At 45.5% G+C, this 72,089-nt stretch overlaps 1 protein-coding gene across 5 annotated transcripts; it reads right to left on the reverse strand.

Moving 5' to 3' along the window:
* Positions 1-31,887: 31,887 nt before the first annotated feature.
* RBM24 (RNA binding motif protein 24) lies at positions 31,888-44,414 on the reverse strand. Of its 5 annotated transcripts, none has more exons than XR_012724306.1 (6): positions 43,882-44,412; positions 42,129-42,252; positions 41,991-42,045; positions 41,808-41,901; positions 41,479-41,589; positions 33,861-33,949 (listed from the first exon to the last, which is right to left on the reverse strand). XR_012724306.1 is itself a non-coding variant. In XM_075314723.1 (4 exons), exons 1-4 carry the CDS (start codon positions 44,047-44,049, stop codon positions 33,604-33,606), a joined length of 693 nt encoding a protein of 230 aa, XP_075170838.1. In that variant the 5' UTR covers positions 44,050-44,414; the 3' UTR covers positions 31,888-33,603. The 5 variants fall into 5 exon arrangements, 2 of the variants coding, with proteins under 2 accessions (XP_075170838.1, XP_075170839.1); XR_012724305.1 differs by lacking the exon at positions 41,808-41,901 and adding an exon at positions 34,621-34,703 and having other exon boundaries at positions 33,869-33,949; positions 43,882-44,413; XR_012724304.1 differs by lacking the exon at positions 41,808-41,901 and having other exon boundaries at positions 43,882-44,413.
* Between the last annotated feature and the right edge of the window lie 27,675 nt (positions 44,415-72,089).

Raw genomic sequence — 72,089 nt, forward strand, 5'->3', positions numbered from 1 at the left:
AGTTGCCTATTCCACGATGGAGAAGGAGTGCCTGGCCATAGTGTGGGCCCTGCAGCGTCTGCAACCCTATCTATACGGGCGCCACTTCATCGTGGAGACGGACCACAATCCCCTCAGCTGGTTGCACACCGTCTCTGGGACGAATGGGCGATTGTTGCGATGGAGCCTTGCGCTCCAGCAATACAACTTCACCATTCGCCACAAAAGGGGCCGTGACCACGGTAACGCAGACGGGCTGTCCCGACAAGGAGAGGTCGCGGACGGGCGCACGGGGGAACACCGGAGTGTGCTGCCCCCTAGCGCCCTCAAAAGGGGGGAGGTGTGAGGTAAATCCGGAGATATGACGATAAATCATGACATTCAAGTCATGTCAGGAAGCCCTCTCCTGGTGTCACTACCCCCTTCCCTTCACACAACTGGTTTAGCAACAAATCCATGGCCATGTCCTGTGATATGGAAATTAGGTGGCTTTAGGACAATGGACACAGGATGACTCCCTGCCGTCACCCTGTAGTAGGAGCTGCTAGCTAGTTAGCAAGGCTATGGAAATAGCCAGACAGAACGACTCCAGTAAAAAATGGTTCATATCTCGCAAGCCATATTTCCGATAAATATGGCAACCATAAAAATGGTGTCTCCGCATGTGGACGATGCCGGCACCCCCTTTTTATGGGAACAGGACATTGGGAAATGCCCCAGGCGTGATATCAGCCAATGGGGAACTGGCAGACAGGTCATGAGTCCCCTCGTTCTGTAGCTAAATTCATAACTGTCACAATGAGAGCATTGGCGTCCGCCTACGACGCTCCCAGGCAAAGTTATAGCCAAAATCCCCTTTGCTGGATAATTCTGATCCATGCAGGGGGAGTGGCAGTGCTTCCCTGTGAGGTCACTAAGGTAGGAGGGGACCTGGATCTGCCCAGGTTGATAACCCTACTTCGGCCATTTTCCAGCGTTCTTCTGCTCGGGGGCCTGGTTGGGACAGACCTGTGAGAGAGTTCCTGGAAACCTGGTCTACAGCGCCCCCCTGTGGCCAGACGCACAAGGTAACTGATTGAATTGCATACCTGTTGTAAACCATGCTTTATCTGTAACTGTACTCTGACATATGTATATTCTGTAGATTCCCTATTGTATATATTGTAGTTTCTAGTGTGCTTTAGGCGATTAAATTATATAATTAATCTTGGGCTGTTCTGTTATCTCGATCTTGAATCCCACGTCTGTGTGTTCGGCTAATAGTTACCGTAAATCGGTTGGTGGCAGCGAATTGTGCCAAGGATTGTTGTGGGGAGGCCAGTGAGATTCGGGGAGATTTTATATATTCCGCCCGCGGAGGTCGGGGGAATATATACCTTACTCTCACCGGGGACCCTTCAATAATCGGCATAAGTAGTATAGCGGCCTCCTTGCTTATTGTCGGGCAATTCCATAATTGGCCTGACTATAAGAGGGGCGCTAGAGAGCGCGTCACGTGCTCTGTCTGTCGGTCGGGAGGTATAAAGGAGGGGTGACCCCCACTTGTTACCCCCCGATTGTGACGTACTGGTAGCCAGCGCGGGGGATTTCTGAGTGACCCCCCCGGTGGTTTGTGACAGGGAGGCTACGTGAGAACTCATTCTGTATGTAGGAGGCTATGTGGTGGCTCAAATTGTATATAGAGGGGGCTATATGGGGGCTCATACTGTATATAAGGGGTTATGTAAGTTCTCAAGATGTGTATAGAGGCTAAGTAGGGGTTTATACTGTATATAAAGGGCTATTTGGGGGTCAAACTTTATATAAGAGGTCTGTATGTTGGCTCATATGGTATATAGTCAAGCTATTTGAGGACTAATCCGGTATTTAGGGAGATATATGGGGGCTCATGCTGAATATAGGGAGGGGGCGTGTGTGGGCTCATATTGTACATAGGGGGATGTCACAAGATAAATCCTAATGCTGCACACACAGTGCTAGTGTGACTCCCTGGCAAAACCAGGCAGTCACACAGTCTAGGCCCCCGCATAACACCATCCCACACAGGGTTACACACAGCCGACCTGAAACACTAGTCCCCTCCCCCAGGGTAGGAAAGGCACACCAGTGGGTGGGACCAGGCGGATGGAGAATGCCCACCTAGGGGTCTGGAGAACCCAGGGCAGTAAAAGCAGGAGTTCTAAGTTGAAGTTCAAGTGGAGAGGAGTGGAGTAGTTGAGGAGGAGAAAGGAAAAGCGTCGGGGTTGGAGCCCCGGCGTACTGGTTAGGTGGCAGATGGTGGTCCATTTCTGTCAGGAGACGGGAAGACGGCTGCCGGAGATCCGAGGTGGACCGGAGTAGAGTTGGAGCCCACCGGTACCTACACCGGAGAACCGACCCGGAAACCGTGCACAGAGCTGGTACTTGGACCCTGAAGCCAGGACCGGAACCAACGGCCTAGCTAATTAACCAATCGAGGACAGAATTATAGGTCCTGTCCCAACCAAAGTCCCAAAAGCAGACAACCACCCACCGAGAGGGATAGGGCATCCGCCAGGGCACGGTAGATCCCAAGGGTCAGCGTCAGCGGGCAAGGCTCCCAATAAAAGGACCGGGAGCGGACTCCCGTGTTTCACACCGGGAAGTCCAACACACCAAACACAGAGTGCAGAGGAAAGTGACACAGACCATCAGCCCTGGTGTGGGACCAGATACACCCGACCGCGGAGGCCGGCCACCAGCACCTTGGTTTACCACAGGACTTGTGTGATTTATTCAACCGTGAGTAACCTAACATCCCCCGGTCTAAACGGGCACGCTGGTCCCTGCAGTCACCATCCCCGGCATAGAGACACTGGGCCCCGGGGCAACCATCCCTACCCACGGAGGGGTTAACATCCAGCTGCCATCCCATCGACCCCGGGAGTCCCACAACAGCAGCGGTGGTGCCATACTTCACCACACACCGTGGGTGGCGTCACAGACAGTTTACGGCAAATCCTGTACAAATACACCCCCTTATATTTGAAGTGTCTGCGAGAACCCCGGGTCCGGTAGAATCCCTCGAGCCACACTGCGGATCCAGATCCGAGCAGCCCGGCTGTTGGCATGGGGGCGGCACACTAGAATCGAGGACCCCATCTATTTGTACATGAGGTAAATTATATGAACCCTACCCCCTGTGCTTTTGTCCACTTTATGCATTGAACTTAACAACATATCTCTTTTACTGAACAACCAATGATAAACATGCCCCATTATGTAAATGAATTCCTCGCACCACCAGGTACATCCCTCCCTTTTATTCCATGGAACATATTTCGCTGTATTACTTTTCCACTCATCGTATACTGTCTCTTAGGCCCGCAACACACATCCTTGCCTCCGGTACGTGTTTGGTACGTTTTTGCACGTACCGGAGACACGGAGACACGTTGACTAATGTTACTCTATGGGTGATGGCACACACGCGTAAAATCACACGGAACGTGTGTCCATGTGATAAGTACGTATGTGCGTTTTCCTGCACAGACGATATGTCCGTTTTTGGCGGTCAGCACGCAGGCACGGACCCGCTAAAGTCTATGGGTCCGGGCCTGCATGGACGGCACACGGAGCATGTCCGTGTTCAGCACGTTTCGTCAGTGCGCGTTTTTAAACGAGCGATGTCTTATTTTTTTTTTTTAATTAAAGTCAGTATACTTATCTTTTTTTATAATGTTCTCAGTCATACTTACATTGGCGCTTGGTCTGTATCTTCCCCCGGCTGATACTTACCAATCCCCGATCATCAGCACGGCGAGGAACAGCTGTGCCAAAAATACGCGACTTCAATTCATTTGAAAATGCCGGCCGCTCATTAATCAATCTCGTATTCCCTGCTTACCCCGCCCACAGGCGCCTATGATTGGTTGCAGTTACACATGCCCCCACGTTGAGTGGCAGCTGTCTCACTGCACCCAATCACAGCAGCCGGTGGTTGGGTCTATACTGTGCAGTAAAATAAATAATTAAATATTTTAAAAAAACGGCGTGCGGTCCCCCCCAATTTTGATACCAGCCAAGATGAAGCCATATGGCTGAAGGCTGGTATTCTCAGGATGGGGAGCCCCACATTATGGGGAGCCCCCCAGCCTAACAATATCAGCCAGCAGCCACCCAGAATTGCCGCATACAATAGATGCGACAGTTCTGGGACTCTACCCGGCTCTTCCCGAATTGCCCTGGTGCATTGGCAATCGGGGTAATAAGGAGTTATTGGCAGCCCATAGCTGCCAATAAGTCCTAGATTAATCATTGCAAACGTCTATGAGACACCCCCAATGATTAACCTACAAGTTAAAGTTAATAAACACACACAACGAAAAAATTCTTTATTTGAAATAATAAACAATAACAAATACCCTCGTTCACCACTTTATTAAGCCCCCAAAAACCCATCCATGTCCGGCGTAATCCACGGAGGTCCAGCGTCGCTTCCAGCTCTGCTACATGAAGGTGACAGGAGCTGCAGAAGAACACCGCCGCTCCTGACAGCTCCACGCAGCAACTGAGGTGAGTCGCGCGATCAGCGATGATGTCACTCACGTTACTCGCGGCCACCGCCAGATCCTCCAACTGTGACAGCAAGTTACCCGAGTGACAGCGATGAGTTGCACAGCACAGGCGAGTTGAGGCCACGGGGGGTGGACTCAAGCTAGCCGCGGGTAACCTGAGTGACTTCAGCGCTAATCGCGCTGCTCACTTCAGTCACTCAGGGGATTAGCGGTCACTGGTGAGTCCTTCACGGGTGACCGCTAATCAGTACGCGACACAGACAGAGCCGCGGTATGACAATGAAGTCGGGTCAAGTTCACCCGAGTTCATTCTCAACGCGTGACTATGCTGTCAGCGGGTATGTATCACCGACATTTTACATCACATACGGACATTTCACACGGACATTCCATGTACACACACACGGGCATTCCACACGCAAACACGGGCATTCCACACACACACAAGGATAGCATACGCCATCACACGGATGTCATACGTACCGGAGAAATGCCCATAAAAAATGGAACACGGACCCGAAAAACGGACCATGAGACACGTACGTTTTTTATGCGGAAGTGTGTTTTTGGCCTTATATGAATTCTATCCTCCTTTGTCCTTCTTTATTGTGTGACTTTAATGAGCAAGGATATTTTGACTCCTACATAACTACTTGTTATAATTACCATTGCCTATTGTTCGCTACTGATCATTAACATGCTGTATGTTTCAAATTATTTTCTAATCTTGTCCTTGTATGATATGTTGCGGTGTTTGCTTCTTCCACCACTAACTTACTTGTAGTCTTTGTATATATTTGTGCTACATCTGTATGTAATATACTATGATCATTGTGGATATATTTTAATATAATTTTTATATTTTGTGTTTTGTATGTACAGCGATGGTGTGAGCAAGACCTTCCCACATCGAAACGTCAAAAACGTACATCACTTTTCCAATTGCACTTGTCCTCGCCTGTTAGATCATCCACTTTGTAAATTAAAATCCCACTGTTTTGCAAATACCCAAGAAAGCGGTGAAACTTTATTCTATAGAGAGATGTCCGCATACTTCTGCTCAATAATAAGTGATACAATTAATAATAATATAAAATAATTGATATGGTATGGTATGATTGTGCCTATCATATTTGCTTTTTTTTACTAAAGTTACTATGAATTGTACAGCCCTGTGGAATATGTTGGTGAGGTCCCTCTGAGGGTCCAGTCACCACAGAGGTACTGCACCTCAGCCAGAGGTGTGGTACCCCATTCTCTGGTAAGGAGGGGGCACAGACCATTGTCCACACACCCATAGCCATAGCTACACCACTTCAGGCTAGGGTTAGGGCAAAATTGCATCTGAGGGAAAGCACAGCCCCTGAGTCTGCCTGATGGTGGAGCTTGGGTAGAGGGTGGGTGTAGAAGAACAGTGTACAAGAACAATGTACAGAAACAGTGGAGGAGAACGGAGAGGAGAGATCCTGAGGACTGGAGCCGGTGGAGCTCGTTTCAGGACAAGAAGGAAACAGGAGAGGAAGAAGGGGTTCGAGAGTCATGGGCAGTAAGGGATCCACCCATGGGGCTCGCATCCACATCCGATGCAGCGGTGTGGAGGGACTAGGCCGCAAGGGGGAACTGGCCCCTAGACTACTGGAGAACAACCAGGCTCAGCTAGCAACCCGGGGGCTGAGGTATCTTTAAGTGCCGAAGCCGCAGCCACACACGAATCTGCTGAAAACCTGACCCCATAGGGCTTGGGGATAGGGCAGAGGAGCCTCCCAGACAAGGCCCGTAGACACCGGCTCAGGGCACTGAGTGTAAGGCACAGTGCAGGTTGGCGAAGCCAGTGCAGGAAGACGACCTGGAGAGGGACTGCAGAAGGGACACTAGATAAATGTCTCCAATTCACCAGAGAGTGGGGTACCACACCTCTGGCTGAGGTGCAGTACCTCTGTGGCGACTGGACCCTCAGGGGCGCCACATTGGTGCTATAGAAATAATTATTAATTACTATTTTAGGGTTATTAATTATGAATTTTATGTGTATCCCGGTTTGGTTGTATCTATATTATGTGCACTGATTTCCTAATAAAGAGCATATCTAAATTAAAAAAAACCCAACACATTGTACTTAGCAGCTCGATACTGTTCACTTTAAACCCCCATCTTCCATCCACTTGTAAGCATTATATGCTGTGTTTAGTTTGCTGCATTGTGTTCTTATTGCACATGACTTAATAATGAAAATCTGTCAGAAAATCTAAGCTGGATGCATTTGTTAACAGAGATCCAACCAGGACCTGCTCAGAATGACTTTGGATAAACTTGATCTGAAATAAAACAGTCTACACTGCAAACAAAGCAAATAAATTACTTTTTTTTCAGGGGATTTGACAGTATGTTCCTGCCATTTGTTATACCTAAACCATTTTGCAGCACTACTGCTGACATTCGTTTTCTTTCTTCTCATTAGTTCCTCTGACGAGAGGGCGTTATTGTAGATTAAGCCTACGTGCGCACATGAGTATTTGCAGCAGATTTGTCTGCACCAAAAACCAGAGTGTTGGGAAGAAAAACAATGTGTAAAATACACGTTTTTGACCTTTTTATAGTTGTATTTTTTTCCCTTTAGTTTTAAATGGGTAAAAAATTCTGCAAAAACGGTAAAATAATTGACATACTGCAGGTTTCAAAAAAAATATTGATGGTCCAAGTCAACAGGGAAAATATAAGCAGTTTTGCTAATAATGTAAAGTATCACATTTTTTTCCCCTTCAATGACACAAAAAAACCATGGCTAAAATGAAGTGAGTGAACAAGCCCCTTGGGTCATTAGGGAATCAATATTGAAATCAGAAACATGCCACATACAATGTTTTGCTATTGCAGGGATGCCTATTGTTTACAGGTATCGCTATCTTTTTGGCACAAAGATATTTCAACATTAACCTTTTAATAAATTTGGCACATTCTAATTTATCCCATAAAGGGACGTTTGACTTTTTTTGATCAGTTAATTATACTGTAATATGCTACTGTGATCATACGGCACAGCAAATACTGACTCTCTCTAGGAGTAGCTTCCCCAAGGCGATCACAATGTATAAATAGGGATGAGAAAACCTGAACTGTAAAGCTTTAACTCAATAAGGACTTTTCACAGTAGTCTGTGTCTGAGTTCGGGTGCTGTCCGGATGCTAAATATAGTGGCTGCAGCACAGCCAATCAACACGTTTTTTGGAATCGGGAAGACAACTGAGCGCTGCTGTGAGCAAAATAAATAATTTATTTTTTAAAAAAATGACCTCTGTTTTTGATAACCAGTACGGGTAAAGCAGACAGCTGTGTGCTGCAGCCCTCAGCTGTCTGCTTTTCCTTGTCTGGTTATCAAAAATAGAGGACCCCATGCCGTTTTTTTTTACTATTTATTTAAATATTGAATTGACAGCTGGCATCAATCCCAGGGGTTAGTAATGAATATCAGTCCAGTACTAACCTGGTAAGTCTATAATTAAAAGACACACACAGGAAAAACAATTGTTTATTTGAATAACGACTCCCCCACACTCCCTTGTTCACCAATGTATTAATTAAGAAGAAATCCTCAAAGTTTTGACGTAATCCAATGATGTAAAGTCCCAAGACGTCCATTAATTCCTATGGAGCAAGGCTCCATAGGTCACTCCCGTTCAGCAGCAGGCACAGAATTTCTCACGCTCTGTGTGTGTTTTTTTAACTCCACACTTACCAGGTTAGTAATAGGGGTGTCTGATAGACACCTCTCCATTACGAAGACCTGAACTTGATGCCAGTTGTCAATTCACAGCTGACATCAACACCAAAAGTATTAACCTGATTGCCACCACACAGGGCACTCTGGAAGAGCCGGGCCAAGCACCTGAATTGGCTCAACAAATGGATGCGCCACTACTGGGGCAGCCGTGGGCTGCTCTTTTTAGGATTGGAAGGGCCAAATAACCATGGGCCTTCCCAGCCTGTTAACACGAGCCCCCAGCTGTCTGCTTTACCTTAGCTGGTTATCTAAAATACAGGGGACCCCTCGCCGTTTTTTTAAATAATTTATTTATAAATAATTTTAAAAAAATGGAGTGAGGTCCCCTTTATTTTTGATAACCAGCCAATGTAAAGCAGAGAGGTAAGGGCTGCAGCCTGCAGCTTTTTGCTTTACGTGGCTGGTTATCAAAAATAAGGGAGACCCCAAGTAATTTTTTCTTTTTTATTTCCTTTTCACATTAGTTTTCAGGACAATTCTTTTGCTCTTATCCACATTTTGCTTCCTTTTTCAGCCCCTGAATCAAACTTTTAACTAAAGTCAGGCCAAATCTTGTGAGCCTGAACATCCACAAGTTTGCTCATCCCTACATATCACTAGGAATTAGAGAAAGTCCTTGAAAGCTCATCCCTTCTAAAAAGCATTTTGCTGCTCATAGGAGGAAGTATTTTTTTTTTAGGAATTTAGGTTGCAGAATCTACAACAAAGTGTAGTATAATGTTAATGACAGAGGTTTTAGACGCCATTCACTTACACCGTAAAGAAAAATATACAGCAATATTAAGGCATATTGTGGAAATGCAATTGTAATTTTTTTATTGGAGTGTATTAAATGTCATCCATGACTAAATTTGCACCAAAACCCATATACAAAACATGTAGATTTCATAGTTAATTTTACTGAAGATTATTAGAGTATTTACACAGTATCATTTTTAAGGGATGTGTAAACCTCATTATTAGTCACTCTCATATTTGGCCAAACCCAACCGACTGAATACCCTCTGGATTGTTACTATTAGAGATGAGCGAACGCGTGGAAGTTCAGGTTATGTGAGTTCTGTCAGATTTTACAGTGCTGGCCAAAAGTATTGGCACCCCTGCAATTCTGTCAGAGAATACTCAGTTTCGTCTTGAAAATGATTGCAATCACAAATTCCTTGGTATTACTATCTTCATTTATTTGCTTGCAATGAAAAAACACAAAAGAGAATGAAACAAAAATCAAATCATTGATCATTTCACACAAAACTCCAAAAATGGGCCAGACAAAAGTATTGGCACCCTTAGCCTCATACTTGGTTGCACAACCTTTAGCCAAAATAACTGCGAACATCTGCTTCCGGTAACCATCAATGAGTTTCTTACAATGCTCTGCTGGAATTTTAGACCTTTGGCAAACTGCTCCAGGTCCCTGAGATTTGAAGGGTGCCTTCTGCAAACTGCCATTTTGAGATCTCTCCACAGGTGTTCTATGGTATTCAGGTCTAGACTCATTGCTGGCCACTTTAGTAGTCTCCAGTGCTTTCTATCAAACCATTTTCTAGTGCTTTTTGAAGTGTGTTTTGGATCATTGTCCTGCTGGAAGACCCATGACCTCTGAGGAAGACCCAGCTTTCTCACACTGGGCCCTACATTATGCTGCAAAATTTGTTGGTAGTCTTCAGACTTCATAATGCCATGCACACGGTCAAGCAGTCCAGTGCCAGAGGCAGCAAAGCAACCCCAAAACGTCAGGGAACCTCCGCCATGTTTGACTGTAGGGACCATGTTCTTTTCTTTGAATGCCTCTTTTGTTTTCCTATAAACTCTATGTTGATGGCTTTTCCCAAAAAGCTCTACTTTTGTCTCATCTGACCAGAGAACATTCTTCTAAAACGTTTTATGCTTTCTCAGGTAAGTTTTGGCAAACTCCAGCCTGACTTTTTTATGTCTCGGGGTAAGAAGTGGGGTCTTTCTGGGTATCCTACCATACAGACCCTTTTCATTCAGATGCCGATGGATAGTACGGGTTGACACTGTTGTACCCTCGGACTGCAGGGCAGCTTGAATTTGTTTGGATGTTATGCGAGGTTCTTTAACCACCATCCGCACAATCTTGCATTGAAATCTCTCGTCAATTTTTCTTTTCCTTCCACATCTAGGGAGGTTAGCCACAGTGTCATGGGCTTTAAACTTCTTGATGACACTGCGCAACGTAGACATAGGAACTTTCAGGTCTTTGGAGATGGACTTGTAGCCTTGAGATTGCTCATGATTCCTCCCAATTTGGATTCTCAAGTCCTCAGACAGTTCTTTGGTCTTCTTTCTTTTCTCAATGCTCAATGTGGTACACACAAGGACACAGGACAGAGGTTGAGTCAACTTTAATCCATGTCAACTGGCTGCAAGTGTGATTTAGTTATTGCCAACACCTGTTAGGTGCCACAGGTAAATTACAGGTGCTGTTAATTACACAAATTAGAGAAGCATCACATGATTTTTCAAACAGTGCCAATACTTTTGTCCACCCCCTTTTTTAAGTTTGGTGTGGAATTATATCCAATTTGGCTTTCTGACAATTTTTTTTTTTTCATTGAAGACAAATTAAATGAAGATAATAATACTAAAGAATTTGTGATTGCAATCATTTTCAGGAAGAAACTGAGTATTATCTGACAGAATTGCAGGGGTGCCAATACTTTTGGCTAGCACTGTAGATAAAGTTTTCTTCTGGACCCGAACCTCATTGAAGTCACTGATTGGGCAGTTCGGCGCTCTGCCCACATGCAGCCAGTCATAAACAGAACACTTGTGGGGAAGGGAGAGCGTTTTTTTGTTTTTTTTACACACTACATCTGATATACGTAATTTCTTACCGGTAATGTGTTTTTTCCGAACCCATGACGGCACCACGAGAGAGAGGATCCGCCCATCCAGGACAGGAAACCTTCAGGTTAAAAAGGGGCGGTCCTCTCGCCGCTTCAGTTTGATTACAGAGCTTGAGAGGACCTCCAAAAAAACCTATCAGGTTAGTAGAAGGCCACCACCAGAAAAAATTGTGGAAGAAGGAAGAAAGGAAGGTGAACCAACCAACAATCCCCAGTGCAGGGTGGGAATATAAGGGTGCCGTCATGGGTTCGGAAAAAACACATTACCGGTAAGTAATTAGGTATTTTTCCCTCACCCTATGACGGCGCCACGAGAGAATTACAGCGAAAGAAAAATTAGGGAGGGACCACAGCCTGTAGAACACGCCTCCCAAAAGGTGAGGTCGGAGAAGGAAAGATCCAACCTATAATGCTTATAAAAGGTCGAGGGTGATGACCATGTGGCAGCTTTACAAATTTGAGCAATGGAAACATCCGCCCGTTCTGCCCAAGATGATGCTACAGCCCGCATGGAATGTGCCTTCAGACCCACCGGAACAGCAGCACCCCTAGCAGTGTAAGCTAACTCAATGGCGTCCCTAATCCACCTGGCCAGCGTAGATTTGGAACACTTAACCCCTTTCTGAGGCCCCTGGAAAGAGACAAACAGAGACTTGTCCCTCCTCCAGGAACTGGTGACCCGAAGATACTGGATGAGACAACGACGTACATCCAGACAATGCCAACGCCTTTACTCCGCACGTGTCGGGTTAGTGCAAAATGATGGCAATACAATCTCCTGGGACGTATGAAACCGAGAAACAACCTTGGGGAGGTACGCAGGGTCAGGGCGCAAAACTACCCTATCGTCCAGTATTTGAGTGTAAGGCGGGTCAATAGAAAGGGCCTGAATGTCACTAATCCTACGGGCCGAGGTCAGGGCTACCAGGAGGACCGTCTTAAGGGAAAGACATTTAACAGATATGGAGTCAAGGGGCTCGAACGGAGGATCCGTTAGGGCCCCCAAAACCAGGTTAAGGTCCCAAGGGGGGAGGGAGACTACCCGTCTAGGACGCTGGCGCGAACAAGCCCTGATAAACCGAGCCACCCAAGGGTTCCCTGCGACATCAGAATTGTAGAGTGCCGCTAACGCGGAGATTTGGACCTTGAGTGTGCTAACCGCCAACCCCTTGTCCAACCCGCACTGTAGGAACTCCAGGATGGGACCGATGGGAACCTCCCCAGTTACACTAGCCCCCGAGGAAGATAAGAACTTTTTCCAAGTCCTACAATAGATCTTGGTCGTCACAGGCTTTCTACAACCTAACAGTGTGGAAACTAAATTGGGGGAAAACCCCTTACTGATCAGTAACGCCCTCTCAAATTCCATGCCGTCAGGTGCAACTTGACAGTCAGAGGATGGCACACAGGTCCCTGGGACAGGAGATTCGGAAGTTCCCGGGAGGACCCACGGGTCGGTCAGAGACATCCGAACCAGCCAAGAAAACCATGGTCGCTTTGGCCAGAAGGGAGCAATCAGAAGGACTCTGGCCCCGTCGTCCCTGATTTTTTTCAGGACTGCGGGGAGAAGGACCAGTGGGGGAAAAGCATAGGCTAGGGGAAAGTCCCACGGGATTGACAGGGCGTCCACAGCATACGGAAGTTCCTTGGGATTGAGAGAGCAGAATTGAGGAACCTTCTTGTTCCTCCCCCCTGATGGTTCAGATAAGCCACCGTCACCTGATTGTCTGACAACACCCGGGTATGGTGACCAGTCAGTGAAGGGAGAAGTCCAGTCAGGGCCCGTTCCACAGCCAGCAGCTCTCTGATATTGGAGGAGGAAGCCGCCTCCCTGGGCGACCAGAGACCCTGAATCGGACGGTCCAGCAGGTGAGCCCCCCATCCGGACACACTGGCATCCGTGGTCACAATTCGGGACACCGACACAGACCATGGGACTCCCCGTGTGAGGTGCGCAGGAACCAGCCACCAGTGAAGGGAGGCGATGGAGCTGGAGCTCAGAGTAATTCGAGTGTTCAACCTGTCCTCCAAAAACGTCTGATGTCCCAAAATGTCCCACTGGAGGGCTCTGGTATGGCCTTGAGCCCACAACACTGCAGGGAGAGTAGAGGTCAGGGAGCCCAGAAGAGACATAGCCCGTCACAGGGACATGTGCGGAACCGCCACCGCCTGCTGCACCAGAGAGCGAATCTTCTCCATTTTGGAAGGCGGTAGACGACATTCTTGGATGAGAGAGTCCAAAGTAAGCCCCAAAAATACTTGCACCGTGGCCGGAAGCAACCGGGACTTCTCCCTGTTTAAAATCCAGCCGAGACTTTCCAGCTTTGAGCAGACAGTCTGAAGCACGGCAGTACAATGGCTCGCCGAATCCCCTACCACGAGAAAGTCGTCGAGATACGGGATAATGAGAATTCTGTCTTCCCGCAGGTGGGCAGTGATTTCCAGGACGAGCTTCGTGAAGATACGGGGCGCAATTGCCAGGCCGAATGGTAAGGTCCTGAACTGCAGATGATGTACAGACCCCTCGAGCATCACCGCCACCCTGAGATATTTCTGGAAGGGAGGAGCGATGGGAACATGATAATACGCGTCTGTCAGATCCAGGACAGCCATATGACAATTCGGGTAGAGAGACTTGATTGTGGACTTCATTGATTCCATCTTGAAGGACAAGATCTGCAGGTGGCTGTTCAGGCCTTTGAGGTTGTTGATGACCCGAAAGGAGCCGTCCGGTTTCCCGACCAAAAAGAGAGGGGAGTAAAACCCCTCTCCCCTTTCCGCCAATGGGACGTTCGTCAGGACCGCCCGGCACAATAGGGACGTCACTTCCCCCTCCAAGGCATGTTGTCCGCTCGGGGACGTCCTCGGGGATGTCAGGAGAAAGCGCCTGGGAGGAACACTGCGGAATGGAAACGTCAGACCTGTGCGGACGATATTGAGAATCAACGGGCTCGAAGAAATACGTTCCCAGGCCGGAAGAAAGTAGGTCAATCTCCCCCCCACCTGGGGAAGGGAGTCATTGGGAAGACTTCTTGGATTGGGAATGGCCCTTGAATAAGAATTCCTTATCATCCTTCTTACGGTCCGACCAGGTACTTCTATTCCTGGGGTTGAACTTGAGGTGAACTGCTTCTTACGAAAGGACTGCTTGAAGGAGGGGAAGGACGGGGCTGGAAAGTTCTTTTTTCTGTCCCCAGCCTTCTCAAGGACATCATCCAGAACAGATCCAAAAAGAAACTCACCCTGACAGGGAATGGAACACAGCCTAGACTTAACCTGCAGATCCCTCGGGCAACATTTCAACCATAAGGCCCGACGAGCCGCATTAGAAAGGGCCGCGGTCTTAGCAGCCAGCCGAGTGGAATCTGCCGATGCATCTGAGAGAAAAGTCGATGCTCCCTGCAGTCTGGGTAGAGAAGACAGAATCTCGTCCCGAGGAACTTTAGCCCTCAGCTTCTCCTCTAAGTCGGACAACCACAGCGCCAGAGACCATGCCGTAAATGTAGCTGCAATGGCCGGCCGGAGAGCACCTGCTGAGGATTCCCATGAGGTTTTAAGGAAGACATCCGCCTTCCGATCCATAGGGTCCTTCAAGGATCCCATGTCCTCAAAGGGAATGGAAAACGTCTTTGATGCTTTAGCCACTGCCACATCCAATTTGGGTGCCCTATCCCAGTGGGAACAGGTTGCATCCTCAAAGGGATATTTGCGCTTGAAGCCGCCTGGAAGAGAAACTCGCTTATCCGGTTTCTTCCATTCCCTGGAGATCAATGCCTGTATCTTGTCTACGACCGGGAAGGTCCTGCGCTTTCTATGCTCCAGACCCTTAAACATCACATCTTGGACTGAAGGCTGCAATTTCTCCTCAGTAATGCCCATAGTGACCCTGACAGATTTAATCAATTTGCTCGTGCCTTCTTCTGGGAAACACTGGTGGACGTCAGCCTCACTGTCAGAGGAAGAAGACTCAGAGCCAGAAGACCCACACTCTCCCTCAGATCGACTGGATGGCGAAGCCGGGGAGGCCTGTCTATGCCGTTTACGAGAAGGCTCTTTCAGGGACTGCAGAGAACTCTGGACTTCGGACCGGATGATGACACGGAGATCATTAGCAAACCCAGGAGTCTCATCTGAAATGGTCTGCTGGATACAGTCCTTGCAGAGCCGCTTGGACCAGGACGGAGCCAGATCCCGGTTACAGAGAGCGCATTCCCTGTTATTGGATTTGGCAGCACACTTTCGTGGTTTTTTAACCTATGCATGACAGGGACGGAGGGGAGACACAATACCAGGAAAACAATGAAAAACAGGTACACATGCCCGAAGATCACTCACCCATAGGAGATGAAGGGTCAGTACCGGTTCTGGAGAAGGAGCTTTCATCAAAGTCTTCCCTCTGGAGGCGCCTTTGCCGTCAGCCGCATCTCGTGCCTGTTTAGTGGCCCGGGTGCCACGTTTGCTGGATAAACTGGCATCTGAGCCAGAGTCGCTTCTGCGACGCTCCGGTGGTTTCACCGCTTTCTTGCCAGCAGGAGGGGAGGAGGACTCACGCACCGAGTGCCGATCCTCCTCACGGTGCCCATCTTTGTCCATATTCTAACCCTGCTGGCAGAGCAACAAAACACCTCCATTCTGCAGGAGGACTGGAGCACTTTCCCCCAAGACCGAGCGCCGTTTTTCAAACTGAGCGCTGTTTTCCCGCGCCTCCGGACCCACTTCCTGGGTCAGACGTCATCGCCGATGTCAGCTCCTGTCAGGTACGGCCGCCACGCATGCGCAACGCCCGCACACAAAACCCGCCTCCAAGATGGCGGCGGCGTGCAGCACACGCGGCCGCAAGCAGCCCCGCCGCCCAGGAAGGACCGGCCGGCTGCTGTATTCACCTGTCGCCTGATGCAGCGCTCCTGCTCATGGACGCAACCCCCGGGGGTCCGCCATGGAGCTTCCAGGCACCCAAACGGAGCGAGGCAGGACCCGTGCCGCCACCAGAGCCGCCCGTCGGGACCGGGTAAGATTGAATAGAAGATCCACGGCCCTCCAGGGCCGCATCCTGAGGTATCCGTCCAGGACAGGAAACAAAACTGAAGCGGCGAGAGGACCGCCCCTTTTTAACCTGAAGGTTTCCTGTCCTGGATGGGCAGATCCTCTTTCTCGTGGTGCCGTCATAGGGTGAGGGAAAAAACACTGATTTTACCCCCAGTGCAAGCCATTAAAACACTGCAAGTGGCTCACACTGGGCCGAGCAACGAGCTTACCTGAGCACCAAGATGCTGACTTGAGTGGTTTTCATACGTAAAGCACCCAAACTCCAAAATTGAACACTGATTTTTTTGTAAAATTGATGTTCAGTACAAACATTGAACATTACAATTCAGGTCCGCTCATCTCTTGTTGCTATACACATCCTCCTTTGGTACACCTCTCTTTTTAATAACTAAGTGTGTTTTTATGGTATTGTAAGAATTTTTATTAAAAGTTATGTTTTAAAGAGTTCTTCCTTTTTGGTTTTTGCTCTATTGGACATTTTGTTTCATCAATCTATGGTTAAATGATGTGTAAACCCAGCCTTAAAGGGAACCTGTCAGCAGAAATGTCCCCTAAAACTTAACAGATTCCCCCTCTGCAGCTCCTGGGCTGCATTCTATAAAGGTCCCTGTTATGATTGTGCCCACTTTCTGACCGAAAAAAAGTGTTTATAAAGTTGTACCTTTTTGGCTTCTGATTCTGTAAATCCGTCACGGGGGCGGGCTGCCTGATGGCCGTTATTCTGCCCCCTGGTCCTGTATGCCGCCCCCATCGCTGATTTCAATACTTCTGGATGCCGCCCACTGCTCCAGCCATCCCCGCGCATGCCCAGTGCCCATCTCTCGGGGATGAGCACTGTGCCCAGCGTCACGTGCACGCAGGGTTAAGATTATGGGCGGTGCTGTGATGTTTATTCCTAAGCAACCGCCCATAATCGCGGGACCGCGCTTTCGGTGTAGTCACTGCTCCGCGCTCTTCCCATCTATTTCCTGCCTCGGGGCAAGATGGGAAGGAGGCGAAGTGAGGTCAGCAGCAGCGCGCTTGCGCAGAAAGAAGCAGGCCGAGGGGGAAAGCGCGGTCCCGCGATTATGGGCGGTTGCTTAGGAATAAACATCACAGCACCGCCCATAATCTTAACCCTGCGTGCACGTCACCAGCGGTGACGCTGGGCACAGTGCTCATCCCCGAGAGATGGGCACTGGGCATGCGCGGGGATGGCTGGAGCAGTGGGCGGCGTCCAGAAGTATTGAAATCAGCGATGGGGGCGGCATACAGGACCAGGGGGCAGAATAACGGCCATCAGGCAGCCCGCCCCTGTGACGGATTTACAGAATCAGAAGCCAAAAAGGTACAACTTTATAAACACTTTTTTTCGGTCAGAAAGTGGGCACAATCATAACAGGGACCTTTATAGAATGCAGCCCAGGAGCTGCAGAGGGGGAATCTGTTAGGTTTTAGGGGACATTTCTGCTGACAGGTTCCCTTTAACATTGCAGTAGATGAATTATACAGGTAAGAAATAATGAAGCTTGATTGGAAGCTTTAGGGCTCATTCGAATGTACATGGATTTCAATCTGATTGCGGACCACAATGCATGAACTGGCTGTTGGTCTTCTGACCCAAGTGTTAAACCTCATAGAAATACATGTAGCTGTCGCGCTTGGGTCAGAAAAGCCGTAAGTAGTCTGTACTTGGACACATAGGACTCTTTCAGATGTCCGTTTTTTTTTACATATAAGAAAAATAGCCCGAGTTTCATCAATGAGTTTCATCATATTTTCATCAGGATGTCATAATCATTTTTTTTTCACTGATGATAAAAACAAAGTTTCTCCACCTTTTCCTATTTATCAGTCAGTGTAAAATGGTCAGCACATTGATGGCATCCCAGTATTGTATATTTACGGACACATACCGTGGGTAAGGAAAGTATTCAGACCCTTTTAAATTTTTGACTCTTTGTTTCGTTGCAGATATTTAGTAAATTCAAAAAAGTTCATTTTTTTTTTCTCATTAACCTCTTTATGACACATGACGTACTGGGTACATCCCAGACTATGAGAAATAAGATTCTCTGATCTGATGGGACAAAGATAGAACTTTTTAGTGATAATTCTAAGTGGTATGTTTGGAGAAAACGAGGGACCTCATCACAGTGAAACATGGTGGTGGCAGCATCATGTCAGGGGGGTATTTTTCAGCTACAGGGACAGGACAACTGGTTGCAATTGAAGGAAAGATGAATGTGACCAAGTACAGAGACGTCCTGGAAGAAAACCTCCTCCAGAGTGCTCTGGACCTCAGACTTGGCCGAAAGTTCACCTTTCAACAAGACAATGACCCTAAGCACACAGCTAAAATAACAAAGGAGTGGCTTCAGAATAACTCTGTGATCATTCTTGACCGGTCCAGCCAGAGCCCTGACCTAATTCCAATTGAGCATCTCTGGAAAGCCCGGAAAATGGCTGTCCACCAACGTTCACCATCCAACCTGATGGAACTGGAGGATCTGCAAGGAAGAATGGCAGAGGATACCCAAATTCAGGTGTGAAAAACTTGTTCCATCATTCCCAAGAAGACTCATTGTGGTACTAGCTCAAAAGGGTGCTTCTAATCAATACTAAGCAAAGGGTCTGAATACTTATGACCATGTGATATTTCAGTTTTTCTTTTTTACAAAATTTGCAAAAATTTCTACATTTCTGTTTTTTCCTGTCAAGATGGGGTGCAGTGTACATTAATGAGAAAAAAATGAACTTTGATTTTACCAAATGGCTGCAATGAAACAAAGAATGAAAAATGTAAAGGGTCTGAATACTTTCCGTACCTACTGTAGACTTTAATTGATGATTTTGATATGACACTCGGATCAATATCAAACATATCTCCTTGATTTTGTATGAACCATTCCATCTGAGATAAAAAATTGGGAAAAAATGGACTTGTGAATAGAGATGAGCGAACCTCTCAAGGTTCAATTTGGTTTGTGTTCCCGCCTTCACCTGTGTTCGCCAAACGGCTCTACAAACATATCTGAACCCCATTGAATTAAATGGAAGGCAAAAACAAAGAAATAGACAATACCTTTAGGAAGGCCCAAACAGCTCAAACTGGAGATCGCTGGAAGTGGGAAAATGCCTTCACTGTGGAAGACGTTATGCAGGTATTTCTTATAGAACAATTTCTTTCCAAGTGTCCCTCACAAATATGGGTATGGGTCAGAGAGCACACGCCGCACATCTTGGATACAGCTGGAGCCTGAGCTGATGAGGCCCTTACTATCCGACCGCAATAGAGGTGGCTTCTGGACAATAAGCCACAGCCTGCTCCTGCTCCCTGGCCCTCTCTAGTTATCTCTGCCCCTTCACGCAGCTGCAGGCCAATGACAACCACGGGTCACAATTCTGGGCCCCAACAATTTCGACCATGCCCTGGGGGAATTACAGAAAGGAGATGTTATGGGTGCGGGCAACCTGGGCACCTGCAATCTAGTTGTCCTGCAAATACTCGGAGGAACCCCCACGCACCTCCACTTCGTCCGCTGCATTTTGTGCATTCCATCCTGCCTGAGAAAGAGTTACCACCACCTCCACCGGAGTGTACCGCTGACCCCTGCACCATAGATGCTCTGTTGGAGTGTATGAGCTCTGGCCTTTGTCACCAGGTTCTCCTACTGCCTTCTCCAGAATGCGCATTGGAAGGAGTACGACGCAGAGGAGATGATATCGATGTGGACAGCCTGGGCATTTGCAAAACACTTGCCCTCCTGGCCGATTGAGGAATGACCTTGTACCAAATCGACCTGTTCATTCTCTACAGCCAAACACAAGAGGGGAAGAGTTCTCACCCCTTCAAGTTGACTTTTACATTTAACTTTTCCTGTTTTAGGTAAATTAGAATTACCAAAATTGTTTATATTTGCCAAATGCAGGAATAATGAGAGAGAGAATGTTTAAGGCATTTTTATGACTTTCTACAAAGTCAAGTTTGCATACATTTCATTAGTATTTGGTACCATTGCCCTATCACTGTATGACTTTGGTCAAACGTTTTGTATATCCTTCATTAAGATTCTCACCATAGTTGGTAGGAATTTGGGCCCACTCCTCCTGACAGAACTGGAGTAACTGAGCCATCTTTGTAGGTCGCCTTGCTCGCACCTGCCTTTTCAGCTTTGGCCATAAATTTTCAATAGGATTGAGATCGGAGCTTTATGATGGTCATTCCAAAACATTGACTTTGTTATCCTTAAGCCATTTTGTAACCAATTTGGCTGGTAAGCTTAGGGTCATTGTCTATTTTGAAGACCAATTTCCACCCAAGCTTTAAGTTCCTGGCTGATGTTTTGAGATGTTGCTTCAGTATTGCCATACAATCTTCTTTCCTTATGATGACATCTATTTAATGAAGTGTTCCGGGCCCTCCTGCAGCAAAACAACCCCACAACTTGATGCTAACACCCCCTTATTTCAGAGTTGGCATGGTGTTCTTAGGATTCAAAGCTTCTCTCTTTTTCCTCCAAATGTAACAATCATTATTATGGCCAAACAGTTAAATTTTAGTTTTGTCAGACTACAGGACATGTCTCCAAAAATTAAGAACTTTATTCCTGTGGGCATTTGCAAACATTAATCTGGCTTTTTTTATGTTTTTTTTGGAGTAATGGCATCTTCCTGGCAGAGTGGCCTTTCAGCCCTAGTTGATATAGTACTCATTTCACTGTGGATACTGACACAATCTTACCAGCTTCCACCTGCACCTACACATCGTCATTTGCTTTTGTTCTTGGGTTCACATGTACATTTCTGATCAAAGCACATTCATCTCTGGTACACAGAACCTGTCTCCTTCCTGAGGAGTACGATGGCTTGACATACCCATCTTGTTTGTAATTGCGTATAATTGTTTGTACAGATGAACAAGGCACCTTCAGTTATCTGGAAATTGCACCCAAGGATGAACCTGACTTGTGCAAATCCACAATTCTTTTCCTGAAATCTTGGCTGATTTCTTTTGACTTTCCCATGATGCTAGACAAAGACACAGTGTGTTTCAGATGCGCATTAAAATACATCCACACGTGTGTCTCTAATTAACACAGATGTTGCCAATAAACATATCAGAAGCTTCCAAAGACATGACATCATCGTATGGGCTGTCCCATATTGTTTAAAGGTAGTACTCTTAGTGTATGTAAACGTTTGACTTTGCAGAAAGTAATAAAATTGCCTTAAAATATTCTCTCTCTCATTATTCTGGCAAATATAAATAATTTTGGTTCCTAATTGACCTAAAATGGGAAAAGTTTATTATAATTTCATGTTAGTGAGAAAAACATGTACCGTATTTTTCGGACTAAGACTCACCGGACCATAAGACGCACCCTGGTTTTAGAGAAGGAAAATAAAATTTTAAGGAAAAAATGTGGTCATGACTAGAGATGAGCCACCCCCCTAGCGTTCGAGTTCGGTTCATTGAACGGAGACTCCGTTCGACGAACCGTTCTATGAACCACTCAAACCCCATTGAAAACAATGGGAGGAAAACACAAACACATAAAAACACATTATACATGTACTCATACAGTTAGAAAACATTGGCATAACACTTACAGGTCCCCACGACGAGTCCTGCACTCTGTCTCCCGCTTTTCCTTCTGATTATCGCTGCGTCCTCACGGTAACCAACACTGATAATAGGACCTATCGTGACATCAAAATAGCATGTGACCAGTCACATGTCTATTATCTCATTGGCTACAGCGTGGTTACATGGCTAGACGTCATTGCTAGGTCCTGTCAGTGCATCTCTCCGGTACGCGGTGATCGTTCAAGCATCTCCGTGTACAGGCGAAAAGCTCTGGCACATGGTCGACTCCCCGTTCCTGCGTGTGTGCGCTCTTTACGGACTCAGCCCATATGCAGGGACTAGCTGTCACAGCCGGTAAATAGCGGCACCGGAAATCACGTGATCGGAGCACCGTTGCTATGGTAATCCGCCTGTCAGCGGTGACGTCACCGCTTACAGCCCACGGACTCTGCTCACTCACTGAGTGATCAGACCGCACGGAGCAGCAGCGTTCTTCCTCCCATGCTGTGCTGTCTGATGTAGCAGAGCTGCATGGGTTGAAGGAGAAAGAAGACAGAAGACCATGGATCGTGGAGGGATGAGAGGGAGTAATAAACATGGAGTCTCTAAGTGTGTCTGTGTATTTGTTTCTATTAAAGTATTTTTTCTCTATGTGGTGTCTTTTTTTTTTTTAACCCTTTATTGGAGATTCTTAATGGCTGGGTCAAACTTGCCTGACATTAATAATCTCTAGCTTAATACTAGCTAGTAAAACAAAGCCAGTATTAATTCATTATTACCCAGCAAGCCACCCGGTTTCAGGGCTGCTGGAAGAGTTGGATACAGCGTCTGATGATGGCGCTTCTATGATAGCGCCATTTTCTGCGGCGGCTGTGAACTGCATTCCGCAGCAGAGGGGCCCAGAAAGCTTGGGCTAACCTGTGCTGCAGATTCCAATCCCCAGCTGCCTAGTTGTACCTGGCTGGACGCAAAAATGGGGCAAAGCCCACGTCGTCTTTTTTTTTTTTAATTATTTCATGAAATAATTAAAAAAAAGGGCTTCCCTATTTTTTTTTTGTTCCCAGACGGGTACAAATAGCCAGCTGGGGGTTGGGGGCAGCTGTACCTGTCTAGCATACAAAAATATGGCGAAGCCCACGCCATTTTTTTTTGGTGGGCAAAAAAACTCCTGCATGCAGTCCTGGATGGAGTATGCTGAGCCTTGTAGTTCTGCAGCTGCTGTGTGCTCTCCTGCATACACTAGTGAATGGAGCATGCTGGGCCTTGTCGTTCTGCAGCTGCTGTCTGCTCTCCTCCATACAGACAGACAGCAGCTGAAGAACTACAAGGCTCAGCATACTCCACCCACGACTGTATGCAGGAGTTTTTTGCCCCCAAAAATATTACGTGGGCTCCGCCATGTTTTTATATAATAGCCAGGTATAGCAGGCAGCTACTGGCTGCTCCCAACCCCCAGCTGCCTATTTGTACCCAGGTTGGAACCAAAAATATAGGGAAGCCCAAACTGAACTGCAATCGCCGGGGAATCAATCACTCAGCGCTCGCGGTGCAGTCCTGCAAACTCTGAGATCAGTCCAGGCTGCAGAGGAGAGCTCCGGAGTGCAATGCAGGTAACTGAATACAGGCCTGGCATTACTAGAGATTCCTCTGGTAGCCAGTCCAACGCTGCATGTGGACACGGCCGGAGACAGAGACGCTGGACCAGATAGAGCAGAACGGGAAACATGCTTGTGAAACTATTATACTACTATCTAGTTGTTATATCTCCATTTCTTATAGGTTTTAGTTTCTGCCTTACCTCACCTATGCCCCAATCTTTCATATTCTGTGGCTTCTCTTTATATCAGCCCCCCTCTCCTCCCCTCTTCCATGTACAACACTAGGCCTTAGGCCTAAGCCACACGGCGAGAAAATCGGTGCAAGTGGAGTGCGATAAAACATCGCATTCCCCTCGGACCAATTCTAGCCTGTGTGTCAGCACACATGAGCGATTATTTTCTCAGCCCTAATCGGACCGAGAAAACAATCGCAGCATGCTGCGATTGTAAGCTGAGACTCTTTCTCTCGCACCCATTCAAGTGAATGGGGCGAGAGAAAAATCGCACTGCACTCGCGGTACACCGGTGTACTGCTAGTGCAGTGCGAGAATGGCTATAGCCGGCTACGCAGGAGAGAGGGAGAGAAATCCCTCCCTCCCCTCCTGAGAGCCGGCCCGCCCCCCCCCGCAGCTGAGGTCTGCTCGCACGAACGGACCTCAGTTGCAAGGACACACGCATGACACTCGGCTCTGCTGTACTGCCAGCACGAGCCGAGTCTCATGCAAGGGGATCGCAGTAGTCCCCGTGTGGCCCCAGCCTTACTAACATTTCTCAACCAGTACAACCCATCCACTACTGCCATACAGCACAAAAACCGCTCACACAAATCTCTGACCACCTGCTCTATCTCCCCCAACCAACTCTCATCCTGCAACACAGAAACCCTGCCAACCTTATCAATATCCAGCACTCGCCTGCTCCTGCCCCTTTTAATTGCGCACTCTGGCATTCACGGTCAGCATGCAATAAACTCCTCTGCATTCAAGACTTCTTTCTATCTTTCGTATGGAGGCTACAACTCTTCCATACCCCCAGACCTAAGAACAGAACAGGTGGAGGTGTTAGTCTGCTCCTTTCAGAGTGTGCTTTACAGGTCATCCCCTTAGTACCCTGTTTCCTTCCTTTGAAGTCCACAGCATTCAGACTCTTCAAACCCCTCTCCATGCGAGTTGTGGTTATGTATTGCCCTCCTGGCTCCTCCTGTCAGTTTCTGGATCAGTTTGCCACTTGGGTTCCGTTCTTTATAGCCTGAGACATTTCTAGTCTCACCATGGGGGACTTTAACATCCCTATTGATGACCCACTGCCCCATTTGCCATCCATTTTCTTTCTCTAACCTCCTTTCGGCCTAATACAGCTCACTTGTTCTCGTACACAGGAGGACGGGAATATGCTAGAGTATGTCTTCTCCCAGCTCTTTTCACTGTATGACTTTACTAATTCCCCTCTCCTCCTCTCAGACCACTCCTCTCTCCTTATTCTGTCAAGAACTGTCTCCACACTCAGGACACCCACACTTAGGCTTTGTTCACATTAGAAAAAGGATTTTTCTCAAGAAATTTCTTGAGTCTGAAAGATTAGAGCACTTGCGGTCAAAATACGCACCGAAACCCGCATGCATTTTTAACAAGTTTTTGTGCGTTTTTTCCGCAGGTTGGTCCCTGCTTTTTTTTTTACCATTATCTATGGCAAAAAACGCAGGTACCTGCAGAAAAGAAGTGACATGCACATTCTTTTTCTCAAGAAATTCTGCAGAAAGAATGTTCTTGAGGAAAAAAAAAAACGCAGTGCGCACAGCTATTTTTTTCCCCATAGGTTTTGCTGGGGAATGTCTGCAGAAAGATTACAACCATTTTTTCAAGAAATTTCTACAGCAAAAACGCAAAAAAAAAACCGGTAAAAACGCAGTGTGTGAACAAGGCCATACAGAAATGGAAGGTTCACCAATACCCAGCTGCTTAAGAATATTGACTCATCTTTAGCTCCCATCTTTTCCCGCTCCTGCCCAGACAGCATTGTCAGTATGCCCTGGATGAAGCTGCACCAGCTACACACAGAGAAAAAAAAACAAACAAAAAAAAAAAACACAACACTTCACAGACAGTGGCAACTCTGCCACACACTGCAAACACGTTTTCTCTAGCACTGTTCAAAGTGTGCAAAGCATCTGTGGGAAAGAGAGGAGAAAAAAAAAAAAAAATCACTTCAGCAGAAGACTTCGTCCACTATAAGTTCATGCTCAAAACTTACAACTTTGCTCTCCATCTGACCAAACAAATCTACTTCACCACTCTTAGCACATCACTAGCCAACAAAGCTAAACAACTCGTCTTTGAAACTTTCCACTCCCTTCTGAGTCCTATGGTATAGGCCTCAGTCACCAACCTTAGTTCTGATAATCTGGCCACTTTTTTATTACGAAAATAATCAACCACATCAGTTGGGATTGTTCAAAAACTTTCCTCTCGGAACCTGGACCCCCTTCCCCTCCCACATCTAAAGCTCACTTTCCATCTTTGAGCCTGTCACAGAAGAAAAGTGACCAGGGTCCTTGCTTCTTCTTGCCCTACAAGCTGCACCAGTGACCACATTCCCTCACAAATCCTTCATTCTCTCTCTCTCCAGCTGACACTACCTCTCTCTCTTGGCAGGTATATGTCCCTCATCATGTAAACATGCCATCATAACCCCTCTGCTTAAAAAAACATCCAACGACCAGAACTGTGCTGCTAACTACAGACCGATCTCTAATCTCCCTTTATCTCTAAACTCCTGGAAAGCTTGGCCCACTCAACGCTATGCCACTATCGCTCTGAAAATTCTCTTCTTGATCCCTTACAATCTTGCTTCTGCTCTTTACACTCTACCGAAATGGCCTTTACCAAAGTCTCCAATGACCTATTAACAGTATAATCCAATGGCCACTACTCCCTATTGTTTATCTTAGATCTCGCAGCCGCTTTTTGACACGGTGGATCACTAACTCCTCACCATGTTCCACTCTATCGGCCTCAAAAAACACCGCTCTCTCCTGGTTCTACTCCTCGCTCTCTGACAGCTCCTTCACGGTTTCCTCACCCCTCACCTTTTGGTTCATCAAGGCGCAGTCTTGGGTCCCCTCCTTTTCTCTCTTACCACCACCCCTATCGGACAAACCATTAGTAGATTTGGTTTCCAGTATCATCTCTATGCTGATGACACCCAATTATACACATTATCTTCTAACATCACCCCTGTATTATCACAAAATACCAGGGATTGTCTGTCTGCTGTCTCTCAAAAGCATGTCCTCCCTCTATCCGAAACCGAATCTCTCCAAAACTGAATTTATTGTGTTTCCTCCCTCTACTAACCAACCTACATCAGACATCTTAATTACCTTCGGTGGTTCAATCATAACTCTCAAGCGGCATGCTCGGTATCTTGGGATTATAATTTGACACAGAACTTTTCTTCATTCCCCTGCATCTTAAGAACATCTCCAAAAATCGGACCATTTCTCACCTTTGAAATTGCAAAAACCCTGACTGTCGCTCTTATTCATTCTCGTCTGGACTATTGCAACTCTTTACCGATTAGTCTCCCTCTAACCAAACTTTCTCCTCTCCAATTCATCCTGACTGCAGCAGCCAAGGTCATATACCTGTCCAGCCGCTTCACTGATGCCTTTACCTTGTGGCAGCCACTACAGTGGCTGCCCATCAGCTATAGAATACAATACAAACTAATAAATCAAAGTTCTACACCACCCTATACCTCATCTCGGTCTCTTAATTGCGCACTCTAGAATGCTGCTGAAAACTGTTTGCTGGATTGGGCCCTAAATGTTTTTTGCAGTACTATTGATTAACTTAGCATTAAGTTACACTTGCAGCCCTCAAGATTGCATTCAAGTCAATGCACTATTTTGTTCTGCAGCTCAATAACGAAGGTATAAAGAAATAACGTTTGGAACACCATTCTAAGTCTGAACTGGGTGCAACCTTGGGACTCTGTTGCATTGATCAATTCAATAGCTAAATTTCTCTTTATTCATATTTCATGGCAGTAATGCAGATTCCACTCATTTTTTCATTTTTGCATGTAGCTATTGTATTTTTCAGGCCAGTATTCACACAGCAGTTTCTGCTATTACATATATTCCCTTTGCATAGTCACTGGTGTGCATACCTTTTCTCCATATACAATAGTGAAGGTATGGCCAGCCAGCTGACTATTCCACAGAAAAACAACTATTTGCTGGGTATCCTAACACTGGACCCATGGCCATCATCAAAACCACAATAATACATTATATTATATATATATTATATATTATATATTTTATAAAAAAAATAAAATTAAAAAAAAGGTAAAAAGATCTTTGTTACAATAACTTAAGCAAAGTCATTTGCCCTTATGGTGCACTTGATGGAACATTTTCAGTCAGTTAATGATTCTTTTTGTCATCCCGTACGAATGAGCACTAAAAGACGCAAACATTTAATACACTTGTTATTCTGTATATAGAGTAAGCTAATGGCAGCTTATACTGTTTTCATGGTGTTATGCACTGCCAATAATGGGCCGATTGTCAACTTGTCTAAATACAAGACAGGTTGCAAGCATGCAATTGTGATACCCAACATGGGAGTACCAAATAGTAATGATATTGCATATTTAATTACAGCAGCATAAACCATTTTTAAATTTTCCTTTTATGCTTAAGCTAAAGATGCTAAATATGCATCAGCCATATTTTACCCTAGAATCTCAAGCATACCCATATATGCTTACGATATAGTTGTATTAACCACTACTATATTAAGAGGTTATAATACTAGTGTGCAGGAGGCCTAAAGCTTCCATTTGGACCGACATGCATATACCATAATGTTCCCTTTAAGTACAGGAGAGTGGTGGATGTAATGTACAGAAATCTCAGATGATATTTTGTAAAGCTGCAATGTCTATTACAAAGAAAAGCTTTTAAAGAATTATAACAAAAAGGGAAGGCCTGAAGCCAAAACACTGCTTTCCATCGACAATACCGGCTGTTCCACAGTTCATTCATTAAATATCATCCATTAAATGCTGTCCTGACAATAGAACATGCTCCTATGTCAAATTCAAGTCTATAAAGCTACAATTCATTACACCCCGAAAAGGCTGTCAGGTATTCACATGTGGAATTATGGAGACCCTGACAAGCATTACAGCAAGTACAAATATAATGAGACAAATCCAAAGAGCACGTTACAGGGGCAGTGTCATCGCTGGCTGACAAAGTAGGAATAGAATGTTCTCAGTACAGTATATGGAGACACGCCAAGATGAAATTGCATCTTGTAACCTCGGTGATAATGAAACATTAGCACATTACAGGAGCAGAGCAGTGACCATGATAAATGCCACTTAAAGTATCTTCTGTCCAAGATTTTGTTTACTGCCAGTCTCCACAAATAGTAACTTCTTTATAGATCGTGCCATATTTAGCAATCATTAAAAGAAGTTATCCCAGACTTATTACTTTTGTGCCTGGGGCTAAGAACTAACAGAGGTAGTTGCCAACTACCTGCCTCTTTTGTAGAGGGAAGATCTTCAACATATCGGCTGGCGATTCTGCCACTTCAATTCACCACTCTTAAAAACAGAGCAGATATTCCAGGCTGCTCAATCAACAGGGTATTCAATAAGACATCTTGCTGCCCACAGTTAAGGAGTGGGGAGCTGGCTGTCAATGGGCAAAAACAAGCAGTTAGAGTAGGGCGAAAGAGAAGACCCTGCTCTGTCAACTTGGCTTCAGCAAAAGCCACACAACTAGTACATGGCAGAATAGGCAGTTTTTATAAAGGGGATGAATGACATTTAGAGAGTGTGTGACTAAGAATTACTACAAATACATGTATAGTCAGAACTCATAGTGCCAACAGAATAGTCAGTTCCTTTTCTACTGCTGTCCATCACAGGCAGGCCTTATTCCCTCAACTATATAGCTGGTAGTATGGCAGTAATTCCTGGCCCAACTGATCTCAACTAACAGCTTATATCATATTATCTGTCTATATTATAAAAACCATTACTTTGAGTTAAAGGTCTGTGGTGAGGCTGGGCATTGAGGGCCATAAAACATGTGCGGTGCAGCTGGATACATTTTTCCAATTCAAGATTAAAAATTAGGCCTTCTTTGTTCTATAGGTAAAGTAACAATAGGTTCTCACACTTTGATATAGGCTTCATAAACGCAAATGGTACAGATTTATCAATACTGTCTAAGTTTAGAACCTTCACAGACTAGGCAGTTTAAAACTTACGGAGTTTATCAAACTGCATTAACCACCATGCTAAATCTGGTGCAATTTAAGATGGTCTACATTTACACCACTTTGTTGGCTTAGCTTAAGGAAGAATTGTGTACTACAATTCAGGCAAGTCATGTTTAATCTTAAGCAATATTCCCTTTTCCATTAAGCCATGTCCCTTTTCCCCAAGGCACACTTAAGGTATGCATTTCCATTTTAAGAGGTCACACCCCTTGGTGATCAGCCATGTCCTTGTGTCAGACAAGATGCAGAAAAGCTCTAAAACAGTACAGTGCATGCCATGACCATTTTTTCCCCCATAAAATTACACTGCAATTCAGGTCCTCTTAGCTTCATAAACATCCACCAATGCTTTTTTTTCACCCCACCAAATCCTAAAAGGAACATGTAAATAGCTAAAATGTGCTTATCTGAAGAAAACAGAGAGGGGGGAAAGGGATTTGTTCAATAAGTCAGGAAGGGGCATAGCTCGAGGCATAAGGGAGCATAGCTCAAGATGCACCAACATTTCTGGTATAAAGTATGCCAAATTTGAGTCTTCAAGCAGCATGAGTCAGGGTGATCTACAGGGTGGGCCATTTATATGGATACACCTAAATAAAATGGGAATGGTTGGTAATATCAAACTTCTTGTTTGTAGCTCATTAGTATATGGGGGGGAGGGGGGGGACTTTTCAAGATGGGTGGTGACCATTTAAGTCGGCCATTTTGGATTCAACTTTTTACCAATGGTAAGACTGTCATGTAACAAACTTATTGAGAATTTCACAAGAATAACAATAGTGTGCTTGGTTTTAACGTGCATCACCACATTATGTGTGTCAGGTCCAAGCATTCCTACATTAACAGTGTCCTAGAAAGTGGATTGTCATTGTGGGCCAGTTGAATGGCCACCAAGGTCTCCTGATCTAAACCCCTCATTTTATCTTTGGGGTCATCTGAAGACAAAATTGTCTAGGCTGTGACGATACAAGATGTGCAGCATCTGAAACAGCAGAAACTGGGAGCCTGTGATAGCATTTCTTCTGCAGTGTTGCCATCAGTGTCAAGAGTGGGAGAAGATGGTTGCATTAACAATCCAACAGAATGGGCAGCACTTATAAAATTTGTTCAAAGTGGTCATACAAAATTGTAAATAAACTAATGAACGAATAAAGTTACGTTAAAACCAAGCACACCATTGTTTTTCTTGTTAAAGTCTCAATAAGTTTGATGTGTTACATGACCATCAAACTATTGGTGAAAAAGTTGGATGGCCGCCATGGTCACCACCCATCTTGAGAAGTTTCCCCCCTCCCATATACTAATGAGCCACAAACAGGAAGTTTATATCACCAACCATTCCCATTTTAGGTGTACCCAGATAAATGGCCCACTCTGTATGGTCTAAAAATGAGCCACTTCTATAGTAAATCTGCTGTAGCATATTCAGAAACTGCATCCAAACTAAACACCACAAGGCTATTAACTTTCAGGATGTGTAAATAAAGCTTTAAGCCATTTGCAGGACAAGAGGGTGAAGTGGAAGAATAGAAGAAGGCCACACATGCTAGTGCAAGATTGTGAAGATAATAAGAAGCTTGAATGTGACCAATGCAGGGTTGTTTTCATAAACATTAGAAGCCGATAGCATGCATCTGCTATAACACTACGAATGTACTTTTAATGACAGATTTAAAAAAAAAAAAAAAAAGCTAAAGTACTACCTAAAGTTTTGGGTATAATCATTTTCAATCCATATAGGTAAATACAGTACCTTATGCATGTTGTGGGTCCATACTATGCATTCAGAGGAGCCACATGGTGGACAGATTGAATGAGTTTTACTACACATTAACATTTCGGTGTGCATGAACTATATGGTTGGTGCTGCATATTATTAGAAGTCCATAGGAATATACAGGTAAAATATATCTTTGTACCGTGTTAGCAAGTAGAGATAGAAAAATTGGTTAAAATGGAGACCTGAGTAGTCTCGAAAGCTTGCTATTATTACCATTATTATTACCATCTTTTCAGTTAGCCATTAAAAAAAAAAAAGAAAGGTATCAACCACTGAGGACTTCAGTTCTTTTAACCAATTGTTTAGGAATATACAGTCACACAAGTAGCGCCAACCTAAAGGCCCAAACTACTTTATTTCTAAATCTTGGCGCTTGTACACATTAGAATAGAGTACATAGATTTGCAACAAGAAAAAAAAATGCCAATGCAATAAGATATTTTTATTGTACTTTTATACAAGTGAAATTAATAGGTCTTAATTGTTATAAAGTAACATGTCGAATAAATAATATGCTTGAAGATTCTTGTCTACAATTACGTAACACTGGCTAGTATTCTGAATACTTAAAAAGAAATCCAGTGACATTTACACAAAATGTCCATAAAATTGATGCTGTCTTTTCTTCCCTTGTATGAAATTGTTCAAGTATAAAAACCCAATACAGTGTAAAATATTCATATCTAAGTTGAGAATAAAAATTGCCAAGTATTGCAGTTTAACAAGTCTTCATATAAAGCAGCACTTTTTTCTTCTAGTAAAGAAAGGAGAAAAAAAAATATCCTACATACAAATGAAATGTATAATATACTGCTTAGAGGATTAAAGAAAGGGAGGAAAAGAAATGAGCATAAGTCTACAACTGTCATGTAAAATCCTAAAGTGTTAAGGTAGGGATAGTATTACACAGTGCACATTCAGAATTAAATAAATCCAAGTCAACATTTCAGTTGAATAGATTAATATTTACTACATCTAAACTTACTTAAATAATTTATACCATGAGATGAATACATCATTTCTCGGAGGCATCTAAAGTTCCCTTCTTTAGAGCGCACCCTAGTAAAACTTTCAAAATAAATAAATAGTTTTCTTTCAATAAACATTACAGTTAAGGCACAGTACAAATAGGTGGAATTAACCCTTAAAGAATTCCGAAGAATAAAGTTGTACAAACTTACTGATAAATACTTTTTTTTACTTAAATACTTTCAGTAGTCCCTTACCATCCATAAGGGACCCTGTATTTTATTTGCATATATTATAAAAAAAAAAAAAAATAAAAAAAATAATTCTTAAAAGGGTTAACCTTTGCAAGTATCTTCCTGTTTTTTTTAATTCACAAGCTATGAAGAGGTGTAATAAAATAGAAAACTGGTAGTAAGGGGGCTGATCCCATTTCAGAATCAGAATAGCTGACACCAGCAGTTAAGTTTCCCAAAAGCGAAACAGGATGGGGAGAGGGATTAGAATGTGACAAGCTCATCAAATAAGCACAAGTGATGTGTTCTCTCCAGAACGGTCTGTGTTATTGATTGTCTGTACAGCTGTTTCACCCGTTAATTCCACATCACTAGCTCCATAGTTCCACTTATATAGAGGACAGTTGAGATAATAGCTTTGCTTCCTACCATGTGACCAAGTAGGCCATGCGCCTCCATCACATTGATGCCAACCACATGTCTCACCAATGCAATCGGTCAGTGTTAGAATATATTACAGCTTGTGCTTTGAACATTTTACTTTGTACAAGCTACATATTGCTGTTTGACATTTCCCTGGATTAAATACATTGTAAAAGAAGAGCGGAAGGAAAAAAAAAAAAAAAAAAAAAAAAAAAATCAGTAAAAGGCAGTTTCTATCCATGATTCAAAAATAAAATTCTGTAGTTTATGGATTGTGACTTCAATGGAAAAAAAAAAAAAAAAAAAAAAGTTTCTGAATATGCCCGAAACACACCTTGCTTCTCCTAATGCAACTTGGATGCCTACTACAAAGAGAAGTTGGAATCTTTCTGTCCAAAAGCAGTTTGTTTCTCCTTAAAGCCATTTAGTCTAATTTAATATGGTCTTATCTATAGAAACTGGAAGTCAGAAATCAAGAAAAATAGATATGATGGAGAATTTCTTCAAAAGTCTAAGTGCTACTGCAAGCGGTCAGCCTGCAGCTGTTGTGGTTGGTACTGACCGAAAGCGGCAGCTGCTGCTGCAGCAGTTCCTGGGGCTGCAGCAGTGAGTGGCTGCTGAACTGCATAGCCATAACCTGCAGTGGTAACGTATCCTGTTGCAGCTGGGGAAGCTGCGTATGGGTATTGCTCGTAGGCGGCAGCAGCAGCGGCGGCGGCAGCAGAGTACTGAGCGTAGGCGGCTCCAGTGTAGTCGATATATGGACTTGTAGAGGCAGCAGCAGTAGCAGCTGTTTGTTGGACATGTGGGATTACAACTCCTGGTTGCACAAAGGCATGAGGGTAGACGTAATGTGCAGGAATCCTATAATAAAACAAACAAAGAAGCAAAGTAAACATTGAGTAAAGAAAGAGCAATGAGGACTGAAAGATTGCAAGTTAACCCATGTGTCCATTAACGATCACATATCAAAAATTTAGTGGTTATTATGTGTATAGGGTTGCCACAATAGAAAATGCATTATAAGAAAAAAAAAAAAAAAAAATAAAATTAAAAATATCAAAAAACGGGAAGTGGGAACATTTGAAAATATTTAAATTTTCTTCAAGACGTTTCACTACTTAAACCTGATATTTCAAAAGTTTTGAAATTTATTAAAGGAAAAAAGTCAGAACTGGTTATTTTCATATCATAAAGATTTGGGTTTTTTTATGATGCTTTTCATATATTATGAACCAACATCTATTTACTGAAAAATTATCGTGGCAACCCTACAAGTACTCTGCAGACTCAGCACACATTAATCTCTGCAACCTTAGTCACCCTTTAAAATCTCTTTGAAAAACAATGCAGGCGACAAAAGAACTGAAGTGGTGGAATACACAGCAGAGTCACACATTCAAGACAGTGCAGAAAACTTGTCCAATGCGCAGTGTTGAAGCTTTTCAGATGCTATGTCACACTCCATAGCATGAGATCTCAAATGTGTGCATCACACTATTATGAAGGATGAAAAGGCAAACTGGTGTAAATACCCGTGAACTAAACTTCCAGTTTCGAGTCAGCTGGTTTACTTCTCAGCCAGACAAATAAGAAAAAGTAAATGATCTAAAGAAACCTAGGGTTAGACAAAAACACCCATGTAGTTCAATACATTGATAACTGGTAACATCATTAAATCGCTGACAACTCAAACAAAGCACATGGAGCTCAAAACTCATTCTATGCAAATTACTGAATGGCATTTACCCTAAGCCAGTGCCCCCTATATCTCTGATAGTTACAAAAACTTGCTTAGGAAAGGCAAAAAAAAAAAATATAAAAGATTCATAGTCATTTTTTTTTTTGACAGCGATTTTCTATAGAGAAAGGTGTCAAAAACAAAAAACACAACAACCAAAACACACAAGCGTAATAGGGATCAGTCTAGTCACACAAGCCACATGGACTTCAGATGGCTTTTAAAAACATGTGCCAGGTGTTTCAGAGTAAAAAGATACCTGGTGGAAATGACAGTTGATTTTTGTTACATGCCATACTGGTTCAGAGAGAATGAATCAGCTGTTGGGCTCACTTCCAAAAAGGAAGCCACTGAAGTTTTTTTTACATAGCCTTCCTTTTTCAGGAACCACCACATGTATATAGCCTCACTGAACAGACTGACCTTTGTATTGAAGCATCTAATAAGCCTGTGCAAATGTCATTGTGAAAGGTGTGACCACCTATAATGAATGGTGGAATCCAGTTTTATCACCCATTTGGTTCTGTTTACATGTCCAGTTTGTCATGCTTTGGAATAGATCCAGAATAAAACGAAAAACCTCCACCACAGAACAGATCCAGGTAGGGTTTTTTTTTGTTTTAATTAAAATAAAAAAAAATTAAATAAAAGAAGTGGAAAAAAAAAAAAAAAAAAAAAAAAAAAAAAAGGGGCCATGAAAACTCTCCATGTTTGATTTGGTAGTTAAAGTCCATCATGCAGAGAACCAATGTACATTTATTTTTTTTTTTACAAAAGTGTAAATAAAAAGATTTTAGAAACTCCAAAAAGTTGCATTCTTTTGGCAGCTACAACCCTGAAAAATACTGTATGCAATTAGAACCCACACATTTTGACCAAGTTACAGATCTCAGAAAACACCAATGCAAGCAAATTTTTTCATATCTCCATAAATCACACTGACCTGGAGAATCATGTTTCCAGATTTTGCCAACCCAAACACTATGTAAAAACAACCCCCCCACCCAAAAAAAAAAAAAAAACAACAAAAAAAACTCAAAATTGTGGAATCCCTCGTCACCCCTGCAATTTTTCTTCTTCTTAGGCCTCTTTCACACGTTCGTGATAAACCACGCACGTTTTTCATGGACGTGTCAGGAGGTGCGTTTTGCCCTCCGTGAGCAATGTTTATGGCCTACGTGTGTTATCCATGAAAACACACGGAGAACAGGAACTTTATGCTCACCTGTCCCTGGCATCGCTGTCCGTGGTGCTGATCTTCGGTCCTGCCGACCCCCCGCTGCTGCAGCTTCCAGCCGCAGTGAAGTGAATATTCAATGAGCGGCGGTCGGAAGCAAGTAACAGCAGCGGCAGAGATAGGAGGGCTGGAGAAAGGGAGTAAAGTTTTTTTAAATTTTCTCAAACACGTGTTTTCTCCGGCGCGTGTCACACGGAACACGTCCATGAGGTCTGTTTGCGTTCCGTGTGACACCCATGATGCTGGAGAAAAACGGACGACATGTTGACGTGTGGAGCACATGGACACACATATGCTCCACACATACACGGTCCATGGCAGAACACGCACGTAAGCGCAGACCCATTGATTTTAATGGGTCTACGTGTGCCCGTGTCTCCGGTATGTGAGGAAAAGGACCAAACACGTACCGGAGACAAGGACGTGTGAAGGAGGCCTAACGCACACTTATTGGTTTTCCCAAATTACCCATTATGGTAAAAAGTAAAGCAGTTATGGCTCTTTAAAAAGGGGATTGGGGGGAGAGAAATAGGGGCAACATTTTTAAGAGCCCAGTCAGGAAGAGGTTAAAAGGTGAACTTGACAGCAGATATAGCCACAGGCAGCATGTATCAGGCAGTAGCTCTAGGATTTCAACCTGGTATATTTGACTTTGAAATGCTGCAAAAAAAAAAAAAAAAAAAAAAAAAAAAAAAAAAACACACACACACCACACAACCCAGTCCACTGTGAAGGTGAAAGAATTTTTTTTTTTAAATTTTTTTTTAACAAGGATTGTATTCTATTTTACAGCTAGTATGAAAAACAAAAGATGATTAGAATACAAATATTGAAACAAAACCTTGCCTATAAATTCAAAAATGAAGATCTCAATGTATACAAGCAGATTATGGTGGATTATAAAAAGTCACACTGAACTAATGAGAACACAACCAGAGACGGCATCATGAACATTACAGTATGAATCCAAATATGCCTTTAATTACAATAACGTTTTAAACGCACAATGTCTAATAGTAGTTTCCTTTTATAATGCATTTTGGATGAATTAAGAAATTATATAAATCTCTCTGGTGCCTTGGCAACAATTTGTCTCTGGACATTTTAAAGTTTTGAACAATTATTAATAGGTGAATGAACAGCAGAACTTTCTGGTAACTCACTGAATGTTAAAGAGAACCTGTCACCAGGACAAAAGTGGTCAGTTTTTGCACAGAACTTAGGGTTGCTGCTTCTTTGGAGTTTTCAGGTTGGTTGTTTTTTTCCCCCCTCCTTTAAATCTGTCATACGGTTCCAGAGATATGGGACAATTTTTGTTTTTTCCCCCCTAATGAAGGGGGTGTGGCACACATGGTAATTATACAAGGTGGCCTAAAGACGTGTCGCAGAGAATCAAGCAACAATGCCCTCCTGGTGAAAACCGTAACAATGTGAAAAATAAAACAGAACCATATATAAATTAAAACGCACAAAAAAAAAAAAAAAAAAAAAAATTTATATGTAATATACCATAATATATTAATAGAACACTCGAGAGTATTAGCAACAGAATAATAAGGAGGGCAGAGAAGAGGAAAAAAAAAAACTGCCCATTTTTGATCTGGCAACAGGTTTTCAAATTTTACTTTGCAGCTTATAAAATGAGGTGACAGTTGTAATAACTAGATGCCGGAGATAAAAGAATCTAGATAGACTAATTGGCCGTCCAATTAACTTACTTGGGTTATGTTCAGCTTATAGTCAATATCTGATATTGATCAGAGATGTGTGGCAATAAGGATGCAGTAATTGGCAGTTGCGGATTGTGCAGGGGACCCGGTTACGCAGGATCACCAGGTACTATATCACATAAGGCTATGTGCGCACAGTGCCTTTTTCGCGGCGTTTTTTGCCTCAAAACTGCAGGACTTTGCTTCCCCAGCAAAGTCTATGAGTTTTCATTTTTGCTGTCCGCACACATCTGTTTTTTTTTACCTGCGTTTTTTTTTTTTTTTTTAACTCAAAAAGTGTATGACCAGTCAGTCAATCTATGCATTTTGGTTCACATTACTGCTGTATAGACTATACACTGATAACTATGAAGTGCTGGTTGCAAATTTTGATCAGTTTTATATTTCAAATAGCAGTAATGCTTTTTAAAATCCACATAACATTGCACACTCAGAGTGGAGCTGTATTTGCCATAACCATGTGATTTTAATGAAGTCTATTATTTATTTATTTTTTTTAATGTAGAAAACTTCTCCAATACTAAAAGCGTGTTGCCATGTTGATCTGCGTTACTACAGTTTGTCTGGGATTTCTTTTTTTTGTAAATATTAACTTAATGAGGCAGCACTGTGAGAACTGCGTGCAGATACTGCAAGTTAAGCTGGCAAACAAAGCTAGTGTTGCCATGCCCCGTACAGTAATGTACCTGAAACTTAGAACTGTTCCAACGCTCACATCCCATAAGTATTATTCTCAGTAAAGAGGCCAATTACAGCGTTATCTTTACACTATGCACTTTAGGGATGTCCTACATATTTCACCTAACTTCCATTCCAAGAAGATTGACAGGAGAGGCTGCATTAGGGCTATTTTTGAACTGACACATGAGAAGGGGCTGGCAGTGAAAAATGTCTTTATATGGCCAAAGTGAACATTGACCCATCGTGAAGGTCAAGCATGTAATTTAGATAAAGTTAGGAGGGCAGCAACATTGAATCAAACCAAAAGCCTGTATTAAAGAACAGAAAGGGCTTCTATAAGTTGTGTCAGGTTATAAAAGCACAAGTTATTTTCTCTAGGCAGAGGTTCAAAAATAAAAATATTCAAGTAGTGTATCACAAGAATTGATATAGTTGAGAATTTTTTTTTTCCCCCACAAACAAGACTCATGACATTTCAGTGTGGCTTTAATTACAACACAAAATAGGTTTAAGAGGAGTATGGTCAGAAACCGTAAGATATCAAACACTTGGTTAAAATTGCAGTCCTACACCAACATGACTCCTCCGTTAAGATATTATTAGATCATTCGACCAAACGTTTGTCTTTTGCAAACATCTTTGACGCAATAAACATCAATTCTCAAACTGAAATCTAGTACTGCAGATTAAAGAGCATCAAGCCAATAGTAAAAAATGTCCACGCCAAAAGAAGTGCCATGTAAACTGCATTTGGAATATCAATTATACAACATACGTTTGTTGCTCAAATGTAAAAAGTGCTACTAAAATTTGGAATTACAGATTAGCAGAATGGTTTGGAGCCATTGTAAAAGGGATAAAGATCTTACAACTATGGCAAAAATACATACACTACTCATAAACAGTTAGGGATATTTGGCTTTCAGGTGAAATGTATGTAAAGCTTAAAAAGTTCACACTACAGTGATATTTTATCATGAAAGTAGGGCATCATATTTCAAACAATTTATTGAAATGAAAGCCAGTAGTTGTGGGTATACCCCATAAAATTTCAATGTCTAAACTTGTCACGTGGTCTTGATCATCATTTCCAGCTTGACAACAACAGCTCATGAAGTTATTGTTTGTTGAAGCATGGTGCACATTTCCTGAAAGGCAGCCCCCAGATCACTGAGGTTCTGGGGTATAGCACTACAGGCCTCTACACAGCAAATCAGCTGATCTCATAGGATTCATGTTTGCAAAAAAACAAAAAAAAAAAAAAACAAAACAAAATGAAGGCCACTCCATTTGAGGTACCCTAGTCTACAGCAGCCAATCCCTAATGAAGCAACCTTGAGCTGGGGAACTGTTGTCAATGAAGATGAAATTAGGCCTGTGTTGTTCATGCAGTAGCACGTTGACAGGATTAATTCTGTTTTTCAAGTTGTAGAGGCTTGTCACTGTACCATTCACAAAGTGTAGGGTAGTTCTGAATTAACTAGACACATCATCTGCCCACACTAGCACTACCAACAAAGTCTCATCTGGTGACAACAGTGGCTGATGCATAGTGCAGTTCGAGGTTTCCAACATCATTGGTGACCATCATTTCTGCTCAGAGTGATTTGTCTTTTGGGTTCTTTTCCACGTGAGACTCACACGTTTCTCGCATTGCATTACCCGGGACGGCTTGCCTCTCTCACAACAGGAGCTGGTCAGCTGCATGTATTTCTAAGCTGCTGAAACGCTCCCGTCGGGAAAGAGGCAGGCCGTCCCGGGTACTGCAATGCAAGATATGCGAGAGTCTATCGTAAGTGGAAAAGAACCCTTCATCAGTGAACAGCACTGAGGCCCACCGGTCCCTCGTCCAGCGTAGATGCTCCCTGGTGGTGTGGTCAAGTATCCTTGCAGGTCAACTAGCATGCAGACCACACTGATGTAAACAGTTTCGAATGGTCTGACTGGACACTTGGGCGGCTCTCACCTCCCTTAAATTTGCCTGTAGTTGTGCAACATCCATCATTTGGTTCAGAAGGGCATTGTTCATAATGAAGTGGTGATCAGTGTTGGATGTGGCCAAAGGACATCCACTTCTATGTCCTTCTGTGACTCCTTCAGTCTCTGTTGCAACCTGCTGATAACACTAAGCTGTGTGGCCACTTACATCTGGGGACATACTGCTTAAAACCTCACAATGGCAAGGTACTGTTGATCAATTATTAGGCGTCATCTTGGTCTCACGATATCAAAATATAAACGACATGATGAGGACTATATAAATACCAATTCTAGTTGAATCCCAAAACGTATGGGGCGATTCATAGAGCAAAACACCTTTTGTGAATTTTGCCATTAAGCTCCTTGTTAGAGCATAAAGTACTGAAACGTTGAATAGTTGGGACATGTGCATTCAAAAGTTTATAGAAGGTCACATTAAGGTCAGCTGAAAAGGTTAAGAGTACATTTTAGGATCTTCCTGAAATTTCACCCGAAAGCCAAATATCCCTAACTTTTTGTGAGCAGTGTATATAAATAGAAAAATTACATTAGAAAGCCCAACGGAACAAATGGTTAATCAAAGAACAAAACGAAAAGGAAAACGCGTGGAACATGCAAGCTGAAAAAGTTCAATGAAACGTCACAGCAAAAAAAGGAAAAAAATAAAAATAAATAAAATATCAAATCACCACAATATATGGTTAAAAAGGAGCAACAAGCTGTAACTTTGAAGAAAGAGCCAAGAAGGGCCCTTTGCTCCCTGTAGCAAAGTCAACACTCCTCAACAAAATAAACACAAAAGTCAAGGCTCACTCCCCACCCCAAACAACGCAGTGTTCACTAGGATTTATAAAAAACAAAAAAACAAACAAAAAAAAAACAGTAAAAATAAAAAGAACACACAGTTTAGCTGTGAAAAACCACTTCATGGCTGTAATGGAAAAGGCACACAAAATCTAGGAGCTAATGTACACTAGAAAAAAATAAAATAAAAACCAACCAACATACATGCATCTTTAATCACCATTTAGCTTGTTTTCTGAGTCTACTGGTAACATAGATTAATTCCAAATAGAACTATTCCATCTCTTATCACCAAATCCTTGCCATCAGTTATCTTAACTGTAAACGACCCCTGTCAGATTAGAAAGAGATAGATCACATTGAGCAACAGTGGATATGATAGCTGTATACAAGGCTCCAACAGCTCCCCTCCTCTGGAAAAAGGGAAAAATAATCTACCTTCAAATATTTTGGGCCTTGGAAAGTGGGTGTGGGGGAGGGTTAGGTTATTTGAGAAAAATGGCAATATTACAGTTGACGGAACACTAATAAGTAGAGAACAGCTCTCACCTTGCAGTAACCTGTCAATAGTCAGCAGTGGGAGAGCACCGAAGGATATAGAGGAGTTGGGCTTCAGACTGAACTATGGCACCTTGATGGCTAGCTGCATATACAGATATATATGAGAAGCCACTTACTCAGCTCTACAGTTGTTACATTGTGATCTCATTTCATTAGGCATGTTAGACTTACCCAAAAGGCCTTTGTATAAGTGCAGGGTGAATTTGCTGGACCCCAAATGTAAAACCTGGAGGAAAGATAATTATTTTTTACAAATCTACAATTAGAAATTTCTTGCAGCTATATTGTAAATTCCAGACTAAAGCAAACCTGGCTGCATTATCCGGGGCTTGGCTCCCAGGTAGGCGAGATTCACATTGGCTTTTCTCCCATCAATAATAGGATTGGGGTCTTTACAGGCTCTTTCTGCAGCAGCTCTGTCAGCCATTGTAACCTGGAACAAAGACAAAAAGAATACGTAAACAAGTAGCTAACGTGGCCCTGCTGACACTGTCCCAAAAATGGCATGTCCGTCCTTCTTACCTACTTATAGCTCTTGCCAAGCACTAGGCCTAAGAAATGACACTGACAAAAGCGGTAATCTAATTAGCCGGCAGTCCCACACTAACTCAGCCCATGTGATCATACCATATAATATTTATTTATTCACTTATATACTGCTATTAATTCCACAGCGCTTTAAATACATTAGCATTACCAAGCTTCATAGTTAAATACTACTATTAACTTTCTGGAATTGGATGTATGGCTGCCTGTAGGATTTGATCACAAGAACCTCACCTATTGACACTTCTGGATTCACAATATTTAGTTTTTGTTTCATGTTTTTTTATTATCATAAAAATCAATAGTACAGGGGAATATAAACTTTATAATATCTGAGATAACTGCTTCTTCCTCCTCTAAGAATAATCATTCTCAAATCACAGGTAAAAATCAGTCTTCAGTAAATACAGAATTTCTCCATTTCGGATATCAGCGATGACAAATGGTTCTCGTGAAACTCCATGGAGCCTCCAGCTCCTCCCTCCATGGTTAGAGAAGCACCAAGGTATCTTTCAATAATGGGGGGGGGGGGGGGTAGTGTGTCTACAATTAATACAGATCTGATCAATGTCTTGAGAGTGAAAGAACAGTCCAAAAAGAAGGAAGCAAACTTCTCTGATCAGATATATTAGTTTATTTTCAAGTGTAATATTCATTTATGAAACTAAAATTAAACAGTTACTCGAAGTATCAGAGAAAAATCAGCTACCAGACAAAAGGCCTTCATACACAGCCGACAGAACCAACCAAGTACCACCGGTGAGATCCAAACAACTTGTTGGCCCTGAGAGGATCCGAGCAAAACCAGCAGAAACCACCAGCAGTATAATGTCCATGGCCAGGTCAGTGCATGTCAATGGGATAAAAATAAATGGGGCTCATCGCCTATAAAACAGTGTAAGAGGTTATGCTGTGGAGTGATGATCGGGGTAAAGCATGTCACCATTATGGCTGGGAACCAGGTCAATGCACTGCAGCACACACATGTGGCACAGTCCAGGGGCCTGTATGGAGCCAGGACCTGTGTGTACACTCAGCAGAAGGCACATTGAGGCAGGGGCACAAGGCAGGAGTGCAGTGCCCAGGGGCACAAGGCAGGAGTGCAGTGCCCAGGGGCACAAGGCAGGGGTGCAGTGCCCAGGGGCACAAGGCAGGGGTGCAGTGCCCAGGGGCACAAGGCAGGGGTGCAGTGCCCAGGGGCACAAGGCAGGGGTGCAGTGCCCAGGGGCAGAGCCAGGGGTGCAGTGCCCAGGGGCAGAGCCAGGAGTGCAGTGCCCAGGGGCAGAGCCAGGAGTGCAGTGCCCAGGGGCAGAGCCAGGAGTGCAGTGCCCAGGGGCAGAGCCAGGAGTGCAGTGCCCAGGTGATCGCTGCCTGCTTGGGGTACTTTCCATATAGACAATGAGTTTCTGTTTGTCCTGAGGCTCTGACCCATCTGCTGTGCCCACATGACTACAGAGGAGCTCTGCCCTCAGGCCTGGGCTCTGCCAGCCCCTCCATCCTGGCACCGGGTACTTACAAAGCCGTAGCCTCTGGACTTGCCGGTCTGCCGGTCCGTGATGACCACCGCCTCCTCAATGTCTCCGAACACCTCGAAATACTTCCTGAGGCTGGAGTCCGTGGTGTGGTAGGGCAGCCCCCCGACGAAGATCTTGGTGTAGGTGGTATCTTTCTGGGTAGTGTGCATCTTGGGGATGCCGCCTTCCTGCTCCTCGTCTGCACACACCTGGTCTCAGGAGACGCTGAAACTCATGCACGGCAGACAGGTGACCGGCAAATCCCGCGGCGCCTACTGTGAGGTAGATACACGGACTGCCCCGCACGGCTCGGAGGTCCCGCACGGCTCGGAGGTCCCGCACTCCTCTGTGACCGCTCTCTGCAGCTGCAGACCCCGCTGTTACACGCCAGACTACCCCGCTCCCTGTTTGCTTTGCATTAAGAGCAACCGGCCGGGGTATAAGCTCCTCCCCCTGTGGTGGGCGGAGACAGCCTGTCCCGCCGCTGCCTATTGGTCGGCCGTGCACCTGCTGCTTGTGTCCCGGGCGGCAGCTGCCCACAACAGCTGGATGTGTGTGTGCGCCCTGCACCCGCTCTTTGTCTCCGGGGAGGGAGCGCGTGTGCGACCCGGGCAGCGTCACTCACCCTGGCTGGGGCACACAGTAATGCCGGCCACTAGGTACACAAACCCTCCCCCGTTTTATACTGGTGCAGTGGCACAGGCTCGGAGTGCCCCCTCCGGGCCATAAGTGTCGTGTTACCGCGCACTCTGTGCCCCTGACTGGACGGTGGATAGAAAAGTACCTCAGCGAGCGAAAGCGAAACTTCAAGTGTTCCCTGACAATAACTAGAAGTGCCGCCAGGGGGCGCCTCACCCCGCACGGTGCATCTGAGGCGTTCATGTACACACTGAGCAGTCACATGTGGTGGTGGCCCTAGGGGTTTATTCTGGGGTTGGTGGTTAGAAGCTCTGTATTTTCCACACACACATATATATATATATATATGTAGTGGGTGGGCCTACCCCCTACTAGTTTAGCATAGTTACCCGGCATTGTGATTATTAAAAGTGTTGAATTTTATATTGTTATGTGCTGTGTTAGGGCACCCCCTAGTGGCCGGGTGGGACGGCTGTTGCCACCGGGGAGGAGGAGTCGGCCGGATATCTAGGCAAGGTCTGAATGTGTGTGGGGAGTGAGGATCCGGGTCAGCGGAGTGTGAACATCTGGAGCGGCAAGTGCGATTGTGTGAGCGGAACATCGGGGGACACCTGGGATAAGGAGGTGGACGCAACCTCAAAGCCTATTCTGCCGGTGTGGGTCCAGTGTATGCTTGGCTGAAGAGTGGGAGTCCAGTGGCGCAACCTCAAAGCCTATTCTGCCGGTGTGGGTCCGGTGTATGCTTGGCTGAAGAGTGGGAGTTCAGTGGCGCAACCTCAAAGCCTATTCTGCCGGTGTGGGTCCGGTGTATGCTTGGCTGAAGAGTGGGAGAAGAACTCTGGGCATATCCCCATCAGAGGGTGCGTTTGGGCAGGTTGTCCCCAGCTCCACTAATATTGCCGGAATCCGCTGACCGGAGTGTTTTTCCTCTTTAACTTTGTGAATAAATGTCGTTTTTATTGCATCTGGACTGTTGCCTGCAGCCTCTTTGTGCATCGGCCGATGAAGACACCGACATACACTCTCTCAACATTAAAGAAGTGATGAAGCCAGGGATGTGCCTTGAATATAGTGCTGCCACGACTACACAGCCAGAGGCCTCCCTGGCTGGTCATTTCATGTGGCGTAGTCGGCAGGATACGAGTCCCTTGCCGGAGAACCAGGAGTCTGAAGACCAAGTAGTGCCTGAAGCACGGAATTCGGACTATGAAAGAAGATTCCCAGTCCCATGGTGGGAGGAAGAAGTGCCCAAGGCGTTGGACCGGGCACAAGATGGCGGCAAGATGGCCGACGTCTGTGAAGAAACAGAAAAGGCGCGGAAAACTGGCGCCGAAAGAAGAGCCTGGGGCTGGCCGGTGCCGAAGAGAAAGCATGGAGTACTCCGCCCAAAGAGGGGAGGCGCCAGCTCCAGGGCACGGAAGAAGAAAAAGAAGTACCTCAGCGGAGGAGTCAAGATGATGCGTGGGGCTGGGGGTGGAGTCTGTTTAAGAGCGGGAAACGAGGACCCGTCTCCACTCTACCCAGTCTCAGCATTGACACCGCCGCCGTTACCAGCAAGATTGTCAGGGGCAGCGACGCCTTCACCACCGAGAGGAGCTGCAGCAGCTGCGCCTGTGGAGCCACCCTACGCCCCTGCGTCCTTCCAGAGGATCCGTCAGCAGCCGGGACAATCCCTGGGGGCATACATCCAGGCCCAAGCGGAGGAATGGAAGAGGGCCTGGCCCCCAGAGTAAGTTGTTGCCTCCAGCACTTGCCGAGACCGGTGTTGTTCCAGACCGGCAGAAAGTTCCTCTGTTGTTGTAAAGTTTTACGGGCCTGTTGCCCCAGCAAAGACCGGGAGCGCTCTTGAAGCCTCCGGGCACCTCCAGCGAAGACCGGGAGCGCTACTGAAGCCTCCGGGCACCCATCTAAGACCGGGAGCGCTGTTGAGCCTCCGGGCGCTATCCAGAGACCGGGAGCGCTGTTGCGCCATCAAGCGCCCCTCAAGACCGGGAGCGCCGCTGAACTGGTGCCGCTGTTGAGGACTGAACCGAAAGGTTTTTATATGTTTATGTTTTTATGTGTTTAAGAGCCTTGCCGGGAGGCTCGGATTTTAAGAGGGGAGGCATGTAGTGGGTGGGCCTACCCCCTACTAGTTTAGCATAGTTACCCGGCATTGTGATTATTAAAAGTGTTGAATTTTATATTGTTATGTGCTGTGTTAGGGCACCCCCTAGTGGCCGGGTGGGACGGCTGTTGCCACCGGGGAGGAGGAGTCGGCCGGATATCTAGGCAAGGTCTGAATGTGTGTGGGGAGTGAGGATCCGGGTCAGCGGAGTGTGAACATCTGGAGCGGCAAGTGCGATTGTGTGAGCGGAACATCGGGGGACACCTGGGATAAGGAGGTGGACGCAACCTCAAAGCCTATTCTGCCGGTGTGGGTCCGGTGTATGCTTGGCTGAAGAGTGGGAGTCCAGTGGCGCAACCTCAAAGCCTATTCTGCCGGTGTGGGTCCGGTGTATGCTTGGCTGAAGAGTGGGAGTTCAGTGGCGCAACCTCAAAGCCTATTCTGCCGGTGTGGGTCCGGTGTATGCTTGGCTGAAGAGTGGGAGAAGAACTCTGGGCATATCCCCATCAGAGGGTGCGTTTGGGCAGGTTGTCCCCAGCTCCACTAATATTGCCGGAATCCGCTGACCGGAGTGTTTTTCCTCTTTAACTTTGTGAATAAATGTCGTTTTTATTGCATCTGGACTGTTGCCTGCAGCCTCTTTGTGCATCGGCCGATGAAGACACCGACATACACTCTCTCAACATTAAAGAAGTGATGAAGCCAGGGATGTGCCTTGAATATAGTGCTGCCACGACTACACAGCCAGAGGCCTCCCTGGCTGGTCATTTCATATATATTATATATATATATATATATATATATATATATACACCGTAGGTGCAGACAGGAAAGGGCCCCTGTGCAAGGCCAATAGCTCAGTGTAATGTAGAATTCCAGATGCTGAGTCCTGTCAGTGGTGTCCATGGGACCACTGCTTGTCTGTGTGTGAGTGCATACTACCGTAGTATTTTTCCACACCTTCAGTATTTGGTCAGTATTTTACCTCAGTATTTGTAGCCAAAACCAGGAGTGGGTGATAAATACAGAAGTGTTGAGTTTCTATTATACTTTCCTCTTGTTCCACTCCTGCGTTTGGCTACAAATTCTGAGGAAATATCTCCCCAAATACTGAGGTAAAAAACTCAACAAATACTGAACAGGGAACCTGTCAGGTGCAGTATGCAACCAGAGCCACGAGCAGTTCTGGTGCATATTGCTAATCCCTGCCTAACCGTCCCTGTATACACTAACATAATAAAGGGATCTTTAGAAAAAGTATTTCTAAAGATCTTTTACCATATGCTAATGAGCGAGGGCAGTAGCCCCAAGGGCGTTGCTTCCTTTGCTAGTTGCACCCATTAGCATGCTAGTATGCCCCTGTGGGCGTGCTATCATGCTAATGAATACACATCGTCACAGGATGATCTCACCTCTCCGCCACCATTGCCACTTGATGCTGGATTTCTGGTCAGTGCGCATGACCTCAGAGGTTCAGTCATGCGCACTACAGTTTGAAGCCAGGACACGTAAATGTATCGCCCTTGAACACTACTAGGTACTGCATCCTGAACCAGATGCAGGACCTACCCCCAGGGACCTGGAAACCCAGTGCCAGTACCAGCAACACACATAACATCCCCAGTTCCCCACTCCCCATTAGGGATGACTGACTATTCCGTGACCCAATGGATGGCCACCTAGAGGTGGAGCCAGTCCACTAGAAGGCAGCCCGGTGGGAGGGGAGAAAACAGACACCGACAGACACTTAGAAGGAGGAGTCCCGTAGTCAGGGCCGCCATCAGGGCATTACTACTGTGCCTGGTGTAGGGGACCCGGTGAAGAGAGGGGGCCCGGACAGGCCCGGGGTAATTACTTATCTTCATTAAGCCCCCGGCAGGATGGGCACCTCCTCTTCACCAAGCCCCAGTCACAGCAGCTGTCTCTGTGTATACAGTCTGTCTGTGTATACAGTCTGTCTGTCTCTGTGTATACAGTCTGTCTGTGTATTCAGTCTGTCTCTATGTATACAGTCTGTGTGTGTATACAGTCTGTGTATACAGTCTGTCTGTCTCTGTGTATACAGTCTGTGTATACAGTCTGTCTGTCTCTGTGTATACAGTCTATCTGTGTATACAGTCTGTCTGTGTATACAGTCTGTGTATAAAGTCTGTCTGTCTCTGTGTATACAGTCTGTGTATACAGTCTGTCTGTGTATACAGTCTGTCTGTCTGTCTCTGTGTATACAGTCTGTGTATACAGCCTGTCTGTGTATACAGCCTATATGGAGAGAAGGTATGCACACCAGTGACTATGTAAGGGGAATATATAAAAAGCAGAAACTGCTGTGTGAATACTGACATGAAAAATCCAATAGCTATATGTAAGAATGAAAATGGGAAAAATGGAATCTGCATTACTGCCATGAACATATGAATGAAGAGAAACTTCTCTCCATATAGTGTAGATTTTTTAGGTTTTTGCACCCAGTTCAGACTCAGAATGGTGTTCCAGACGTTATTTCTTGATTGTGTATACAGCCTGTCTGTCTCTGTGTATACAGTCTGTGTATACAGCCTGTCTGTGTATACAGTCTGTCTGTCTCTGTGTATACAGTCTGTCTGTGTATACAGTCTGTCTGTCTCTGTGTATACAGTCTGTGTATACAGTCTGTCTGTGTATACAGTCTGTCTGTCTCTGTGTATACAGTCTGTGTATACAGTCTGTCTCTGTGTATACAGTCTGTCTGTGTAGACAGTCTGTCTGTGTATACAGTCTGTATGTGTGTACGTTCTGTCTGTCTGCCTGTGTATACCGTCTGTCTCTGTGTATACTGTCTGTGTGTATACTGTCTGTGTATATATGTATATCATACATACATGTTTTTCCAAGAGTGGTAGTGAGACTGTAGGAAATTTGAGGGGTGGAGGCGGAGCTGGGGTGGAGCCTGGGCGGAGTCCCAAGAGGGCCCGAAAATTTTGCCAGTATGGGGCCCTGAAATTCCTAGTGGCGGCCCTGCCTATAGTTACAGTTGAAGGGGACGAACGTGTTTCCAGATGGGGTCGTGTAACGGTGACTGAGGTGGCAAGGAGAGTGGTTGCCAGGGACGGTACAGCCAGGTACCTCTGGAACCAGAGCACCAACGGGGCACAGGGCTCTAGGTCAGGCGACAGCTTCACGCAACCTGACAAACACCTGCACAGTGAGGGGACCTTCACGGACCTCACTGTCCCAAAGAATCCGGGGGCACCAGCAGTAAAGATTGAGCCAGGGACCAGAATATAACACCGACCCTACAGGGTTCGCACTGCCCGCCGTACGGACAAGAGACTGCCAAAAGACAGTAAGGGACCCACAAACGCTCCAGGCTACAGGGTCCCAACCACAAGTGAGAGGTGCCGGGGTAAGAGACTACCAGGTCACCACTCCGACACTGGGACGAAAGGGACCAGGGGTCTGAACCAGCCGTCCTCGAGGCCACCATTCCATCTGATAATGAGTAAACAGAAGTTGCACTGTATCCCCACTGGTCTCCCTTCTTTATGCGATAGACCCCACCAATTCATTCCCTGGGGCCCAACCCTGCTTGTGGAGGGCCTACCATCTCGGCTGCCACCACCATCAGCCCCAGAGGTACTAGACTGTGCAGCAGCAGCTCCATCACCATAACCGCAACCCGCAAGTGGCGTCACAATACAAACTCTTTCACTCCCCTGTATATACACCCTTTTAAAAAGCGTCCCTAGGGCCACGGAACTGGGAATTGGCCTTTATATAACCGTGACACAGCATCCCCGTACATACACGGCCCGGGATCGTGTTCCCCATAGCCCTGGGCAACACATACACCCGGCTTCATAGTGCGCATGACCGAACCTCTGGGGTCATGTGCACTGAGCTGAAATCCAGCATCAAGCGGCGATGGCGGCGGAGAGGTGAGTGAGATCATCCTCTGACGCTGCGCATTCATTAGCATGTTAGCACACCCACAGGGGCGTATTAACATGCAAATGGGGGCGACTAGCAAGGAAAGCAACACCCTTGGGGCTACTGCCATCGCTCATTAGCATACAATACAATATCTTTAGAAATACTTTTTCTAAAGATCTCTATCTATGCTAGTGTATACAAGGACAGTTAGGCAGGGATTAGTAATATGCACCCAGAACTGCACCTGACAGGTTCCCTTTAACGTGACCATCACCACCCGGCAATTTTCCCCTTTTCCATGGGAGCGACTATCAAGGGAAGCAACGCCCTTGGGGCTACTGCCCTTCCTCATTAGTATACGATACAAGATCTTTAGAAATACTGCCCTTTAGATCTGCTCCCGGGATCCTCCCATCCTTGAGTTTGTATCTACCCTCTGTCCCAGGCGGAGACTCAAGTCATGTCCAACTACATCAAGGAAAATCTGGAGTTAGGATTTATCCAGAGGTCTTTTCTTTGGATCCCTTCCCTTCGGAGAAATATCCGTGTGGTCTTTCAAAGACTGAGGGAGAAATCGTCTCTATGCCAAATATGAGAAATGTCTCTTTGAACAGTTTTCTCTTCTCTTTTTGGGGTATATCATCTCTGAGACTGGGTTGAAGCTGTATCCTGAGAAGGTGTCCTTGATTCTCAAATAGCTGCGTCTAATTAGTGAGAAGGCTATCCAGCATTTCTTAGGATTCACCAATTATTATCAGGAATTCCACACCTTGTCTTGGACCACTCCGATCTCTGCTATGATTCGTAACGTTGCTTATCCTAATATCTGGAATTCGGAGGCTAAGGACGCAGTCCTCTCCTTGAAACAGGCATTAAATTTGGCTCCATTGCTTTATAGGCCTGAAGCGAACAAGCAGTTCTTTCTGGCAATACAGTGCCTTGCGAAAGTATTCGGCCCCCTTGAATTTTTCAACCTTTTTCCCCCAGGCTTCAAACATAAAGATAAAAATGTTAATTTTATGATGAAGAATCAACAACAAGTGGGACACAATTGGGAAGTTGAACAAAATTTATTGCTTATTTTAAACATTTTTAAAAAATAAACAAGTGAAAAGTGGGGCGTGCAATATTATTCGTCCCCTTTAAGTTAATACTTTGTAGTGCCACCTTTTGCTGCGATTACATCTGCAAGTCGCTTGGGGTATGTCTCTATCAGTTTTGCACATTCAGAGACTGAAATTCTTGCCCATTCTTCCTTTGCAAATAGCTGAGTGAGGTTGGATGGAGAGCGTTTGTGTATAGCAGTTTTCAGCTCTTTCCACAGATTCTTGATTGTATTCAGGTCTGGACTTTGACTTGGCCATTCTAACACCTGGATATGTTTATTTGCAAACCATTACATTGTAGATTTTGCTTTATGTTTGGTATCATTGTCTTGTTCGAAGACAAATCTCCGTCCCAGTCTCAGGTCTTTTGCACACTCCAATAGGTTTTCTTCATGAATGGCCCTGTATTTGGCTACATCCATCTTCCCATCAATTTTAACTATCTTCCCTGTACCTGCTGAAGAAAGCAGGTCCAAACCATAATGCTGCCACCACCATGTTTGACAGTGGGGATGGTGTGTTTAGGGTGATGAACTTTGTTGCTTTTACGCTAAACATATCATTTGGCATTGTACCCAAACAGTTCAATTTTGGTTTCATCTGACCAGAGCACCTTCTTCCACATGTTTGGTGTGTCTTCCAGGTGGCTTGTGGCAAACTTTAAACAACACTTTTTATGGATATCTTTGAGAAATGGCTTTCTCCTTGCCACTCTTCCATAAAGGCCAGATTTGTGCAGTGTACAACTGATTGTTGTCCTATGGACATACTCTCCCACCTCAGCTGTAGATCTCTGCAGTTCATCCAGAGGGATCATGGGCCTCTTGGCTGCATCTCTGATCAGTCTTCTCCTTGTTTGAGATGAAAGTTTGGATGGACGGCCGGGTCTTGGTAGATTTGCAGTGGTATGATACTCCTTCCATTTCAATATGATCGCTTGCACAGTGCTCCTTGGGATGTTTAAAGTTTTGTAAATCTTTTTGTAACCAAATCCGGCTTGAAACTGCAGGCTCAGAACCCTACAATAAACTGGGAAACCAAGGAGCTGCATTTTCCAGAGAAGTAGAAGCAGATAAGTCCTGGGGTTTCGGTCTGTTCAGCCCCTAAGATACCCACACCAGTCTCCGAGCTACCAGCAATATACTGTGAGTATGCGGATGTGTGTTATAAGCGGAACGCTGACCAGCTCCCCCCCCCACCGTCCCTATGACTGTCCAGTTGAACTTTTACCTGGTGCTGAGATACCCTTTGGCAAAATTTACCCCCTGGCTGAACCAGAGGAAGGACTATATAGATGAAAATTTAGCCAAGGGCTTAATTCGCCACTCTTCATCTCCTGCAGGCGCACCCATCTTTTTTGTGAAAAAGAAAAAGGCTCTCTTAGGCCCTGCATAGACTATCGGGAGCTCAATAAGGTCACAATCAGAAACCGCTACGCACTGCCTTTGATCCCTGAATTATTAGAAAGAGTTCGGCATGCAAAGATATTTTCTAAATTGGATCTCCGTGGGGCCTATAATTTGGTCCCCATTAGACCTGGGAATGAATGGAAGACGGCATTCAGGTCACGCTTTGGACATTTTGAATATCTAGTTATGCCGTTCAGCCTGTGTAACGCCCCAGCTACCTTTCAACATCTAGTTAATGATATTTTCAGGGATCTCTTGGATATATTTGTGGTGATTTATCTAGACGATATCTTAATTTTTTCTAACTCCACAGATGAATATCATAGACATGTGAGGATGGTATTGGAGCGCCTTCGACAGAACCATCTTTATATCAAACTGGAAAAGTGTGAATTCCATCGGACCGAGATTCAATTTTTGGGGTATGTAATGTCTTCACAGGGAATAAGCATGGATGAAAGCAAGACTCAAGCCATCAAAGACTGGCCAGCTCCCAAGAATGTAAAGGAGGTTCAGCGCTTTATCGGATTTGCCAATTTCTATCGGCGTTTCATCAGGAACTTTTCTGAGGTAGTGTCACCTTTCAAACAACTTACCCGTAATAAGTCTACTTTCACCTGGACGCCTCAAGCCCAAGAAGCGTTTTCCCTTTTGAAGAATAAATTCACCTCAGCGCCTATCTTAGTGCATCCTAACCCTGAACTTGCCTTCATAGTAGAGGTGGATGCCTTGGACTGCGCCATTGGTGCCATACTCTCACAGAGGACAGGTGAGAATAATGTTTTACATCTCTGTGCTTTCTTTTCCCAGCGGTTGTCTTCAGCGGAAAGAAACTATGACGTGGGAAATAGAGAATTGCTGGCCATTATTGCTGCCTTCAAGGAGTGGAGACACCTTCTTCAGGGAGCGGCACAGCAGATAATCACCGCAATCTGGAATTTATCAGGTCGGCCAAATGCTTGACGCCTCGCCAGGCTCGTTGGAGCCTTTTCTTAAATCAATTTAGTTTTGTAGTCTCCTATAGGCCTGGGTCACGCAATGGGAAGGCTGATGCACTGTCTAGGATCTTCTCGACTGACACCATTCCATTCACGCCTCCTAAGACAATTCTTTCCGATTCCAGATTCCTGGGAGTGATTCATAATCAAAACTTACTCAATGACATCAAGGAGGCATATCATTCAGATTCCCTGCTAGCAAATCCATCTGATGAAGTAAGTCTGGTCTTCAAAAATGGTGTGTGGTTTCAAGGGCAATGTATGTACATACCTGAAGCAGTCAGATTGAGAGTACTGCAACTCATTCATGATTCAAAAATAGCTGGACACAGAGAAATTCTAAAGACTCAAGAGTTCCTTTCTCGTTTCTTTTGGTGGCCCACTTACAGAAGAGACGTTCAAAATTATGTTACTTCATGTGAAGTCTGTGCGAGATTCAAGACTCCACGTTCTTCACCTACAGGTCTATTACAGCCCCTACCTATTCCATCCCGTCCATGGGGTTCCATTGCAATGGACTTTATTGTAGAATTGCCAACCTCCCAAGGGAAGAACACTATTTTGGTGGTGGTGGACCGTTTAACGAAAGCAGCTCATTTTATCCCGTGTCGGCTTACCCACTGCAAAACAAGCATCTGACCTAATTATTCAAAATGTGTTCCGTTTGCATGGAGTACCAGATGAGGTTATTTCTGATCGAGGGGTGCAATTCACTTCAAAGTTCTGGCATAATTTTTGTAAGGCATTAGACATCAAAGTTAATCTTTCTTCTGCCTTTCAACCCCAGACAAATGGACAAACTGAGCAGACCAACCAGACCTTGGAACAGTATCTCCGCTGTTTCATCTGCCATCTACAAGATGACTCTGTGGATCTACTCCCACTGGCTGAGTTTTCATATAACAACTCTCAGAGCGCCTCCACTAAACAGTCTCCTTTTTATGCTCATCTGGGCTATCACCCTAATATTCTTCCTCGCCTTCCCATAGATTCGCCCTTACCAGCTGTGGCTGACAGAATGTCTTCGCTACAGCAGAATCTTGATCTTCTAAAGGAGAACCTGGGATTTGCTCAAGAGAGGTATAAGAAAGCAGCTGATAAGTTTTGTAATCCTGCATCAGCCTTCAAGGTAGGAGATTTGGTCTGGCTATCAACCAGAAACCTTAAGTTGAGAATTCCATCATCTAAATTGGGACAAAAGTATGTTGGACCCTACAAGATTACTAAGATTGTAAGTGCTGTGGCTTGTCGTCTTCAACTGCCCAGAACTATGAGAATCCATCCTGTGTTTCACGTTTCTCTCCTAAAGGCAGCAGTACCTAATACATTTCCTTGACGTTCTCCTTCCCCTCCTGATCCAGTGTTAATTGATGGTCAGGAAGAATTTGTAGTGGAGAAAATCCTGGACTCAAAATTGCACAGAAATCAGCTACAGTACCTGATTAAGTGGCAGGGCTACTCATCGGAAGACAACTCCTGGGAACCAGTCGACAACATCAATGCTCCCCGCTTACTCCGCCAGTTCCATCAGAGGTACCCAGACAAGCCTGGTCTGGGGTCATCCAGTGGCCGTCCCTAAGGGGGGAGTAATGTGAGGTTTTCTGACTTTTTGCCTTGTTTTGTCATTTTGCTTTAATCTGTTTTTTCTTCATTGGCCATCTTGCTTCCAGTTCTGTTGCCCTCACCTTTGCCCTCAGTCAATATGGATTCCTCAGCTTCTATGTTCCCACCCTGTTCCCTGCAATTACCTGCTTAAGCCATCTCAGCTGATGGACCAGTGCTTCTGAATCCTGTTTGCAGTCTGCCTGTAACCTGATCTCCTGAAGTCTTTGGAAGAACTACTTTTCTGCCATCCTCTGTTCTGGATCCCTGGAACTCGTGTCCACACAGGAACCTTTCTGCTCTGCCATGGACTTTTACAAGTACAGTAAGAGAGACTGAATTATACTTTGACTTTTCTTCTGAACTTTGAGGATCCATTCCTGCTTAATTTGTTCCCAGCCTCTGCACCCTGCAACTGTTTAACCCTTCATGTTTTGTGCACTTAGTTGTATGAAGTAATACAAGAACTGTTTAGCAACCTGTGTCTCTGTGTTTCCCTTGTACCCTTGCACTAGACTCTATACAAACAGTATTTAACACCTTAAGGTGGTGTCACACACAGCGACGACGACAACGACGTCGCTGCTACATCACCATTTTCTGTGACGTTGCAGCGACGTCCTGTCGCTGTCGCTGTGTGTGACATCCAGCAACGAGCTGGCCCCTGCTGTGAGGTCGTTGCTGAATGTCCTGCTTCATTTTTTCGTTGTCGCTCTCCCGCTGTGACTCACACATCGCTGTGTGTGACAGCGAGAGAGCGACGAAATGAAGCGAGCAGGGAGCAGGAGCTGGCGTCTGGCAGCTGCGGAAAGCTGTAACCACTGTAAACATCGGGTAACCAAGGGAAGACCTTTCCCTGGTTACCCGATATTTACCTTCGTTACCAGCCTCCGCCGCTCTTGCTGCTAGTGCCGGCTCCTGCTCTGTGCACATGTAGCTGCAGTACACATCGGGTTAATTAACCCGATGTGTACTTTAGCTAGGAGAGCAAGGAGCCAGCACTAAGCAGTGTGCGCGGCTCCCTGCTCTCTGCACTGTGACATGTAGCTGCAGTACACATCGGGTTAATTAACCCGATGTGTACTGTAGCTAGGAGAGCAAGGAGCCAGCGCTAAGCAGTGTGCGCGGCTCCCTGCTCTCTGCACATGTAGCGACGTTATGATCGCTGCTGCGTCGCTGTGTTTGACAGCTAAGCAGCGATCATAACAGCGACTTACAAGGTCGCTGTTACGTCACAGAAAATGGTGACGTAACAGCGATGTCGTTGTCGTTATGTGTGACACCAGCTTTACAAACACTGAGACTATCACAGAGCAGGTGCATTTATACGGAGACTTGATTACACACAGGTGGCTTATATTTATCATCATCAGTCATTTATGACAACATTGGATCATTCAGAGATCCTCAATGAACTTCTGGAGTGAGTTTGCCTGCACTGAAAGTAAAGGGGCCGAATTATATTGCATGCCCCAATTTTCAGTTATTTATTTTTTTAAAAAGTTTAACATAAGCAATAAATATCCTTCACCTTCACAATTGTGTCCTACTTGTTGTTGATTCTTCACCATTAGGTTGAAAAAAGACCTAGGACCATCTAGTTCAACCTTCCTCCACCAATTATCTATGTTTTTTTCTACAAGACATCCTCCAATCCAAAACGTAACTAAACTATAGGAGATCTAAAGTTGCTGGCTATAAACATGGCATTGGATGAGTGGTGTTATCTATTGGAATGTGCTATTTATCCAATCGCTATATACACCGACCATAAGAACTTGGCTTATCTGCTGGCTGCCCAGATGTGAACTCAGCCAAGCTAGATGGTCTCTGGTTTTTGCCCGTTTTCACTCTAACCTTCATTTCCAGCCAGCAGACAAGAATGTCAAGGCAGATGCAATCGCCAGGTCTTTCCTATCCATCGACCAAGAGGAGGATCCTCAGTACATCATTGTACCTTCCAGGATGATCACATTTGCTCCAGTAAACTTGTCTCAGATTCCTCCAGGTTAGACTTTGTCTCGGAGTCTGATAAGTGTCATAGCGATTAATTTTTTATTTTTTTTTCAATGAAACTCATTGATGGTATTGTGTCTCAGGGTTCTTTGGATCACTGAACTCAATCTCAGATACCTGTGATAATTAGTTTGCCAGGTGAACCCAATAAAAGGAAAAACCAGATACTCCGCAATATTAAGCAGGCCACAGTTTTCAAGTAACATGGGAAAGAAAAAGGATCTCTCTGCTGCCGAAAAGCATCAAATAATGCAATGCCTTGGACAGGGGATGAAAATATTAAATATTTCACGAAAACGTAAGCGTGATCATCATACTGTGAAGAGATTTGTGGCTGATTCAGAGCACATACGTGTTCAAGTTGATAAAGGCAGAATGAGGAAGGTTTCTGCCAGGCAGGTTCATCGGATTAAGAGAGCGGCTGCTAAAAAGCCATTACAAACCAGCAAACAGATATTTGAAGCTGCTGGTGTCTCTGGAGTCCCTCAAACCTCAAGGTGTAGGATTCTTCAAAGGCTAGATATGGTGCATAAACCTACTATTCGATCACCCCTAACCAGTTCTCACAAGCAGAAATAGTTGCAGTGGGCCCACACATACCTGAAGACTAATTTTCAAACAGTCTTGTTTACTGCTGAGTGTCAAGCAAACCTGGATGGTCCAAATGGATGGAGTGGTGGATGGTTGGTGGATGGCCACCGTGTCCCAACAAGGCTGTGACGTCAGCAAGGAGGTAGAGGAGTCATGTTTTGGGCCGGAATCATGGGAAGACATCTGGTACATGCCTTTGGGGTTCCTGAAGGTGTGAAAATGACCTCTGCAAAGTATATAGCGTTTCTGACTGACAACTTTCTTCCATGGTACAAAAAGCAAAAATGTGCTTTCAGGAGCAAAATCATCTTCATGCATGACAATGCACCATCTCATGCTGCAAAGAATACCTCTGTGTCATTGGCTGCTATGGGCATAAAAGGAGATAAACTCATGGTGTGGCCACCACCTTCACCTGACCTCAACCCTATAGAGAACCTTTGGAGTATCATGAAGCAAAAGATCTATGAGGGTGGGATGCAGTTCACATCAAAACAGCAGCTCTGGGAGGCTATTCTGACATCATGGAAAGAAATTCAAGCAGAAACTCTCCAAAAACTCACAAGGTCAATGGATGCAAGAATTGTGAAGGTGACATCAAAGAAGGGCTCCTATGTTAACATGTAAATTGGCCTGTTAGGATGTTTTGGATTTAAATAGCTTTTTATTTCAGTGAATATGACCTCCTAATGCTGCAAATACCACAAATGAGCATTGTCAGTTCTTTAAAACATATAAAATGTTTAGAAACTCTACTTTGCCTAACAATTTGGAACAGTGCATTTTGAGGTTTGTTTGTTTAAAAAAAATTGAAGATTATACTGTTATTGGGCGGTTTCTTCAATAAAATTAGATGTATACTCTAACGGGTGATGACTTTTATTAGACTGACTGTCATTTGCACCGACCATTTAGGAAAATCAGAGAAAAACATCATTTGCGTAATAATTTGGAACATGGTGTAGATGACTTTTACCGCTTTCTGTTTCTTTGGCTCCCTGGCAGTATGTAGCGAAGGATTACATTATGGATCTTTTGGTATCTTCTAGTTGCTCTGTCATTTGGGTAATGGTGGATCGCTTCTCTAAGATGGCTCACTTTGTTCCGATATCTAGTCTACCTTCTTCTCCTGTGTTGGCAAGGGACTTCATCCAGGACATATTCCATCTTCATGGATTTCCTCAATACATTGTGTCCAACAGAGACATTAAGTTCCCATCCAGATTCTGGAGGTCTACCTGTAAACTTTTGGATGTATTGTTGGATTTCTTTTGCGCATACAATCCACAGTCCAACGGACAGGTTGAGCATGTCAATCAAATCCTCACTAAATTTCTGCTGCATTTCTCAAATGTGCACCATGATAATCGGTGAAGCGTCTGCAAAATCTCCCTTTTTCATGATCTATGGACAACAGCCTAGTGTCTCTCTTCCAGTGTGAACTACTTGTGAAATTCCTGCGGCCAACACCAAAGAATTCTCCAAGGTCTGGGAGGATACAAAATCCATTTTCAAGAGATCGTCCGAGTGGATGCAGAGGCATGATGTCAAGAGACGCATTGATCCACCATTTTTTGTTTTTTAAATCCTGGGGAAAAATTGTGGCTATCCTTGAAGTACATCCATCTGCAGATTCTCTCCTACATGTTGGGTCCCGGCTTCATCGGTCCTTTTCATGTCGTCAGACGCATCAACGAAGAGTCTTATAAGCTTAAAATTCCGGATACATTACATATTTTTAATTTCTTTCACGTCTCCCTCCTCAAACCAGTGATTTTTGGTCAGTTCTTCAAGGACCCTTGTGCCACACCTTCACCTGCCTGAGGACGTCTTTGAAGTTAAGAACATCTAAGCCAGGGGTGGGGAACATTTTTTCAGCTGGGGGCCATTTGAAATTTCTACCAACCTTCAGGGGGCCGCACAAAATTATCAATGTGAAAATGACCCTGCTGTATTTGGCCAAACAATTAATTAACTCACCCATGCTGTGGTGTACGGAGCGGCTTCTCTTTGGTGTGGCTGTGATGTTTGGCGATACTGATCATGTTTCTTCTCACAGCTGCTTTTTCAGGTTTGTCTCAGTCTGGAGCACAGTCAACTCTTATGTGATGTATATGATTTACCAATCTTATCACAAACAGATGCTGTAAATACATCACAGGAGACACTGTAGGCACATACAGTACAGACCAAAAGTTTGGACACACCTCATCTCTAGAATAACTATTAAGAGGAGACTTTGTGCAGCAGGCCTTCATGGTAAAATAGGTGCTAGAAAACCACTGCTAAGGACAGGCAACAAGCAGAAGAGACTTGTTTGGGCTAAAGAACACAAGGAATGGACATTAGACCAGTGGAAATCTGTGCTTTGGTCTGATGAGTCCAAATTTGAGATCTTTGGATCCAACCACCGTGTCTTTGTAGAAAAGGTGAACGGAAGGACTCTACATGCCTGCTTCCCACCATGAAGTATGGAGGAGGAGGTGTGATGGTGTGGGGGTGCTTTGCTGGTTACACTGTTGGGGATTTATTTAAAATTGAAGGCATACAGAACCAGCATGGCTACCACAGCATCTTGCAGCGGCGTGCTATTCCATCCGGTTTGCGTTTAGTTGGATCATCTTTTATTTTTCAACAGGAAAATGACCCCAAACACACCTCCAGGCTGTGTAAGGGTTATTTGACTAAGAAGGAGAGTGATGGGGTGCTACGCCAGATGACCTGGTCTCCACAGTCACCAGACCTGAACCCAATTGAGATGGTTTAGGGTGAGCTGGACCGCAGAGTGAAGGCAAAAGGGCCAACAAGTGCTAAGCATCTCTGGGAACTCCTTCAAGACTGTTGGAAGACCATTTCCGGTGACTACCTCTTGAAGCTCATCAAGAGAATGCCAAGAGTGTGCAAAGTAGTAATCAAAGCAAAAGGTGGCTACTTTGAAGAATCTAGAATATAAGACATATTTCCAGTTGTTTCACACTTTTTTAAGTATTTCATTCCACATGTTTTAATTCATAGCTTTGATGCCTTCAATGTGAATCTACAATTTTTAGTGTCATGAAAATAAAGAAAACTCTTTGAATAAGAAGGTGTGTAAAAAACTTTTAGTCTGTACTGTATATCACATAGGAGACACTGGGACTGCTGTATATACATCACAGGAGAGACTGGGGTCACATGCATCACTGGAGGGGCTGGGGGCATGTACATCACATAGGAGACGCTGAGACTGCTGTATATACATCACAGGAGACACTGGGGTCACATACATTACACAAGGTGCTGGGGATATGCATATGCTTCCAGCCCCTCCTGTGATGTATATGTCCCAGCCCCTCCTGTGATGTATATGCCCCCAGCTTCTCCAGCTTCTCCAATGTGATGTATATGCCCCCAGGATCTCCAATGGGATGTATAAGTCACAGGAGACGCTGGGGGCATACACATCACAGAAAACGCTGGGGGCATACACATCACAGGAAACGCTGGGGGCATGCACATCACAGGAGACGCTGGGGGCATGCAGCACGGAGAGCACTATGGAGGGTCTGGGGCACATACATCACAAGAGGGTCTGGGGCACATACACCACAAGAGGCGCTGGGGCACATACACTACAAAAGGGGCTGGGGCACAGACATCACTGGGGGGGTCATAGACATCACAGGGGGATACATACATCACTGGTGAGAGGCACAGGCATCACTGGTGGGAGGCACAGGCATCACTGGTGGGAGGCACAGGCATCACTGGTGGGAGGCACAGGCATCACTGGTGGGAGGCACAGGCATCACTGGTGGGAGGCACAGGCATCACTGGTGGGAGGCACAGGCATCACTGGTGGGAGGCACAGGCATCACTGGTGGGAGGCACAGGCATCACTGGGGGGAGGCACAGGCATCACTGGAGGGCTGCACACAGCACTTGCGGAGCCCTGACATCACTGGGGGAGGAGGGACACACAAACCTGGGGTGATACACAGCATTGGTGGGCACATAGCACCGAAAGATGCACGCAACTTTGGGGGGAGGGGGGCATAAAGCACTGGAAGGGCCACACAGCAGCAGAGGGCGGGCGCTGGACACACAGCAGCGCCAGACTCACAGCACTAGAGAGCAGTCGCCGGACACGCAGCTTCTGGGGGCAGTGGGGCGGGCACACCGCTCCTGAAGGCAGAGGGGCGGGTACAATACTCTAGATGGCAGAGGGGCGGGCACACCGCTCCAGAGGGCGGACACACACTGCTAGAAGCTGTGAACTTGGTGTGGGACGGAAGCGCAGAGCGCTAAACCTGCCCATAAAGTAAGTCCTGAGCTCGCTGTCACTGGCCACAAGCAGAGCATGTGGGGATTTAAAGGGCCAACAGCCCGCAAAACCGGGTGCCGCAGAAAAGGACATGGCGGGCCGCATGCGGCCCATGGGCCGGAGGTTCCCCACCCCTGATATAGATAGTCACCTATCCACCACAAATGGTTATGTATACGCAGCCAGCACTTCACTTTTAAAGTGACTAGTGTCTAAATATAAACAACTGTGCACATATTTTTAAAACATTTTTTTGAATTGGTCTATTGACTCTGAACAAGCTATAATGCTGTACCTGTACTCCCTTGTCAGAGCCATCTAACGCATCATTTTCCCATATTTACTAAACTACTTATTGGGCTTGGAGAGCAGTCTCATGTAACCTGCCTATATTAATCTCCTGCCTCACTCATATAGTCTCTGCCTCAGGCGTCAGTTGGAATACATATTAGATATTTGTGCTAGATATTTAGGCACTAGTTACTTTAAAAACAAGTTGCTGGCTGCATATACAGTGCCTTGCGAAAGTATTCGTCTCCCTTGAATTTTTCAACCTTTTCCCACATTTCAGACTACAATCATAAACATAAAAATTTTAATGTTATGGTGAAGAATCAACAACAAGTGGGACACAATTGTGAGTTGAACGAAATTTTTTGCTTATTATAAACTTTTTAAAAAAATAAATAACTGAAAAGTGCAATATTATTCGTCCCTTTTACTTTCAGGACAGCAAACTCACTCCAGAAGTTCATTGAGGATCTCTGAATGATCCAATGTTGTCCTAAATGACTGATGATGATAAATATAAGTCATCTGTGTGTAATCAAGTCTTCGTATAAATGCACCTGCTCTATGATAGTTTCAGTGTTCTGTTTAAAGCGCAGATAGCATCATGAAGACCAAGGAACACAACAGGCAGGTCCGTGATACTGTTGTGGAAAAGTTTCAAGTCGGATTTGGTTACAAAAAGATTTACAAAACTTTAAACATCCCAAGGAGCACTGTGCAAGCGATCATATTGAAATGGAAGGAGTATCATACCACTGCAAATCTACCAAGACCCGGCCATCCAGCCAAACTTTCATCTCAAACAAGGAGAAGACTGATCAGAGATGCAGCCAAGAGGCCCATGATCCCTCTGGATGAACTGCAGAGATCTACAGCTGAGGTGGGAGAGTATGTCCATAGGACAACAATCAGTCGTACACTGCACAAATCTGGCCTTTATGGAAGAGTGGCAAGGAGAAAGCCATTTCTCAAAGATATCCATAAAAAGTGTTGTTTAAAGTTTGCCACAAGCCACCTGGAAGACACACCAAACATGTGGAAGAAGGTGCTCTGGTCAGATGAAACCAAAATAGAACTGTTTGGGCACAATGCCAAATGATATGTTTGGCGTAAAAGCAACACAGCTCATCACCCTGAACACACCATCCCCACTGTCAAACATGGTGATGGCAGCATCATGGTTTGTGCCTGCTTTGTTTCAGCAGGTAAAGGGAAGATGGTTAAAATTGATGGGAAGATGGATGGAGCCAAATACAGGACCATCCTTGAAGAAAACCTGTTGGGGTCTGAAAAAGACCTGAGACTGGGTTGGAGATTTGTCTTCCAACAAGACAATGATCCCAAACATAAAGCAAAATCTACAATGGAATGGTTCACAAATAAATGTATCCAGGTGTTAGAATGGGCACGTCAAAGTCCAGACCTGAATCCAATCGAGAATCTGTGGAAAGAGCTGAAAACTGCTGTTCACAAACGCTCTCCATCCAACCTCACTCAGCTCGAGCCGTTTGCAAAGGAAGAATGGGCAAGAATTTCAGTCTCTCGATGTGCAAAACTGATAGAGACATACCCTAAGTGATTTGCAGCTGTAATCGCAGCCAAAGGTGGCGCTACAAATTATTAACTTAAAGGGGATGAATAATATTGCACGCCCCACTTTTCAGTTATTTGTTTTTTTAAAAAGTTTAAAATAAGCAATACATTTTGTTCAGCTTCACAATTGTCCCACTTGTTGATTCTTCACCATAACATTAAAATTTTTATCTTTCTGTTTGAAGCCTTAAATATGGGAAAAGGTTGAAAAATTCAATGGAGCCGAATACTTTCGCAAGGCTCTGTACATAATAATTTGTGGTGGATAGGTGACTATCTATATCAGAGGTCTCAAACACTTTCCCCGCGGGCCGCATGTGGCCCCCGAGGCTGCTTTTTGCGCCCAACAGACCCCGTGACGATCGCAGCTCTATGCCAGGAGTCAACGCCAGCAGGCAGGGTTTTATAGTACAGTTGAATCATTTGCGGTGCCGCGCAGAGGAGCTCTGAGCACTATACCAATGGATGACGCGGCCAATCAGATGCACGGAGGTGATGTCACTGTATGACGCCACCTCCTTGCATCTGATTGGCCAGCGGCAGCCATTGGTATAGTGCTCAGGGCTCCTCTGCGCGCAACACAAGAGCTGCGATCGTAACGGGGTCTCCAGGCCTCAAAAAGCAGGTATGTGCCCATGATCAGGACCCGCTGTGTCCTGGACACGGCGGGACCTGACTGTGGGTCTGCGAGTCTTCTCCGCAGGAGAATACAGGAGACCGCAGCTGCTCGTGCTCATGATCTGGGTTCGGGCCGCGTAGGTCTCCTCGCTGTATTCTCAGTACAGAGGACACTTGCAACTCTGAAAGCCGCATCACAGGTCAGTGCTGCGGGCCACACACGCACAGTGAATGGGATTTCTAGAAATCCCATCCACTCTGCTTGTACTGTACATCGTAGCATTTTGGACGCAGCTGAAACACGCTACATCCAAAATGCTGCAAACACTGATCAGCACACAGCCTAAGGCCCGTTTCACACGTCAGTGAAAAACACAGACGTTTTTCACTGGCATGTAAAACACGCACATGTCCCTGCGTGTGCCGAAAATCACGGCACACGTGGGTTGTCTAAGTGCAATCCGGGCTCCGTTCTCCGTGGCCCGTGATTGCACTTAGAGATTCACTCACCTGCGCCCGCTCCCGCTCCCGCTGTCCGTGGTGCTGAATCCTCCCGCGACGCAGCATCCGGCCGGCGGTGACCCCTGCAGCAGCTGCTTCCGGGTCGGCTGTGGCGCGCATAATGAATATGCGCGACAGTAATCAGCCGGCACAGAAGGAGCAGGGAGAACGGGCTGCAGAGGACATCGCTGGACGCCGGGTGAGTTAAAATGTTTATTATTTTAAAAGCACGTTTTTTTCTGGCACGTGTTTCACGGACCACACCACTGCGTGGTCCGTGGAACATCAGTGATGCCAGAAAAAAATGGACATGTCTCCGTGCAGCAATCACGCACACGCGGGTACGCTGCACGGAGACACGTGCAGTAACAAATCACTGACGTGTGAGCAGACCCATTCATTAGAATGGGTCTGCGTATGTCAGTGATTCTGGTACGTTTAAAAAAATGCACAAACGTACCAGAATCACTGACGTGTGAAAGGGGCCTAATAGGAAGGAATGGAGGAAAGGTGAGGAGAATTTATTTTTTTGCGTTTGTGAAGAGCGGTATAATAGGGGACAAGGATGAGGGCACAAGGCTGGACACAATACTACAAGGCTGGACACAATACTACAAGGCTGGACACAATACTACAAGGCTGGACACAATACTACAAGGCTGGACACAATACTACAAGGCTGGACACAATACTACAAGGATGGGCACAATACTACAAGGTTGGGCACAATGCAACAAGGATGAGCACAATACTACAGGGCACAAGGATGAACACAATACTACAAGGATGAGCACAATACTACAGGGCACAAGGATGAACACAACACTACAAGGATGAGCACAATACTACAAGGATAGACACAATACTACAAGGATGGGCACAGGACTACAAGGATGGGCACAATACTACAAGGATGAGCACAATACTACAGGGCACAAAGATAGACACAATACTACAAGGATGGGCACAATACTACAAGGATGGGCACAATACTACAAGGCTGGGGACAATACTACAAGGATGGGCACAATACTACAAGGATGAACACAATGGGGACATTACTACAGAGGACAAGGATGGGGACACTACTACAGGATGGGGGACATTACTACAAGATATTGGCTAAGATGACTGTACAATACTGCTAATTGTAAAACAATATTAGAAGAAGGGGATAGAATGTAAAAAACAAATATTTAAAATAAAGCATGACTTTTTTTGCCACTAAAAATGATTTTTTATATATATATATATATATATATATATATATATATATATATATATATATATATATATATATATATATAACCAAACAAAAATATGGCAGGTTTGTTATAATCAAGCAAGAATTGTTCAAAATAGTAATCCAAAGGGGTATAGAAAAAAAACATGGAATCATTAAAAATGTCACTTTGTCCTGCAAAGAATGCGGCCATCCCTCAATTTTTTTTCTATGTGTGGTCCATTCTCCCAGCTGAGTTTGAGACCCCTGATCTATATAGTGTTAAGTTGCAACAAACATTGAACCACTATAAGCACTAGGCACTTTTAGGCTCTGTGCCCACGTGTGCGTATTGCATGCAGTTACGCTGCGTTCTGCACCGCAGCGTAACTGCATGCGTCCTGCGTCCCAAGCACAATCTTTGAAGATTGTGCATAATCCATGCGCACGTTGTGTTTTAGAACAGCGATTTGCATGCTACCAAATCGCTGCGTTCTAAAAAGCAACATGTCACTTCTTTTGTGCGCTTTGGATGCAGCACCCCCTCTGTCTATGGGAGAGGCTGCATCCAGAGCACATGAAATTGGCTTTTCATTACGCAGTGTTTCTGCAGCGATTTGAAGCGCACATGTTTTGTTCAAATCGCTGCAGAAATTTCTGCAGGGACAACGCAACGTGGGCACATAGCCTAAAAGAGAGGTGCTGGTTAATCACTGCAGTAACTTAGTGATGTTATTTTGAGTTTGGTCCTTATAAATGTATTGAATTTAGTATCTGTGCGCAGTAGTTGTGCAAATTGTGGGACTCTGATATTCAGAATATTAGTGAGTAAGTCGTGCACAATATATTAAGAAACTAATAAAAGTTTAATTTTCATCTTATAGTTCACATAAGCCAGTGATTTTTTTTTATTAGCACTCCTTTATAAATACTGTGGCCTTTATTTGTACACATTTGTTTTTATGTCATGTGACTTTTCTTCAGCGCTCTATTGGGAGACCCAGACGATTGGGGTATAGCTACTGCCCTCCGGAGGCCACACAAAGCACTACACTAAAAAGTGCAAGGCCCCTCCCCCTCTGGCTATACCCCCCCGTGGTATCACGGGTTCTCCAGTTTTCAAGCTTTGTGCGAAGGAGGTCAGACATCCACGCATAGCTCCACAGATTTTAGTCAGCAGTAGCTGCTGACTATTTCGGATGGAAGAAAAGAGGGCCCATATAGGGCCCCCAGCATGCTCCCTTCTCACCCGTGGATGGTGTTGTAAGGTTGAGGTACCTATTGCTGGTACAGGGGCTGGAGCCCCACATGCTGTTTTCCTTCCACATCCCCTTGTAGGGCTCTGTGGAAGTGGGATCCTGCCGGCCTCTAAGCTCTGACGCCGGGCTCCATCCACAGACCCAGTTGAACCTGATGGATATGGAGCAGGAGTACAATCAGGGACATGGCCCTGCATCATACAGGTACTCTGTGTCCCCGGCAGGCACAGACACACTCCGGGCTGGCTGGGTGTTGTAGTGCGCCGGGGACCGTAACGTTGGAGTTAGTGTTCCTACAGTTTACTGGGGGACTTTGTGTTGTGGGAACGCAGCGCCGACCCCCACTGGACCGGGCGGCGCTGCTGTGACTTGTGGTGCGCCGGGGACACGCCGACCGCGCTTTTACGGCGGCGGCGTTTATAAATCCAGTCCCCGGCTTTTGCGGCCTAGCTCCGCTTCGTTCCCGCCCCCACCCTGTCAATCAGGGTAGGGGAGAGACGCTGTTTCGCAGCAGCGACGAGGGCTGGAGCCTGATTTACATGCTCCAGCCCTCTCACTAGGCACAGAGGGAAGCAGGCTTCCCGCTCTTAGTCAGGAACGCCCAGGGCCCGCCCCCCCTCCTCTCCCAGGACGCCGGCAGCCATTACATGCAGTCTGGCTGGAGGAAGGACGCAAGGCTCTGGGAGACCTGGACTAGGGGGCTTTTGGAGATCACACACCCGCTCTTAAGCGGGCGGTAAGCGGCTTTTCAGCTGGCCCCTCTAGTGCCTCAGTGTGTATTGGTGCACTGTGTCACCAGATATATATATTTAGTTATTTCTTGCACTGTAAGGTCGCTTCCTGGCTGGATACCCCAGATCGCTCTGAGGAAGCAGCAACATGTCATCCACAAAACGCAAGGCTGCCAAGGCTAGGGCTGTGTACACTGCGTGTGCTGCATGTGGGGCTGCTCTACCAGCAGGTTCCAAAGACCCCCATTGTGTGCAATGCTCAGATCCGGTGCTGCTTCGCCAGCCGGAGTCCGGAGAGGTAGTGACCCAGGCTGAGACGCTTGTAAGTCCTGCCCCGGTGTCAGGGACAGACTTTGCAGTTTTTGCTGATGGAATGTCTGTGACTATGGCAAAGATCCTTGAAACTTTGCAATCCATGACTGGGGCTCAGTCTATGGACACGGCGAGGTCTCTGTCCTCTAATCCCCCTCAGTTGGAATTAGTCCAGACTGCAAGGGGGTCCCCGGCTTCCCAGGCTGAGTATTATGACTCAGATGATAGCCCCAGCCACCCTAAGCGAGCTCGCTGGGAAAGACCCTCAACGTCATCACACTGCTCAGGGTCTCAGCGCAATCAGTCGCCCTGTGATGCGTCTGAAGAGAGTGATCAGGAGTCTTATCCTGGAACCCCTCTCAATCTGGATACCCCGGATGGGGACGCCATGGTAAACGATCTTATCTCAGCCATCAATAGACTGTTGGATATTTCTCCCCCAGCTCCTTCTGCAGAGGAGGCAGCAGCAGAGCAGGAGAAGTTTCGTTTCCTCTATCCCAAGCGTAAATTGAGTGCTTTCTTGGATCACTCTGACTTCAGAGAATCAATCCAGAAACACGACGCTCATCCAGAAAGGCGTTTCTCTAAACGTTCTAAGGATACACGTTTTCCTTTCCCCCCTGATGTGGTCAAGCGCTGGACCCAGTGTCCAAAAGTAGACCCCCCGATTTCCAAACTTGCAGCTAGATCCATAGTTGCAGTGGAGGATGGCGCTTCACTTAAGGATGCCAATGACAGACAGATGGACCTTTGGTTAAAATCTGTCTATGAAGCTATCGGCGCGTCGTTTGCTCCAGCATTCGCAGCCGTATGGGCGCTCCAAGCTATTTCAGCTGGTTTAGCAAAAGTGGATGCTATCATACATCCAGCGGCGCCGCAAGTGGCGTCCCTTACCTCGCAGATGTCTGCGTTTGCGTCTTACGCTATCAATGCGGTCCTAGAATCTACCAGCCGCACCTCAATGGCGTCCGCCAATTCGGTAGTTTTGCGCAGAGCCTTGTGGTTAAAGGACTGGAAAGCAGATGCCGGTTCCAAAAAATGTTTAACCAGCTTGCCTTTATCTAGAGATAGACTGTTTGGCGAGCCATTGGCTGACATCATTAAACAGTCCAAGGGTAAAGACTCTTCTTTACCCCAGCCCAGATCAAGCAAACCTCAGCAGAAAAAATGGCAGCAGAGGTTTCAGTCCTTTCGAGGTTCGGGCAAGACACAATTCTCCTCGTCCAAAGGGACTCAGAGGACGCAAAGAGTCTCAGATTCCTGGCGGGCTCACGCACGCCCCAAGAAAGCAAATGGAGGAACCGCTTCCAAAGCGGCTACCTCATGACTTCCAGCCCCCCCCCTCCGCATCTCCGGTTGGGGGCAGGCTCTCCCGCTTTTCCGACATTTGGACGTCACAGGTCAAAGACCGGTGGGTGACAAACATTTTGTCTCGCGGGTACAGAATAGAGTTCAGTTCTCGTCCTCCAGCTCGGTTCTTCAGAACCTCCCCACATCCAGACCGAGCAGATGCCCTGCTGCAGGCGGTGGACTCCCTAAGAGCGGAAGGAGTAGTGGTTCCTGTACCGCCTCAGGAACAAGGGCGAGGGTTTTACTCCAATCTCTTTGTGGTTCCAAAAAAGGACGGCTCGTTCCGTCCTGTTCTGGATCTAAAGCTGCTCAACAAACATGTGCACGCCAGACGGTTCCGGATGGAAACCCTCCGCTCTGTCGTTGCCTCAATGTCTCAAGGAGACTTCCTTGCCTCAATAGACATCAAAGATGCTTATCTCCACGTGCCAATTGCTACAGAACATCAACGTTTTCTACGTTTTGTGATAGGAAACGACCATCTTCAGTTCGTAGCTCTGCCATTCGGTCTGGCGACAGCCCCCCGGGTCTTCACCAAGGTCATGGCGGCGGTGGTAGCAGTCTTGCACTCTCAGGGACACTCGGTGATCCCTTACCTAGACGATCTACTTGTCAAGGCACCCTCTCAAGAGGCATGCCAACTCAGTCTACATGCTACGCTGGAGACTCTACAGACGTTCGGATGGATCATCAACTTTCCAAAGTCGAATCTGTCACCGTCACAGTCGCTAACGTATCTTGGCATGGAGTTTCATACTCGAGCAGCGAGAGTGAAGCTTCCGCTGAACAAGCAGCGGTCCCTACAGACAGGGGTGCAATCCCTCCTTCAAGGCCAGTCGCACCCCTTACGGCGCCTCATGCACTTCCTCGGGAAGATGGTGGCAGCCATGGAAGCAGTTCCCTTTGCGCAGTTTCATCTGCGCCCACTTCAATGGGACATTCTCCGCCAATGGGACGGGAGGTCAACGTCCCTGGACAGGAAAGTCTCTCTTTCCCAGACGGCCAAGGACTCTCTACAATGGTGGCTCCTTCCCACCTCATTGTCTCAGGGAAGATCCTTCCTGCCCCCATCCTGGGCAGTGGTCACGACAGATGCGAGTCTGTCAGGGTGGGGAGCAGTGTTTCTCCACCACAGGGCCCAGGGGACGTGGACTCCGCAGGAGTCCACCCTTCAGATCAATGTTCTGGAAATCAGGGCAGTGTATCTTGCCCTACTGGCCTTCCAACAGTGGCTGGAAGGAAAGCAGATCCGAATCCAGTCGGACAACTCCACAGCGGTGGCATACATCAACCACCAAGGAGGGACGCGCAGTCGGCAAGCATTCCAAGAAGTCCGGCGCATTCTAATGTGGGTGGAGGACACAGCATCCACCATATCCGCGGTTCACATCCCAGGCGTAGAAAATTGGGAAGCAGACTTCCTCAGTCGCCAGGGCATGGACGCAGGGGAGTGGTCCCTTCACCCGGACGTGTTTCAGGAAATCTGTCGCCGATGGGGAGTGCCGGACGTCGACCTAATGGCGTCCCGGCACAACAACAAGGTCCCGGCATTCATGGCGAGGTCGCGCGATCAAAGAGCTCTGGCGGCAGACGCATTAGTTCAAGATTGGTCGCAGTTCCGGCTCCCATACGTCTTCCCGCCTCTGGCACTCT

This window comes from Anomaloglossus baeobatrachus, chromosome 6 (genome assembly GCF_048569485.1).
Source record: "Anomaloglossus baeobatrachus isolate aAnoBae1 chromosome 6, aAnoBae1.hap1, whole genome shotgun sequence".
Lineage (NCBI taxonomy): Eukaryota > Metazoa > Chordata > Amphibia > Anura > Aromobatidae > Anomaloglossus > Anomaloglossus baeobatrachus.

Bases quoted from the DNA above. Each gene is read 5' to 3' on its own strand.
- RBM24 (XM_075314723.1), bottom strand. From the start codon at position 44,049: ATGCACACTACCCAGAAAGATACCACCTACACCAAGATCTTCGTCGGG. The intron at 42,046-42,128 runs GTTTGCTTTAGT...TCTTTCCTCCAG, and splicing joins GCCCCGGATAATGCAGCCAG to GTTTTACATTTGGGGTCCAG. The intron at 33,950-41,990 runs GTAAGTCTAACA...GTTTTATTATAG, and splicing joins CTTATACAAAGGCCTTTTGG to GATTCCTGCACATTACGTCT.